Source organism: Gracilinanus agilis, chromosome 4 (assembly GCF_016433145.1).
Source record: "Gracilinanus agilis isolate LMUSP501 chromosome 4, AgileGrace, whole genome shotgun sequence".
Classification (NCBI taxonomy): domain Eukaryota; kingdom Metazoa; phylum Chordata; class Mammalia; order Didelphimorphia; family Didelphidae; genus Gracilinanus; species Gracilinanus agilis.
This window is the reverse complement of record NC_058133.1, coordinates 221,870,674-221,942,762: the sequence shown is the minus strand read 5'-3', so window position 1 is coordinate 221,942,762 and position 72,089 is coordinate 221,870,674. Positions and strand designations below refer to the sequence as shown.

Genomic DNA, 72,089 nt, shown 5'->3' with positions numbered 1-72,089 from the left:
ACAGCTCAGGGTCACCTTTCCTTATCCTAAAACCTTCATTAACCTCTTTAGTTTTCCTTGTTACTTCTTAATATAAGCTATACCTTCAAATCTGTGCCTGGAAATTATTTGGGGGAATACTCACAACTGTTATGAGTAAGATGAGATTAGCTAGTTATTAGGAATTAAGATGTACCTAGCAGGAAGGAGCTGGAGCTTGGAATTCCAGGTTGGAATGAAGGAGGAGGAAGTCTTTCTGTGCTCTGAGTGAGGACTCCATTAGTGGTGGGCAAAACTGTTGCCAGCCTGGGAAACATCAGAGCAAAGGACACCCTGTTTCCTGTTTTCCCCTGGGATCCTGTGTGATGTGGCATCTAGAAAAAGGACAAGATCTACAGAGCCAAGAGAAGAGGTGAAGTTTGGGTACTGGAGGACAGTGCTTCAAGCAATACCCTTACTACTTGGTTCCTGAGACAACTTTAGCTCCTGGCATCCAGAGATCATCAGTGGATTGCAGTGAGAATCCCAAAGCCACAAAAGCCCTAGCTGTACTCAAGTCTGGCAGGTTCCAGGTTTGAGGCAGAAACCCAGAGACTCCATTTACAGCTCCTTGGGCCCTGTTAGTTTAGATCACTTAGATAAGAGTAGAATAAGTCCTCCCATTGCCCTGTGGTTTTATCCCTTAGATTTTTAAGTATAGAAATCCTTTCCCACCTTTTAGTCTAACATAATTAAAGCTGTTAAGTCCCTTTTACCTTGTTAGCCTGTTACTATAGTCTGGTCTAGTGGAAGCTGGGTGACAGTTAAGATCAACTGCCATTCCTGTGGCAATCCAGTGAACTCTGGTTTCTTTACCCTGGTCCAGTCTCTCATAAATCCTAGAGTGTGTTCCCACAAACCACTTAGTTTATTGTAATATCCCTGGTGACCCCATTACCTTACTTACATTTTCCTACACAACTCAGTTTGGACATCTAGTTTGAATCCTGTCAGCTGCCAGTTTTAAGATCATTTATCTTTGTCCTCATCAGTTAGATAGCTGGCTTCTACTTATTCCTCTATCAGACCTGTGAGGAATATAAATTAAAGAAAGGGAACATCATTGGGGTTCAGCCATAACAGAAACTTACCAGGAGAATCTTAGCCAGTCTCCAACTTCCAACTGAAAAACAGCAACTGTTTAGGGGGGAGGGGTTTGAGATCCAGGAGTGTCTAACCCCCTCCTTTCTCACTGAAGCTTATCAATCAGTGTTTGTGACTTGAAAGGTCTATTGGCCCAGACACATTTATCTGCTTCTCCAAATTATCTGTTATTATCATCATAACACTGTGTACAGGAAAATGAAATGTAAATAAATTAATGAGCAGGCTAGTTGAAAATGTCTCATTGAGACTTGCCCATGATTTGTAATTCTTTTATTTGACAATTCTTCAAAGGCTATATAGTCAGGTTATGATTATTTTTTATCACTTCCCTTCCTGTATGGGAATAAAACTACCTGTTGGATAGTTGATTCCTGTTTGTTCTTTAGATAACTTTTTTACTTCCTCTTCACTCCCACAGGGAGAGGACTCCTAAGGTCAGAGCAAAAAATAGGATTGTTGACTCAGGAGTATAAGTTGTGGGGTGGCTCTAAAGCACTGAGAACCTAGTTCCCCGCTGAGAAGACTACTAACCTCAAGAGCAATATATCCAGGACAAACTTTAAGTCAAGTAAAGAACAGAGATTGGCAAAGGTCACTGGTCCTATGGACCTCATCCTAATGGAGCCTGATTAGCCATTGTGTCAACCTGAAAGAGACTCCTCACTGCAATTCTATCTATTGCTGCCCCTTCCTTCCTTCAATGTCCAATTCAGATGTCATCTCATCCCTGAAGCTTTTCTTTCTTTCTCTTTTTTTTCAAACCCTCACCAATACTGCATATTGGTTCCAAGGCAGAAGACTGATAAGGGCTAGGCAATGGGGGTTAAGTGACTTGCCCAGAGTCACACAGCTAGGAAGTGTTTGAGGCCAGATTTGAACCTAGAAGCTCTCATCTCTAAACCTGACTCTAAATCCACTGAGCCACCTCACTGCCCCCCCTGAAGCTTTTCTTGACCTCATCTCTTCAGTGAAAGTGGTCTTTCCCTTTTCACATATCTTAGTATTTTTCTTGTACTTTTTTTGTAATCATACCTTCTTTCTTATATATTAGTTATTTGTGTACTTGTCTTCCATCCCCCAATTTGAATTGATTGAACTACCTTCAGGGAATTATGTATCTCTCTTTGGATGCCCAAATCTAGTGTAGTGTCTTGTACTTAACTTACAAATCCATCATATAAAATCGTACATCATATAAATGTCTACCAATGAATATTGCAAACATCTGAGACTAGGTAGGCAGTCTTGGAGAGCTATGGCTAAAAATTGCATTAACTACAGTTGACTTAGTTAGATAAGTCTTGAATTTAGCTAGGTTGAACCTTGACTTAGAGATTTCCTGATGAAGACACATTATTGCAGTCTTTCCTGCCATCTGGTGTTCATGAAAGGAAACATTCATAGAGACTGGTTTAAATAGGAATGTTCTATTACATCTGAATGAAAGTAACTACTGTATAAAAGTTCCTGTCCATTCAAGGGAAGGTGTTCTAAAAATCCTTTAAAGGTCTAATATCCAAGATATTTAAAAATTTAATACGAACATATAAGGTTAATAGTCATTTCTCAATAAATAAGTGGTCAAAGAATATGCACTGACAGTTCTTAAAGGAAGAAATCCAAGCTATCAACAACCACATGAATAATGTTCCAATAACTAGAGAAATCCACATTAAAACAGCCCTGAGATTCTACCTCATAATCCATCAAATAAGCAAAGAAAGCAAAGAGGGAGAAAAAAGGAAAATAGCAATTGTTAGAAAGGTTGTCGGGGTGGGGGGCAGCTGGGTAGCTCAGTGGATTGAGAGCCAGGCCTAGGTTCAAATTTGGCCTCAGACACTTCCCAGCTGTGTGACCCTGGGCAAGTCACTTGACCCCAATTGCCTAGCCCTTACCACCCTTCTTCATTGGAACCAATACACAGTATTGATTCCAAGATGGAAGTAAGGGTTTGTAGAAAGAAAGAAAGAAAGAAAGAAAGAAAGAAAGAAAGAAAGAAAGAAAGAAAGAAAGAAAGAAAGAAAGAAAGAAAGAAAGAAAGGTTGTGAGAAGACAGGCACTATTAGCAGAGTTGTGAATTGGCATGATCATATTGGAAAACAGTAAGAAACTAAACCAAAAGAAGCCACTAAACAGTATATGCTCCCACTATTAGGCATATATCTCAAGGAGGTCAAGGATAGAAGGAAAGAATCCCTATGCATAAATATAGATATTGTAGCATTTTTTTATTGTAGCAAATAAATGGAAATAAAACAGGTATTTATTAATTGGGGAATGGCTAAACAATTGTGATATATAAATGTTATGAAATTTTATTGCATCATAAGAAATGAGGAACATTCCAGATTCAAAAAAATGTGAAGATATATATATATATATATATTTGGAACTGATGCACAGTGAAGGGAACAGAAGCAAGAGAATGATTTACATGACAATAAGTAAAGAAGAAAAAACTGAAAGATTTTGAAACTGGCCAAAGCAATATCTAATCATGATTTCAAAGATGGATGAGGAAATATACCTTCCACTTTTGCAAAGAAAAATGATGAACTAGAGATAAATGCTAGCTACCATAAGCTTCATAATTTGTTTATTTAATATACATGCCTGTATGTGTGTGTGTTTGTATCTATATCTATCTGTCTAGGTTTCTACTCAGGTTGGGAAAAGTGGGTTAGTGGGTAATGATAGATATTTAAAAAGTGTATTAAATAAGCAAATGATGATGCCAATGATTGCCTTCGAGTTTTAAGTCGTTCCATGGCCAAGATCGTAATTCAATTTGCTTGGTGTCAAATAGAATTTCCCCATTTAAATGAATGGAAATGCAATTAATCTGTTTGGGCCCTTCCAAAAAACATGCAAATTTTTTGTTTTATATGCTTTTAAATACTAAAATGTACTTTATAAATACAAATAAATGTATTTATAGATAATAAGAAAGAAAGTAAAGAAATAAACTTGCTTATGAAATGCTATTTACCTTCAAGGTCAGGCAAAGATGCCAGCGGAGGTTTTCATTTTGTGTGCAATCGCTTAACATAACTTACTCTCTATATGAATAATGCTACATTGAAATGCAAAATTGACCTTACATATTACTTATGATTTGTAGCTTTATTGCTAAACGTAATCACTATTTTTTTACTTTACTTAATTATCATAATTTTCGTCATTGAACTTTGTCTGTTTTGCCACATTTTCTACTATTTCACTTAGAGGCTGTTTCAACAAAAACCTTTCCATGATAGTCGGTTTCTTCCTTTCAGAATGTTTCGATAATGTGTGAAACAAGTGTCATTACACAGATTCAATGCATGCATGACCTGTTACAACTTTTTGTGGGTGTGTCTTTTCAATAAACTTTAATTTTTTTCCAAATCCTCAACATTTCCTTAATCTTGCCATCTTTGGCTCCTTTCCACTAATTTCCTACAAAACCTCCATTTCCATCTGTTGCTGCTGCTGAACCTCCTTCAATTCCTTCCTCATCAGGACCCATGATTAAAAGTTAAGAAATTTGCCCCCAAAACTGATAATAAAGACAAAAATAAAGAAGAAAGCAAAAGTAATTCAATAGGGATGCCCACACAGCCAGATAAACACTGAATTAAAGGAGACAGTCTCGTGTAACTTGTGAAACCAAATGTTCAGTAGGCTATCTAGTGGAGGATGGCCGAAGCTTGTGTTTCAAAAAGGTGCTCATAACTTATAGCTAAAAAGCCCAATTGAGACTGTGCATATCTCAAATTGCTCCTGACTTAAGGCACTTGTGTATCAAGGCACCACTGTATAGCGCTTTAAGGTTGCAAAGTGCTCCACAAATATTATTTCATTTTACTTTCACAACTCTGGGAGGTAGGTGCTATTATTATGTCCATTGAGGAAATTGGGACAGACTGAGTTAAGTGACTTGCCAACTGTAGGACTTAATTAATCAGCTAGTCAATAAATATTTAGTATATTGGGTGTTTGAGTTGTTCAGGGAGGACTAGTACCTCTGACATCAGGACCTGCTAAGACCTTTTCAGGGCTGCTCATTCACCTTTGGTGTCCACCTCTTACGTAACTCTCACCTGTGGCTCCAAGAAAATGAAGCATGCAAAGCAGTCACACTCTGTTAAAACTGTCTTGTCAGATGGTCTAAACAAGGATGAGAGCAATCAACTGGCCTCAAATCAATTAGTGAATTAAGAAGGGAAGTGATGTCTAGCTTAAGTATGGGAAGGCCTCTACCAATGGAATAGATGGAAGAGAGCAATTTTGTTGTAATAGCCATGAAAGTGGTGTTGTGGCACTTAGAGCTTGGTCAAACATTGAAAATGAAAGATCATTCACTGCATCCCAGGTCATCACCAGTCATCCTGACTTTTGTCTTGCCATTTGACTTTGAAGACTTTGGAAGAGAAAGTAAGGCTGACAGCTTTGTATAACTCTGCCTCATTTGAATCCAATTCATGAATAAGTCAAGACACCATCATGTGATGTCGTTGCTCTTCTTTGAAAACCAAGGGCAAACACTAAAACAAAAAAGTAAGTGCCTACTATGTGCTACAATGTACTGGGCATACAAAAAGAGGCAACAGACAGGATGTGTCTTCAAGGAGCTTGCAGTCTAATGAGGGAGGCAGTGATATGCTACAAATATGTGTGTGTGTGTGTGTGTGTGTGTGTGTGTGTGTGTGTGTGTGTGTGTGTGTACGAAAAGCTATATATATTGATAAATAGGAGAGGGAAGGCACCAGAATTAAGAGGGATTGAGAAAGGCTTCTTTTCCTGATTTATAATTAACTAAAAAAAAATTGTGTATTTAGGTACACAGAAAATAGAGAGGGAATAGAGCAGTTTGTTTCTATATTTTAAAAAAATTAAAGTAAAAGTAAAACTCATTATAAGGGAGAAATCTCCTGGGCCTTTGATTTCATCAGTGCAGCAATTCTAGTTATGATAAATCCCTTTGTCAAAGGAGATAATAGATGCAGAACTGGAAGGGACCTAAAAGGTGATCTAGCCTAACTTTTATATAAGGTAACTGAGACCCAGCTAGGTGGCTAGTGGATTGCTATGGAGTGCTGGGCCTGGAGTCGGGAACATTCATCTTCCTGAGCTCAAATCTGACCTCAGACATTTACTAGGTGTGTGATCCTGGGCAAGTCACTTCTCTCTGTTTGCCTCAGTTTCCTCAATTGTAAAATGAGCTGGAAAAGGAAATGGCAAATCATTTCAGGATCTTTTCCAAGAAAAGCCCAATTGGGTTCTGGGAATTTGGACTGAAAAACAACTGAACAAAGTCAAAAGGAGACTCCAAAAGGTTAAATAATTTGCCTAAGGCTATACTGCATAATATAGGGTGTCCAAAAGTCTTAGAAGTTTTAGTTTTTAATAGTTTCAAATAGCACTAAGACTTTTGGGACACCATACAGTGGAAAGACAGAGGAGTTGAACCCAGAGCCTCTAATACTAGAACTAGTGTTCTTTCCTTTATATTCTATTGCTTGATACTTTTATAGTAGTAATGAGGAAACTGAGAGTCTTAGAGAATTGCCTGGGGCAATGAGAGTGCTAGTGACTTGCCTAGGATCTCTGAGTCCTGTGTTGATCAGAGTTCCTAACTTTTTAAAAGTTATTTGCCTTTACAATATTACTGTTACTGTATAAATTTCTTTTTTGGTTCTGCTTACCTCACTTTGCCTCAGTTGATAAAAGTCTTTCCATCTCTTTCATCCTTTCTCACAGCACAGTACTACTTCAATCATGTCATACACTATAATTTCTTCAACTATTCCCTGATCTGATGGCACTTCCTCAGTAGATTCTGTGATTCTGAACAGGTGGTGAGAAATGAGAAACAAGTGATATATATGATGGTACCACTGATTTTATGAAAGAATAAGAAGAAGCTATCCTTTACTTTAGTGGACCCTGTTTGAAAGATTTATGAATAGGCACAGTTAATAATGATGCAGGTTGAAAAAGTGTGGTGGGCTCATGATCTGAATTGCTGTTGGACATACATCCTGATAATATTAGGATTACATTGAAGTTCCCAAATTATGTAATAAAGAGGGCTAGAGAATGGTTATATATATAGGTATATGGTGCTTAATGTTTTCACTCTGACTCCTTGTTTCTTTGCCTCTTCCTCTCAGCAAGGGAAGGGCAAGATTAGAAGGAGAGATAATCAGCCAAACTGGATAAACTAGATCTAGGAGACTGGCTTCTAGAAAGTAGAGGCTTGAAGCTTTTCAAATCAGTCTTGATAGCTTAATTGAGAGTATCAGTTGCAGCCAAGGCCTTGAGCAAAATTTTGAAGCAGATAAAGTTTCTTTCCACTTTTACTGTAAACGTCCACATAGTGTGAGCTGGCTCTATTGGCCCACATAGAGGAAGCACTCCCTTTGGGATTTCTCCTCCTACTGGTCAGCTCAAGGGCCAATATGCTCCCCTGGGGGGTGGGGTGAACAGGGGACATGCACACCTAATCCATACTCTGTGTATGAGTATTCTCTTGCCTCCTTATCTAGATTCCTTTCTCACTTCCTACTATGCTTTCCCATATCCAGCTTTTATTCTGTCCTATAGTTCTATAGTCTCCAACTTTTTTTGACTGAGTATCCCTATTAGTGAAAAAATTTTAGTTCTGTGTTCTCACATATATATCTTTATTTTAGAAAATATACATATAACAAAAAATATTACATGTGTAATGGGTGTTTGATACATGTCCAGACAACCTAAAATGGTATCTGATTTTTTATTTCTATTAAAATTATATTATTTCAATGCACATAGTAAGCACTTAGTAAATTATTCATTTATTCATCACCCATATGGGAGGCTCTGAGGCCCTGCATCTGGGTGACAGGAGCATTGGTGAATGTGGGAACATTCTACATTGTTATACTCAGTGATTGGGAGCAACCTCTTTCCTTTGGTTACATAGCTGAAACTGGCTTCATCTTTTTTTCTCCCTAAAACTGTTACCTTCCATCTTAGAATCAAAGTTGTGTATTGGTTCCAAGGCAGAAAAGTGATAAGGGATAGGCAATGGGGGTCAAGTGACTTGCCCAGGGTCACACAGCTAGGAAGTGTCTGAGGCCAGATTTGAACCTAGTATCTCCCATCTCTAGGTCTGGTTCTCAATCTACTGAACTACCCAGCTGCTCCAACTGGCTTCCTCTTTAAATTACTTCACTGTAACAATTTCTTTCCTGTGGAATTCAGGAGTTGGGAACTCAGCCACTCCCAGACAGTGATATCATGTGGTAAGAGAATAGGACCTAAGGGCCATTCTCCTTCTCACCTCCCATCCCAGGCCACATGGCCCTGAGAAATGGGCTTTAGGTCTTGATCTTGTCCTTGTCAATTGCAGGTACAGAGAGTGGAGTCCTTAACCTGGGAGTTCCGGGCCAAATGTTGGATTCCAGGCCAGATGATGCAGCCAACCCACAGGAAAGCCCTGAGAGGTCAGAGTCCCAGGATACTAGCTCAAAGTGGAGCTTTGGATTTGAATATGATAGGGCCAGTGTTTTATAGGAATTGAATAACACTGTAGATTTAATCCTCTCCTCTGTCCAGAAAATGAGATAGTATTAGTGGGCAAAAAGTGTGACTGTTCCCTAGAGGCAATGGAAGAAATTTTGTTATTCTTATTATACCTTTGTATGTTCTCTTATTATACCTTTGACATAAACATTTCTTTGGAAAACTTAACATAAATATTAAGTGCTTAAATGGACCTAGGATGCTTTGACTCCTAAAATTGAGAAAAAACAATTGGCCAAAGGCATAAGCAAATAACAGAGATGAGAGACTCTCCACCTGATAAACTGGTAAAGGTATTGGAGAATTCTGGGATGAGCAGTGTGATATAATACATGGCCCCAAGAGAGCAAAAAGATAAAATAATCTATATGAAATGCATAACAAGACTAAGGAGGGGGGATGTGAACCATAGAATCTTTTTTTTAAAACATTTATTAATATTCATTTTAACATGGTTACATGATTCATTTTCCTACTTTCCCCTTCACCCCCTGTTCTACCCCCACCCATGGCCGATGCACATTTCCACTGGTTTTAACATGCGTCACTGATCAAGACCTATTCCCAAATAGTGGATAGTTGCATTGGTGTGGTAGTTTCAAGTCTACATCCCCAATCATGTCCACCTAAACCCATGCATTAAAGCAGTTGATTTTCTTATATGTTTCCTCTCCTGCAGTCCTTCCTCTGAATGTGGGTAGCATCTTTACCATAAATCCCTTAGAACTGTCCTGTGTCATTGCTTTCTGCTGGTACAGAAGTCCATTACATTTGATTTTACCATAGTATATCAGTCTCTGTGTAAAATGTTCTTCTGGCTCTGCTCCTTTCCCTCTGCATCAGTTCCTGGAGATCTTTCCAGTTCACATGGAATTCCTCCAGTTTATTATTCCTTTGAGCACAATAGTATTCCATCACCAGCATATACCACAATTTGTTCAGCCATTCCCCAATTGAAGGACATACCCTCGTTTTCCAGTTCTTTGCCACAATGAAAAGCGCAGCCATAAATATTTTCGTACAAGTCTGTTTATCTATGATCTCTTTCGGGTAGAAGCCCAACAATGGTATGGCTGGATCAAAGGGCAGGAATTCTTTTATAGCCCTTTGAGCATAGTTCCAAATTGCCAGTCAGAATGGCTGGATCAGTTCACAACTCCACCAGCAATGCATCAATGTCCCAATTTTGCCACATCCCCTTCAGCATTCATTACTCTCCCCTTCTTTCATTTTAGCCAATCTGCTAGGTGTGAGGTGATACCTCAGAGTTGTTTTGATTTGTATTTCTCTAATTATTAGAGATTTAGAACACTTTCTCATGTGCTTATTGATACTTTTGATTTCTTTACCTGAAAATTGCCTATTCATGTCTCTTGCCCATTTTTCAATTGGGGAATGGCTGGATTTTTTTTTATACAATTGGTTTAACTCCTTGTATATTTGAGTAATTAGACCCCTGTCAGAGTTTTTCATTATAAAGATTTTTTCCCAATTTGTTGTTTCCCTTCTGATTTTGACTACATTATTTTTGTTTGTATAATAGCTTTTTAGATTAATATAATCAAAACCATTTAATTTACATTTTGTAATTTTCTCTAACTCTTGCTTGGTTTTAAAGTCTTTCCTTTCCCAGAGATCGGACAAGTATACTATTCTGTGTTCACTTAACTTATTTATGGTTTCCCTCTTTATATTCAAGTTATTCACCCATTCTGAATTTATCTTGGTGTAGGGTGTGAGATGTTGATCTAAACCTAATCTCTCCCGTATTGTTTTCCAAATTTCCCAGCAGTTTTTGTCAAATAGTGGATTCATGTCCCAAAAGTTGGGCTTTTGGGTTTATCATACACTGTCTTGCTGATGTCATTTATTCCAAGTCTATTCCACTGATCCTCCCCTCTGTATCTTAGGCAGTACCATATTGTTTTGATGACTGCTGCTTTATAGTATAGTTTAATATCTGGTACTGCTAGGCCCCCTTCCTTCACATTTTTTTTTCATTATTTCCCTTGATATTCTTGATCTTTTGTTATTCCAAATGAATTTTGTTATAGTTTTTTTCTAATTCAGTAAAGAAATTTTTTGATAGTTTGATAGGTATGGCACTAGATAGGTAAATTAATTTGGGTAGAATGGTCATTTTTGTTATGTTAGCTCATCCTACCCATGAGAAATCAATGGCTTTCCAATTGTTGAGATCCAGTTTTACTTGTTTGGAAAGTGTTTTGTAGTTGTTTTTCTATAATTGCTATGTTTGTTTTGGTAGATAGATTCCTAAGTATTTTATATTGTCTAGGATGATTTTAAGTGGTGTTTCTCTTTCTACCTCTTGCTGCTCTAATGTGTTGGAAATATATAGAAATGCTGATGATTTATGTGCATTTATTTTGTATCCTGCAACTTTGCTAAAGTTGTTGATTATTTCTACAAGCTTCTTAGTTGATTCTCTAGGATTTTTGAAGTAGACCATCATATCATCTGCAAAGAGTGATAGCTTAGTCTCCTCACTGCCTATTTTGATACTTTCAATTTCTTTTTCTTCTCTAATTGCTACTGTTAGTGTTTCTAGTACTATGTTGAATAATAAAGGTGATAACGGGCATCCTTGTTTCACTCCTGATCTTATTGGGAAGGCTTCTAATTTATCCCCATTGCATATGATGCTCGTTGATGGTTTTAGATATATACTGTTTATTATTTTAAGGAAAGGTCCTTCTATTCCTATACTTTTCAGTGTTTTCAATAGGAATGGATGCTGTATTTTGTCAAAGGCTTTTTCAGCATCTATTGAGGTAATCATGTGGTTTTTGTTTTTTAGACTGTTGATATGGTCACAATAATGTGGATGGTTTTCCTAATGTTGAACCATCCTTGCATTCCTGGTATAAATCCCACCTGATCAAGGTGAATTTAATTACTTGCTGGAGTCTCTTTTCTACTATTCTATTTAAGATTTTTGCATCTATGTTCATTAGGGAGATTGGTCTGTAGTTTTCTTTCTCTGTTTTTGATCTCCCTGGCTTTGGAATCAGTACCATATTTGTGTCATAAAAGGAATTTGGTAGGACTCCTTCTTTGCTTATCATAACAAATAATTTGTATAGTATTGGGATTAGTTGCTCTTTGAATATCTGATAGCATTCACTTGTGAATCCATCAGGTCCTGGTGATTTTTTCTTAGGGAGTTCTTTGATGGCTTGTTCAATTTCTTTTTCTGATATGGGATTATTTAGGTATTCTATTTCTTCTGCTGTTAATCTAGACAATTTATATTTTTGTAAATATTCATCCATATCTCCTAAATTGTTATATTTATTTCCATGTAATTGGGCAAAATAGTTTTTATTGATTGCCTTAATTTCCCCTTCATTAGAGGTGAGTTCTCCCTTTTCATCTTTGATACTGTCAATTTGGTTTTCTTCTTTCCTTTTTTCATTAGATTGACCAGTACTTTGTCTATTTTATCTGTTTTTTCAAAGTACCAGCTTCTAGTCTTATTTATTAATTCAATAGTTCTTTTACTTTTGATTTTATTAATTTCTCCCTTGGTTTTTAGTATTTCTAATTTAGTTTTCATCTGGGGATTTTTAATTTGTTTGCTTTCTAGTTTTTTGAGTTGCATGCCCAATTCATTAATCTCTGCCCTCCTTAATTTGTTAATAACTCAAGGATATAAATTTCCCCCTGAGTACTGCCTTGGCCGCATCCCACAGAGTTTGGTAGAATGTCTCATCATTGTCATTCTCTTCAATGAAATTGTTGATTGTTTCTATGATTTCTTCTTTGACAAATTGGTTTTGGAGAATCATATTGTTCAATTTCCAATTGGTTTTTCATTTGCCTGTCCAGGTGCCCTTACTACTTATTATTTTTATTGCATTATGATCTGAGAAGGTTAAATTTATTATTTCTGCTCTTTTGCATTTGTTTGCAATGATTCTATGCCCTATAACATGGTCAATCTTTGTGAATGTGCCATGTGCAGCTGAGAAGAAGGTGTATTCCTTTTTGTCCCTATTTATTTTTCTCCACATATCAATTAAATCTAATTTTTCTAGGGCTTCATTCACCTCTCTTACCTCTTTCTTATGTATTTTTTGGTTTGATTTATCTAGATCTGAAAGAGGAATATTTAGATCTCCCACTATTATGGTTTTACTATCTATTTCCTTCTTGAGCTCTACCAGTTTCTCCTTTACAAATTTGGATGCTATGCCATTTGGTGCATACATATTGAGCAACATTATTTCCTCATTGTCTATATTGCTTTTTATCAGGATATAATTACCTTCCCTGTCTTTTTTAATTATATCTATTTTTACTTTGGCTTTGTCAGAAATCATGATTGCCACTCCTGCCTTTTTTTTCTCATTTGAAGCCCAAAAGATTTTGCTGAAGCCCTTAACATTAAACTTGCGTATGTGTTTCTTGTAGACAACATATGGTAGGATTTTGGTTTCTAATCTACTCTGCTATTTACTTCCATTTTATGAAGGTGTTCATCCCATTCACATTCAGAGTTATAATTTTGAGTTGTGCATTCACTGACATTTTTGTATCCTCCCCTAGTCCTACTCTTTATTCTTACACTGTTTCCTTTTAAACCAGTGGTTTGCTTTGAGCTGGTATCCCTTATCCCCTCCCTTGATTATCTTCCCTTTCTATCCCCTCCCTTATTATTCCCCTCTTTTTATTTTTAAAGGCCAAATGAATTCCCTACCCTTCTCCCTTCCCTTTTTTGACCTCCCCACTCCCCTGCTCCCCTTGGTTTATACCTTCTGAGTTTCTCAGTAGGGTTAGATAGAGTTTTATATCCCAATGGATAATATAGCTACTCTTCCATGTCTGGGTTGATTACACTGAGAGTAAGGTTTAAATATTCCCTCTTAATGCTCTCTTCCTCTCCTTCTTATAATAGTATTTGTCCCCTCCCCTTCCCATGCCCTCTTTCTGTGTATTAGAATAATATCCTATTTTTCTTATTCTCTCAAGTTTCTCTTGGTGTCCCCTACTATTCACCTCCCTCTTTCCCACCCCCGTGTCATCATAAACCATTTTGTATTCCATCCTCTCCCTATGAATTATTCTTCTGGTTGCTATAATAGTGAATATTATAATAGTGAATAGAGTTCACTACAGAGAATTATACATAGCATTTCTCTACATAGGAATAGAGATAATTAGATCTCATTGAAGCCCTTAAAGAGTCAAATTTAAAAAAATTATGAGTTTTCTTTCTTTCTGCTCTGTTTCTTATTTACCTTTTCATGTTTCTCTTGATTTTTGTGGTTGGATATCAAACTTTCCATTTTGTCCTGGGCTTTTCTGCGCAAATACTTGGACATCTTCAATTTTGTTGAATGCCTATACTTTCCCCTGGAAGTATATAGTTAGTTTTGATGGGTAGTTGATCCGTGGTTGAAGGCCCAGCTCTCTTGCCTTTCTGAATATCATATTCCAAGACTTGAGGTCTTTTATTGTGGAGGCTGCCAGATTCTGTGTGATCCTGATTGGTGCTCCTTGATATTTGAATTGTCTCTTTCTGGCTTCTTGTAATATTTTTTCTTTTACTTGGAAACTCTTGAATTTGGCTATTATATTCCTGGGGGCTGTCTTTTCTGGGTCTAGTGTAGAGGGTGATCCATGGATCCTTTCAATGTCTATATTGCCCTCTTGTTGTAGAATTTCAGGGCAATTTTGCTGAATAACTTCTTTTAGTATGGAGTCCAGGTTTCTATTAATTTCTGGTTTTTCTGTAAGACCAATGATTCTCAAATTGTCTCTTCTAGACCAGTTTTCTTGGTCTGTCACTTTCTCATTGAGATATTTCATGTTTCCTTCTATTTTATCTGTCTTTTGACTTTGTGTTATTTGTTCTTGCTGTCTTGAGAGATCATTAGCTTCAAATTGCTCAATTCTAGCCTTTAGGGACTGGTTTTCGGCTATAATCTTTTGGTTTTCGGCTATGATCTTTTGGTTTTCCTTTTCAATCTGGTCATTTCTGGTGTTCATTTTGCTTATCAGTTCATTTGATTTCTGGCCTCACTTTCTAATTGCAAAATTCTGCCTTTTAAACTGTTATTTTCTTGCCAGATCTCTTCCACCTCTTTCATCATCTCAGATTTGAACTCTTCAATAGCTTGTGACCAGTTTTCATTATTTTGGGAAGGTTTGGATATGATTACTTGTTTGTTCTCCTCTGTTGTCTGGATTTTATCTTTGTAAAAGTTGTCAAGTGTTACAGAGTTCTTCTTGATAATCTTTCTCTTCTGGGGTTTCCGATTTTGGCTTGCCATTCTTAGACCTGCACCTTCTGTGCTTTGTCCTCACACTCAGGGTCTGTCTGCTCTCTCTAGGCTCCCGAGGTCTCAGGTCTCGTTGTTCTCGGGGTCGAGCCTCCTGGTTGTCCCTGGTCTGCCCCTCTGCCCGCGGCTCCTTCAGCAGTCTCAGGGCGCTGCTTCCACAGCCGTGCTCCCGTCTGCACATGGTACCCACTCGAGGTCCAAGCCTGCGCTCAAGATCCTTGTCCGCACCTAGGGCAATGCCTTCATAGGTGCAGGCTTTTTATTCAAAGTCTATGTGCATTCTTTAGCCTCTTGGAGTCCTAAGTCTTGCTGCTCTCAGGAACAAGCCCTGGAGCTGCCAATGACTTAATGGGTTCCCCAAACCTGCTTTAACTCTCGTGAGCTGGCCTTGGAGCTGTATGTGGTGTGGGGGTGTGGGGGAGGGGCTTCTTCCTCTTGTGTTTTAGTGAGAGCTGTTTCACCCCTTTATAGTGTGGAAATGCCCAGATTCCACGTACCTTCAATGCTGCGCCCTGTTGTGGGGTCCCTTCATTCGTCTGGATTTGTTTTTATGTCCCCTTGAGGAGTCCTGTATGCTTCGGTTTGGAGAGATCAAGCAGCTGCTCCTTACTCTGCTGCCATCTTAACCGGAAGTCTCTGAACCATAGAATCTTAAAATTCAAAAGGAAACTTAGAGATTATCATATGAACCCTCTATTGACTGAAAAAAATACTAAAATTTGTAGATGTCCTTCCAAAAATGTGGCATTTAGAATTAAAAATAATACTCCAGGACAAAATATGAGAGAATTTTTATTTTTCTTTCTCTGTACAAATATAATAGCTTTTTTTTGGTTGCCATGATATTGAACTTATAGACCATTAAACCCTCAGATCTTTTTCATAAGTTTTTCACAAGCTTTTCATTCAATAGTTATAGAATTTTTTGCATTTCTAGTACTCAGATATAGAGCTTCATATTCATTTCATTCTAAATTGATAAATTCATCATGTAACATAGTTGATAGAAGTGGCCTTGGAGCCAGGAGGACTTGAGTCCAAGTCCTACCTTTGACACATACTTCTTACAATTCTCTAAGAAGTTTTAGATTAGTTATTAATTTGTATTTGTATACAAAGATTCCTTACCGGGAATTCCCTACAGCCCTGAAATCATAGATCAAGTTTTTAAAAAACCCATTGTTGTATCCTGGCAGTATCTTTTTGTGTCTTGACTTTGTTGTTCAATGTGTCAGCAAACTATCCCTCCTAGTTTTATATCAACTGAAATAAAAAGCTTTATTTAAACCATAGAGAAATTTGTTGGTCATGGACGCTATAAACATTCCTCCTAGTTGAGTTTCAGCTATTATTTGAGATCAGGTAATTCAACCCATTTTGTGTCCATCTCACTCTGGCACATATAATTTCACTTTGTTCACAAAAATAGGTAATAGACCTTTCTAACACTAGTAACACAATATGTCTAGTAAGCATTCTTAGCCTGTGGCTATGAACTTGTTTTTTTATTTCATATTTCAAAATTATTGTTAATTGCAACTTTACATATTTTATCTAGTGCAATTAAAAAATATTCTTTTGAGAAAGGGCCCATAAACTTCACTGATCTGCCAAAGAATGCTGACACACAAAAAGGTTGACTCCCTGATGTACCAATCTAGTTCCCTTTTCAAAAATGAGTTTAATCTGATTCTATCTGTTCCTTTTTTACAAATTGTCATACATATTTTCATTAGTTAACTTTTCAGTATAACATGAAAATAAAAGGGCAAGATCATTCTTTTCAATGTTGTTTTACTTTGTACTTTTACTTTGCAAAATTATATAAAAATAAAATCTGATTACAGTTTTTATTTAAAGTTGAAAACGAAGAGGTGCTCTTTATAATATTTCAAAAATCAGAAACAAGCACATCTATACCGCATTTATGATTGTTTCCCAGAACTACTTTTTAAAATCTTTTTGTCAAGGTGGTCTAAAACACAATCTCATGAAAACATTATATCTTTTCATCCCACCATTGATCCTCACCCAAGTATATTTTCTAAATATAAAGTGCTATTTCACTATTTTTTCATCAATTCTTGTTGTTGTTTGATCATTAAGTTTAGTCATTTAGTCATGTCTAATTCCATTTGGGGTTTTCTTGGCAGAGATACTGGAGCATTTTTCCATTCATTCTCCAGCTCATTTTATAGATGAAGAAACTGAAGCAAACAGGGTTAAGTGACTAGTCACAAAGCTAGTGTTTGAGACTGTTTTTGAACTCAGGTCTTCCTGACTCTAGGGCCAATGTTTTATCCACTGTGTCACCTAGCTGATATATCTATTCAGTTCCTTTTATCTATTATTTTTAACCCTTACCTTCTGTGTTAGAATCAATACTGAGTATTGGTTCCAAGGCAGAAGAGTGGTAAGAGCTAGTCAATTGGGGTCAAGGTACTTGTCCAGGGTCACACAAATAGGACAGATTTGAACCTATGTCCTCCACATTCCCTGACTCTCTATCCACTGAGCAACCTGGCTGCCCCTTTTCAGTTCTTTTTAAACAGACTGAGGAAGAAAATGGAGCCCAGAGAGAAGTTACTTAGCCAAGATTGCCACACTAAGAAAAAGAAAATAGCATTTAAACTCAGATATTCTGACTTCAAATCCTTGACTTGGTGTGGTGCTCAGCATCTGTGACATAGATGATCCCCTTTTCAAGTTTGCTCATTTGAATGTAGTCATATGAAACTGTAGAGATCAAGAGGAGCTAAACTGTTTAAATTACTAGGCATCACAAGTGATGATGAAATTTGTTCTTAGCTTAGTACATAGTTTCATGTTTAACAGTACATTCTGAGGGTAGTAGAGAGGACAATTGAAAAAGATATGGCATTATTGATCTAGCTAAAATCCCACCTTCTACAGGAAGTCTTTCATGATCCTTCTTAATTTTGGTGCCTTCCCTTTGGTGATTATTTCCAGTTTATTCTATATATAATTTGTTTATACATCGTTGACTTGTTGTCTCCCCTATTAGACTGTTGTTGTCATACACACCCCCGATGGACTGTGAACTCAATAGTAGAGACTGTCTTTTATCTTTCTTTGTATCCTCAAATTTATTTTAGCATAGTGGCTGATACATAGTAGCCGCTTTATAAATGTTTATTGATTGATGGATTGATTGGCAGTAGATTAAGGGCAATAACCATCAACATCAAGATTAATTTTATTTCTGTCTATAATGAACTATGTTTCCCACAAAATGCCCTCCAGGAACCATGTACCTCATACCAGGTCAGATATGGGCAACATCTATTGCCACTCTTCAAGAAAAGATAGATAGGAACCATATGCCCTAGTCCTCTGACTTTTCATAGAGCAACAAATACCAAGTTGATTGTCTTCTTCCAGATACAGTCTAGTTTGTCAGTAACAATCTTTCAAAAAACAAAAGAAAACAAAACCCCTACCTTTTGTCTTAGAATAAATCCTAAGTATCAGTTCCAAGGCAGTAAAGCAGTAGGGCTAGGTAATTAGGGTCAACTGACTTGTCCAGAGTCACACAGCTAGGAAGTTGTCTGGGGCAAGATTCAAAGCCAGGATCTCCCATCTCCAGACCTGGCTCTCTATCCAATGAGCCACATGGCTTCCCCTCTTAATGTCTATCTTAAAATATAAGGTGCCCAAGCCTGAACATGGTTCTCCGGAGATCATCCCTTCACCAATACAGATGAAAGCTCATTTATATTAACATTTGGTTTCTGAGAAATGCTTTTGCTAAAAAAGTCATTACCCTGAAAATAATCTGGTGATAAATCTCTCTAAACTTAAATATACTTGTTTTTAGAAGACATATGCTCCATCTATGTGTCCATATTTGAATTTTTACAGGCTTAGTAGAACCAGTCCTTAAACTTTTCTGGCATATAACTCACTATCACCTCTACACCATGATGAGTTTTAGAGTAGCACTTTGGTTTGAGAATTTAGTGCCTAGGAAATTATACTTCCATTAATGTAGCTCAAAATTATATTAACATTTTAAGAACCCTTATCATATTGTTAGCTCATAGCTTGAGCTCAGCTAAAAACTTCAAGTTGTTTTTCAAACAAATTGCCTTCAAGCCAAGTCTTCCTACCCTGTACCTTGCAATCGATTTTTATTACAAACTTACTTTTAAGCATAACAAATACAATGAATATAATTCCCAATTATTTGGGCATAATTTCAACAACTCATTAATTTTTCTTGTATTAATGTAAGCATTAAGGGAAATAAATGTGTTACTTTACCTATAGTTCATGAATTTTTATAATATGTTATAATTACTGTTATCTTTCATATTGTTTTTTTGGTTGTTTCTATAGCTTCCCATTGCCTAAGGTCAGCTTTCCCTTAAGGACAGACTAAAATTAATATGGGGAGGGTTTGACCCTGAAGGATTAGTTTTATTCTTTTATTCACTGTTCCTATTCCAACTCAAGTCAACACACATTTATTTAATATTTGTGCTAAGTGCCAGGGATAAAAAGAATGGGAAAACTGGTCCCTATTCACAAGAAGCTCACATTTTAATGGAAAGATAACACTGAGAAATAGAAATACAGTTTAGAGATGGCTTATATCTCCCAAAGTTGACATTAGTAATATCTACCAGCTTTTCCTTGCAACATAGGTTATGCCCATCCTTCCTCTTTCCATTTTGTGACAGGAATCAGTTTTCCCTAAAAGGAAAATCAGTAACCCCAGAATCTAAACAGCCCCTATTTCTTTGTATGAAGATTTATTTCTAATATTTTGTTATTTCTATTTCTAAATTTTAAATTGAAGTCTGGACCTGTCCTTCAAACTTCTTTCTTCATTCCTTTGTTCTTAATAAATCTGAGGATTGCTTTTCACATTCCCTACCCCAGAGTATCTACTAAGTTGGGTTGATTTACATTGAAGTTTGAGAGTTCCATCTTGTCCAGTAAACTAAAGATCTAGTTTAGGCCAGATGTGTTTGTAATGTATAGAAATAGCCATTTTCTGTAGGTACAGAAAGTAGTTTTCCCCTTTAGAACTCAGAACATGGCAAAGAAGTCCTGGGCATGTGCCAATCTGACAGTTAGGAAAGGAGTATAAATTGGGGTGCACATACCCCTCAACCCTACTTCTTCTTGGGTTGGGAGGCAGGAGGGTATCTACTGTCCAGGCCCCGGGAAGAGGGAGATTGGTGAAGGCAGGCAAGCAGGTAGGGTTTAAACCTATATTGCTAGCTACATCAATCGCCTTTATTTGATAAAGCCACTGAGCTTTATTATCATACAAGATCATATTATCAAACATCAAGATTCAACAATAGCCATTGACCTAAGGAGACTTCATAGTCCTTGGGCTCGGCATCAACAGATTTCATACTAATCTCAGAGTCAAGGGAAACTCTAAAAGTCCCTTGAATCTCTGCACCTAGGATTACCTTATTTTTAAATATTAGCATAACATATTATATTATCTATTTGGTAAGATTAATTAGGGTTCACCTACTTCCTCTCTCCCATCTCCCAGTTTCGCCTTCCATCAATCCACCCAAATAAACCCAGTTAATCCTCAAGCCTTTAAGAGTCTTATTCAAACAATTGATAGACTTACTTTATTGAAGTCAACATCCTTTAGACAATCATAGTCAGATCGTGATAACTAATCTACCAGATCAAATTACATCTAGATCAAGCTGGTTCTATATCAATAAATATTGTTAAGGTTTCAGGAAGTCAAGACCTACTTCCTAGTTACCTCTAAGCCAACAGATAGCTAGGAGCTGTTACTAGGGTTTGAGGTCAGACTTGAAAATTCTAATTACAGGGAAGGTTTGCCAAGCTGATGTGGGAAGCAAATCTCTGCTCCCATATCTTAGCTAAAAAACAGTGCTTCTCTGAATTTCTAAGTAATAAGACCTCAGCTCCTCTTGTGCCCTTTGTGTCCCATAACAGTTTGTAGGCAGCAGTACAGCATCCTGGAGTTCCTCATTGTGATGAATGGACAATGTCACTTTTAACTGGCCATAACCTGATTTCTTTATCTAGACATTGGAATCCTAGGACTAGGAATGGAATTTTTCATCATATATTTGAATGCAGACCAAGACTCTGGGGACAGTTTCCTATCTCTCTACAGTCTTCTCTCTATAGTCTAAGTGTAGATTTATCTCTATTGAAGATGTCCTTCAAAATGAGGTCTAGTTCCTCTAATCTCATCAAGATGATTGGAGGATTCATTGAATTAATCAATCAATCCTGATTTAACCACATTTTCTTACCTTATAACTTGGTTTTTAATCCAGTAATTCTTTTAAACAATTTTATTAATATTATTTATTTTTATATCACCTGCATTTCTATCTCTTCAACTCCATTTAGCAAGTTATACCTTATAAAAGATAATTTTTAAATGAAAATATGAAAAAGCAGTTCAATAAAACTAGCACATAAACCAAGTATAATACTATTTAGGATCATATTATAAGAGAACTGAAGATCTCCTCTCAATTGTAGTCACAGAGAGCCCATACAGTTTAAAGGAATCAATGGACATGATTATATTTGAATACATAAATAAGATGTACCTACCTATGGCATATATATGTAAACATCAGATAACAAATGTAAAATGCTTTTCAAAATTTAAAGCCCTATATAAAGGCTGGCTATTATTGTTATTATTATTAGACTCACATAATCAATGAACAGGAATAGGTGTTAAGGAATTTGCTTCAGGTATGTGAAGTCCTTAATCAATTTGTGGGAATTCTAGGACTTGACCGCTAGATGAAAGTAGATGACATCACATAGGAAAGATCTTGTATTTGGCTGAAAGAATCAAATATATTCCAAGGCATATATATATATATATATATGTACATATATATATATATATATATATAATTTTTGTAAAGGACCACTAAAAGACAATTCATATAATTAAGAGACAGACAAACAACTGAGGACAGATGGATAGAGAGAGACAGTCACCTGAGAAAGGTAATATTTTTATTATGTATGACTCCTCATAGCAATGAGACTATAAATTCAAAAAAGGAAATGGTCCTGAGATTCACTGTTTTGAATACTGTAAGATTTCCTTCTCATTTCAAAAGAAGCTTTGTTCTCCTTTACACCAATCCTACTGTCCTGATACATGATATATTCAGGAAACCAGGAGGCAACTGGCAAGATAACTAGAATGATATCATCTAGCAAGTTTAGAAAAAGGAGCCTCCCTTTTGGGGTATACCGTATTTTGAATGAGGAGTTAACCTCATTCCTTGCTGAAGGGAAAACTAAGGAAAGAGCATATTGGGATCAAAAAATTAGATGCCTAGAAGTGAGAGAGGGTAGAACTTCTCTTAATCAAACATTCAGTCAACAAGCATGGCTGCGTGAGTGGAGGGATGAGAACATGTAATAGAGATGTGTCTGTCTTTTGAATGAAAAGGCAGATGTATAAAAAGAATTTGTGGGAACCTCTACTAGAAAAAAACTGCCTCATAATATATAAACTTAGAGGAAGCTATGGTTCTAAGCAATGAATCTCAACAAGATTTCATTAGTGCTGAGAGTCAATTCTGGATTTCTAAAAAATTGGCATATTTAAATAGGTCCATCAAACCGAATAGCAATTTTTTTTGACCTGAATACAAGTATACAAGTAGTTTTCAATAGACAGAATTTATAGGCAGAATTTTTTACCAAATGTCTGGTAGATATTGATCTGGGGCCCAACAAGCAAGAACATACTTCTAAAACAACCTAAAATGTTACTATATATACCTAAAACTATCTATCCTGTTAACTATGAGTGCTAGGGATCAGTACCTGGAACACAAAAATACAATATCTTTGCTATACATATGTCTTCAATTTTAATGAAGCCATGGCATACATAGTGGCCAAACCCTGATACAATGTCTTATAAGACAGACTAAACCAGGTTGAAGGTAACCAATAGGCCTCAAACCCATCGACGAGTTAGGGAGATGTCTTTCCTATGCACATGAAGACTTCCCCCAGTAGAATAGGTAAGTGAGAACAATTTGTTCCAATGGCCATGAATGTAGTTGAGCAGATCCTGGGGGGGCACTTTGAGTTTTGTCAGACATCAAAGATAATAAGGTCATTCACTGCATCCTAGGCTGTCACTTGTCATCCTGGCTTTTGTCTTATCAATGGACTTCAATGACTCTGGAAGAGAGAGTAAAGCTGATGACTTCATCCACCTCTTTCCCACTTAAATCCAATTCATGCATAAGTCAGAACATTACCCTTTGATATCATTGATCATTTTGGAAACAAAGGATGAACACCTTCACTTTAATATTTATACATTCCCTGTATAATGTATAATAAAACTGGTCAGGAAAATTATACTGTTGCCATTACAGCAGATGGCTTTCTTTGGGTTTTAGTTTACATGGACTATTTAATAACGGTTAGCTCCTCAGGTTAATGTTGGCATTAGTTCACTGTTGAACATTAAAAGTAAAATATGTATTGATTTAACATTCAAGTTACATTTAATAATGCATCTCGAATTGAATGTAAAAAATTATTAGAGTCCCTTATAATGTTTGATGTTAATCTTTAAAAAAAGTCTAACAAGAAAAACATAACTGAGAATCTGATTATTTGAGTTTTCAGATTGATTACTCAAACAACTATGACTTAGGGAAATTCTGAGGTTATCCAACAATGGGTTTGGGCATAGTTCATGAGCACAATTCCCCTATCAACCAACCCATTTTCTCTTCCAAGGGTTTGTCTATGACCAACACTCCCATGTTTTCATCTGCATCCAATGATAATTACTGATGAGTGCCAAAAGCTGGAGAGCTTTATCTTTTCCCTTTCCACAAAGGCACGCTCTAATCTGGAGTCAGGTATGGGGTTTGTACCAAGTTCAATACTGAGTAGGACCTGTAATAAAACAAGTTAAACTGCCTTTTACAAACCCTTTGGTTCTGTTCCACTTCGGCACTCTGGGGGAAAATTGCTTAAACTGAGATTAGGTCCACTTCTAGAATCCTTCCAAAACAGAAAGTAGAACAGAATTCAATGTACATTAAGAACTGGGTGTGGGACAAGTATTTATTTCTTATTCACATAAGAAACGTTAAACACAAAACACCCACAAGCATACTTTGTCAGAAAAGACATAAAAGAGGATTCATTCACAATTATGTGATACTTTCCAAGGAGGTTGAGGCTTCTCATTAGAGCATGAAGCAGTCTGGGGGCCTACTGAATTGACATTGTTGCTTTTTACCTCAGCACTGCATTGTTCCAATGTCTAAGTCTTGTCAGACCAAAGGTTAGGCTCTTCTTTTTTCTTCTTCTGTCATTTTAGCCAATCTGCTAAGTGCGAGGTGATACCTCAGAGTTGTTTTTAGTTGCTTTTCTCTATTATTAGAGATTTAGAACACTTTCTTATGTATTTGTTGATAGTTTTGGTTTCTTTATCTGAAAATTGCCTATTCATGCCCCTTGTCCATTTATCAATTGGGGAATGGCTTGATTTTTTTCTACAATTGATTTAGCTCCTTATATAGAGTAATTAGACCTTTGTCAGAATTTTTTGTTATACAGATTTTTTCCCAGTTTGTTGTTTCCCTTCTGATTTTGGTTGCATTGCTTTTGTTTGTACAAAACCTTTTTAATTTAATGCAATCGAAATTATTTATTTTACATTTTGTAATTTTTTCTAACTCTTGCTTGGTTTTAAATTCTTTCTTTTCCCAGAGATCTGACAAGTATACTATTCTGTGTCCACCTAATTGACGTATAGTTTCTCAAAGGGAAACTTTAGGGGAGTTTCTGAGCTACATAATGCCAACTTCTGGCCAAAGGAAGAGGACAACAGGAGTAGAGCACTGGACTTGAAATCAGGTAGATTATTCATGAGTTCAAATCAGGCCTCAGTTACTAGCTGTGTGACCCTGAACAAGTCACTTAACCCTGTTTGCCTCAGTTCCTGATCTATAAAATGAGCTGGAGAAGCAAATGGTAAACAACTCCAGTATCTTTACAAAGAAAACCCCAAACAGTGTCATGAAAAGTCAAACTGAATCAACTAAACCACAATGAGCCAATCTTGCTCAATTACCAACAAAGGGAAGGTGCTGACCTCCCCAAAGTGCCCAAGCACTGAGCAAGTAAGTACATGTGGTAGATAGGAATCAGGCAGGGATGACTGCAAATACCCTACTCAAAACCCACTTAAATATATGTTGTTGTGTGCAGATGCAAAGCATGGAATCCCTGCAAAGGTACAGGGAAAGCCTCACCCAGAATTCCAGGGGACCCCCCTGGAGAACTTTGGGTGAGGGGCAGTTGGGAAGGGTTGAAGACAGTTAATTTGTGGGATTGGATGTGAGCAGACACTCTGCTTGTTTCTCCTGACTTGGGGTTTCTCCTGAGAAACCATTGTAGTATAAGCTAGTGATTTCTACTCATAGGGTTAGCCTATTTGTCATTACTATTCTTCATGAATATAATTATATAATTACTTAGCGATTAGAGAGTAAAATATTTATCAATAGCAAGAGAGCCAGTTTTAGTTAAATGCTTCCTCTCCTCCAGTGAGGAGGGGGAAGGGGGCATCAATTTAACAGTTCAGGGTCACCTTTCCTTTATCCTAAACCCTTCATTGATTTCTATAATTTTCCTTGTTAATTCCTAATATAATTTTTTACCTTCAAAGCTGTGCCTGATAATTATTTGGAAGATACTTACAATTCAGTCTGTATATTTATTTTGAATCCTGTTGCCTGCCAGTTTAAGATATCCTCTGTCCTCAACAGTTAGATAACTAGCTGTTATATCTCCTCTAACTGACCTGAGAGGAATATAATTAATGAAAAGGAACATTATTGGGGTTTCAGCCATAAGAGAAACTTACCAGAAGAATCCTATTCCTGTCTTCATTACCAACTGAAGCAGAAACAGTTAGAGGGGGAGGGGTTTGAGAGCCAGGAGTGTTTTACCCCCTCCTTTCCTCACTGTAGCCTGTCAATCTCTGGCTCTTAACTTAAAGCGCTATTTGGCCCTGAAAACATTTATCTGCTTCTCCAAACTATCTGTTATTATCTTCATAACAGTTTATATACATACATATATATATATATATATATTCTCTCTCTCTCTCTGCATAATAGTGGGGAAAAGATAAAAGTTCTAAGAAATGTTGAAAAGAAAGAAGTAGGACATTGTCAAGATTTAACATGGGAAATGTGGAGAAAGAGGAGTCAAGGAAGACTCCAGTTTTAAGCCTAAAGCAGTGGTTCCCAAACTTTTTTGGCCTACCACCCCCTTTCCAGAAAAAAAATATTACTTAACCCCCTGGAAATTATTTTTTTTAAATTTTAATAGCAATTAATAAGAAAGATAAATGCACCTGTGGCCATCACTGCCTCCCTGTATCGCTGCAACACCCACCAGGGGGCGGTAACACCCACTTTGGGAATCACTAGCCTAAAGGATCAGGAAGACTATGAATGTATTGACAACAATGGAAAGATAGGAGGAAGAAGGTAAGCTTAAGGATGAGATGGTATCTATAAAAACCGTTTGGAAATCTTAAAGCAGTATATAAATGTTAGCAATTATTAAATCAGTTTCAAGTGGCAATTGAATGTTTAAGTGGAGATACCCTGTAAAATCTTAAAGTTAAAATAGACTTAAGTTTTTTCCATTCAATTCTCACTTAATTAGGATAGTGTAAAACTTGATGAAGTCAAGATCATCTGGCTAGTTAGAGTAGAACCTAGGCTAGAAATTGGATCTTGGCTACCAGTTCAGTATTTTTTTTTCCTTTCAAGCATGATGTCTTTCTGTGAAACTGGGTGTAATAGGTATAGGCTTTAAAAGTAGGAAAGCAGATTTAGCAGACAGACTAATTCTTAGCAGACTTTTCCCCTTAGTCTGTCTGCTAAGTCTGCTTTCCTACTTTTAAAGCCTATATCTATTACATGGGAAGTATGAAAATGAAAATAGAATGGAATATCTGGGCTAAATAAACATGTTAGAAATTATCAGCATATAGAAGTAATGGATAAAAAGCAGTTTATGTCTAGATTGCAGATGTCACTGAAACCAAGAAAACGTCATCAAAGATTTCACAATGAAACAATACAAATTATTGTAAATGATTAGGGAATACTAGATATGAGTTGGTTCCAAATCTTGATACTTTATCTTTTATTTACAAAGGTCAAAGTAAGTGAAAATAGTTAATATTTAAGCACTTTCCTGTTTGCATCTTTCTTTTTAACAGAGAGAAGTCATTTTGGTTGCTTGTGTGAGAATCCTTCATCATGTTTTCTCCTGTGTTAGTTCTGTTGGTGAGTTTTCTTTGCCATTGTGTGATTGAAGGAAGGAGTAAGTATTTTTTTTAAACCCTTGTACTTCAATGTATTGTCTCATAGGTGGAAGATTGGTAAGGGTGGGCAATGGGGGTCAAGTGACTTGCCCAGGGTTACACAGTTGGGAAGTGGCTGAGGCCGGGTTTGAACCTAGGACCTCCTGTCTCTAGGCCTGACTCTTACTCCACTGAGCTACCCAGCTGCCCCCATAAGTATTTTTTATTTACAAAATAATTAATAAATCAACTATTTAACACTTATAAGGGTTGAAGAAAATTAGATAATTTTTTTACAATATTGTTTTACAATATTGGTGTTAAGGGATAAATCTAATATTCATGTCATGGAATTACCATGCATTATTAAACTTTTATAACATACAGCTGGGAATAGAATTTGAAAATTAGTATATGCAAATTTATATAATTAAAAACATTTATTCTAGTGAAATTTGTCGTGTTAATGACCTAATATACTGTTCGAATATGGTAATACATGTCTCATAAAGCCTTTAGAACACTTGTCTTTTCTAAGAAAATAGCTACATAGACCATGGTATGCTAGAATCTAAGAATGATGATCATTTAAATTTACCATTTATTTGCTTTCCTACCTTGATTATGTTTGCACAATGGATAGAGGACTAGATCTAAAATCAGGAAGACCTGAATTCTAATCCAACATCAGACATTTAATAACTGTGTGGTGCTAGGCAAATCATTTAACCTCTGTCTTCCTTAGTTTCCTCATCTATAAAATGAGGTGAAAATAGCACCTATATTTGTTATGTAGATATGGCTGCATGGAATCCCTGCAACATACAGGGACAGTCTCACCCAGAATTCCAGGGGATCCCCCTGGAGAACTTTGGGTGAGGGGGCAGTTGAGAAGGGTTGAGGCAGTTGCTTTGTGGGGGTTGAGGTGAGCAGATCACTGCTTACTGCTCCTGACTTGGGGGGTTCACTTGAGTGGCCATTGTGGCAAAGCCATCATGGTTTTTACTCAGAAGTTAGCCTGTTTATTAGGATTAGTCCTTATCAATATCAATATAACAATTATTTAGTGAGTTAGTGATTAGATATACTGTCTATTAACAAGAGAGCCAGTGTAGTTAAGTGCCCTTCACCCCCTCCTGTGGGGAGGAAGGGCAACTTCAATCTAATAGATCAGGGTCACCTTTTCCTTTCCTTTTACTTCTTAATATAAGCTTTACCTACAATATCTGTGCCTGGGAATTATTTGGGGAATACTCATTGCTCAAGACTGGTCATCTAGCTTGAATCCTGTCAGCTGCCAGATTTAAGAAGATCATCTATCTCAGTCCTTCAACATTTAGATAACTAGCTTCTACTTATTCCTCTATCAGACCTGTGGGGAATATAAGTTAAAGAAAAGGGAACATCATTGAAGTTCAGCCTCAACAGAAACTTACCAGAAGTACCTCAGTCAGTCTCCATTTTTCCAACTGAAACCTCAACTGCTTGGGGGGAGAGGTTTGAGAGTCAGGAGTGTCTTACCCCCTCCCTTCTCACTGAAGCCTGTCAATCTGTGTCTGTGTCTTGAAGGTTACTGGTCCTGGCATAATTATCTGCTTCTCCAAAATATCTGTTATCTATCAACATAACAATATTCCAAGATTATTGTGAAGACAAAGTGAGATCATATTTATAAAATGCTTTGCAAATTTTAAAAGAACCATAAACATGTTATTATTATTTTTTTAGTGATTATATTCCAAAGCTATCTTCTACAATAAAGACTTCCTTTTGGTAATAGGATCTTATTTACTTTTTCAACATTAATTCTACCTCACCTTTTTGGAAGATGACTCTGTTATTAAAGATGTTCTTACCTACTCTCTATAAAATTCATAGGATCATAATTTTAAACCATCTCATTTTATAGATAAGGAAAAGTTAGAGGCTGATATTTGTTCAAGTTCACAAAGGTAAGTGTCAAAGACAAGATTTGAAGCCAGATCCTCTGATATCTAGCTAGGTGGTACATGGGATAGAACACTGGGCCTCTCAAATCTGGAAGATCTGAGATCAAATCCAGCCTCACACACTTACTAGTTATGTGACTCTAGACAAGTCACTTAGCTGCTATTTGCCTCAGTTTCTCATCTGTAAAATGAGGACACACTGGAGAAGGAAATGACAAATCACTTCAATATCTCTGCCAAGAAAACCCCATGGACAATGTTCTATATGGTCATGTAGAGTTAAACATGACTGAATGACTAAACAATGACAATAACTCTGATGCCCAAATCAACTTTCTTTCAACTGTTTTAGATTATCTTCTATTGGTTTTATTGTAAAAGTATTAGAGAGACTGAGGAGAGAAAGTAGTAGGACTAGCCCTTGACAAAGCTGTAATTAGAGGAAAATTTTTCAGTTTTTCCTCTATTCTTTTACTTTCCCCTTTAATGTATCGAGTGCCCTTATTCTTTTCCTGAGGTCCTGATGGCCACCCATTTCTGTGGTCTGCTCTCTCTTTTCAACAATTATATACCACAAACCTTTTTTTTTCTTCTTCCTTCCCTGTCAAAGTTTGTTTCAGATTTTTAGAGTTTTTCTCTCCTTTCCAAATACCTAAGTCAAGCAGAGGTACTTATAGTTGATAAAGGAGTATGTGATCCTTTCAAAGTATAAATGTGTTTTTATGAGGCAATCTTCTAGAAACATTGCCTTAAACTAAAGCAATGAGTTCTTGGGATATTTCAGGTTCTTGTGATAGTAGGATGAAGATACTTTTGGAAGAGTATGATGCAAAGGGCTTTCTGTTCAGTGGTGCCACTTGCACATTTCTGGCTCCTACCACCCCTTTTTGCTTTCCAAGATTTCCTAAACACCAGATACCTAATAGGAAGACCACAAGGATGTCCTTGGTCCCCTCATCTTTTCCTCTGTTCCCTTATAATAGAATCCTTACTGTAGATAATTTAAGGAAGATTCAAAATAAGCTCATGATGTATATAGTAGGAAAGTTTATAATACAGTTGGAAAGGGTAGTGCCATAGGGGATCTTGATTTTGAGTAGTTTTGAGTTGGATAACCAATTCTGCCCCTGTGTTACTTTAGGGAAACCATTTAAGCTCTAAGATTCCCAGTTTCCTCATTTATAAAACGAGGGTGTTGGTTTTATCTTTAAGGCCCCTTCTAGATCTAAGTCTATAACCCTATGACAATCAGCTACAAAGATTTTTATAATTTAATCTTTTCTTCTCTTTTAAAAATAACTATTACTTTTGTCCTAGAGTTAATACTAAGTTAATATTGAGTAAATTCCAAGATAGGAAAATGATAAGGGCTAGACAATTGGGGTTAAATGACTTGCCTAGGATAACACAGCTAGGAAGTATCTAAAGACAAATTTGAACCCAGGTCCTTCTGACTTCAAGCCTTCAACCATTCTATCCACTGAACTACCTATCTGCTCCCCTCATAATACTTTTACTTCCTACCTCACAGAATTGATATGGAGAAAGCTCTTTATAAATCTTGTACCACTCTGTAAATGTTAATAACTATATTTTGCTTACTCTTATCTAACTTCCTTCTGCCTGATTTTGACTGGGGAATATGAATTCTAGTTGCTCTGGATTTGGCTTGCCATGATTGCTGAGTTTTGATCTTCTGGAATCTATTTGTCAAGGTGTTCTTCCCACTCTACCATCTGTGTAATTGGAATCTGTTACCCTAAAAACTACAATTCCCAGCACCCCACTCTCCTCACCTTCTATGCTGATTGTAAGGAGGATATAAATTTGGTGTAGCCCTGCCTCTTGCTCTCTTCTCTTCCTGTCCCAGTATTGGTGGACTTGCTTTTTAAACAGGCAAGGAGAACTTAGTCATGTGGTCTTAAATTTGTTAAATAATTAGTTTTTTTTACTTCTATTTCCTTTTTATTCCTTCTACTTCAAGTGATTATTAATAAACTCTATAAAATATAATTCTTGAAGAGTTGGATTATTAATTTAAATCCTACATATCCATACTTAGTTCTGAATTGTAGGATATGTTTGGGCAAGACCTTTCCAAGTACAACCCTTTCTTCTAAACATACCTTCATTTTAATACCTGGAGGCACCTAGATATCTCAGTGGACTGGACCTAGAGTCAGGAAGACCCAATTCAAGTTTGTCTCAGATACTTACTAGCTGTCTAAACCTAGGTTTAGTTCCTTAACCTTTGTATTCCTCACTTTCTTCAGATGTAAAATGTTGATAACAATATCGCCTACTTCTCAAGGTTGTTGTGAGGATCAAATGAAATAATATTTGTAATGTACTTAGCACAGTGTACAGTAGGATGTTAAAAATGCTTCTTCATTTTCTTTCTCCTTCATCATCTTCCTTCCTTCTCTCTCCTCCTCCTGGTCATAGCCTGGGAGAATGTCTTCTAAAAAGTTTCAGCAAGAAAGGAATCTCCATCAGCTATCTCACCCTGGGTTTTAGGCAAGAATATGAAGATAAATATTTAAGTATTGACTCTGGGAGAAAATGCATGCCTCATTATTGGCATTATTAACATTTCTCCACATTTTCTTAAGCCTAGACAATAAAACAATAAATCAAGCCATAATTTGTAGCAATGATAATTTATGAGATATAAATGCTCACACTGAAAATTTTAATGTTCTCCTCTCTCTAAATGGTTTGAGCTGGTTCCAGGATATTTATGGTTCAAGCTTTCATGTGTCCCTCACTTCCTTATATAGCTGCCTCTATGTTCCAATTTTCAACAGACCACTTCTCTCTCATTTTTTTTTCTATCTCTTCTTTGGCAGTGGTATCCTAAAGTAAATTCAATGATTTCCTTGAAACAAATTTTACTAAATTTTCTGCCTTTCTCCCCAGTTTTCTGGAGAATTGACCATCAGGGGCTAAATGACTGTTGTTTTGCTACTTCTAGCTGAGAAGTTATATATGACATTGGCTCCCACCAAGTCTCCCTGAACAGAGGCCACCAACATCCTCTCTATATCACTCTTGCTCCTAGATGAATAATTTCCTTTCTTGCTCTGAACTAGTACTTCAATGTGGGCCTGTCCCTAGCTCTCTGTTATTAGCTAAGGTTAGCTGGTAGCATCATTGTACATCATTATAGGTCCCAATTTTAAAATACAGCATAGATTTAAATGTCAAATATCTGGTTTTTGGTGCAGGGAGGTGGTGGTGTGGGTGGTCTGGATCTGTGATTTCATTGGTCTAGGGAACTCCTGGTGAGGAAACTATATACCGATGCAGAATAACAACCATTTTTCAATTTATATTCTCAGAGATTACCTTGGTCAACTGAGATGAAGGTATCTGAAGTTAACTTTAGCTAACAAACCCCAACAAAGAGAAGTTTCCTTACTTATAGCCACCTTATATTACTTTTACATAGTCCCCTGTAACTTTAAGGATCCATTTACATTAATATGCATTAATATTGATCAGTTGATTTTAATATAAAAGGTTATCTAACCATTTATCTCCTCTAGAAGAATACAAGTTTTTTGAGGGAAGAAACTATTTTTTCTTCGTATTCCAAGGTTGGTACATAAATCAGTTGGTACATATAGTGTTGGTGTATAAATCAGTATAGTGCTTCCTAAGACATTTTTCCTGGATTAAATTTTTTTCCTTTCCAATCCATATTATACTGTGAAATTTGTTTTACAATATATTGATTTAAGCCTTACTACAACATAAATATACTATTAAGGGCCCTTGGGTAAAAAATTGTTTGAAGGATATGTTTTTTTTTAGTTTTATTTTTTAGAATGGGCATGAAAGTCTGGGAACTTTTAACATTCCTCCCTAAAAACACTGTTTGTAAGGAATTCATTCCATACTTCATTTATTTGGTTGCAAGCAAACAAAAACCTAGACCCCTTCTCTTTTTTCCTCTCTAATTCTGAGCACTGAATAAAATAAAGCTAACAGAAATACAGTGGGACTTGATATTTGTATACTTTGTTTCATTTTTTAAAGCATTATGAATGTGTTTTTTAAACATTTATTAATATTCATTTTTAAAATGGTTACATGTTTCATGCCCCTACTTTCCCCTTCACCCCCCGCTCTTCCCCCAACCATGGCCGATGCACATTTCCACTGGTTATAACATGTGTCCTTGTTCAAGACCTATTTCCAAATTGTGGATAGTTGCATTGGTGTGGTAGTTTCAAGTCTACATCCCCAATCATGTCCTCCTCAGCCCATGCGTTCAAGCATTTGTTTTTCTTATATGTTTCCTCTCCTGCAGTCCTTCCTCTGAATGTGGGTAGCGTTCTTTACCATAAATCCCTCAGAGCTGTTACAGAAGTCCATTACATTCGATTTTAACACAGTACATGAGTCTCTGTGTAGGGTGTTCTTCTGGCTCTGCTCCATTCGCTCTGCATCAGTTCCTGCAGGTCTTTCCAGTTCACATGGAATTCCTCTAGTTTATTATTCCTTTGAACAAAATAGTATTCCATCACCAGCATATACCACAATTTGTTCAGCCATTCCCCAATTGAAGGACATACCTTCCTTTTCCAGTTCTTTGCCACCACAAAAGGCACAGCTATAAATATTTTCGTACAAGTCTGTTTATCTATGATCTCTTTTGGGTACAAACCCAACAATGGTATGGCTAGATCAAAGGGCAGGCATTCTTTTATAGCCCTTTGAGCATAGTTCCAAATTGCCAGCCAGAATGGTTGTATCATTTCATAACTCCACCAGAAATGCATTAATGTCCCAATTTTGCCACATCCCCTCCAGCATTCATTACTCTCTCCTTCTTTAATTTTAGCCAATCTGCTAGGTATGAGGTGATACCTCAGAGTTGTTTTGATTTGCATTTCTCTAATTATTAGAGATTTAGAACACTTTCTCATGTGCTTATTGATACTTTTGATTTCTTTACCTGAAAATTGCCTATTCATGTCTCTTGCCCATTTATCAATTGGGGAATGGCTGGATTTTTTTTTTATACAATTGGTTTAACTCCTTGTATATTTGAGTAATTAGACCCCTGTCAGAGTTTTTCATTATAAAGATTTTTTCCCAATTTGTTGTTTCCCTTCTGATTTTGACTACATTGTTTTTGTTTGTACAATAGCTTTTTAGCTTAATATAATCAAAACCATTTAATTTACATTTTGTAATTTTCTCTAACTCTTGCTTGGTTTTAAAATCTTTCCTTTCCCAGAGATCTGACAGGTATACTATTTTGTGTTCACTTAACTTATTTATAGTTTCCCTCTTTATATTCAGGTCATTCACCCATTCTGAATTTATCTTGGTGTAGGGTGTGAGATGTTGATCTAGACCTAATCTCTCCCATATTGTTTTCCAAATTTCCCAGCAGTTTTTGTCAAATAGTGGATTCATGTCCCAAAACTTGGGATCTTTGGGTTTATTGTACACTGTCTTGCTGATGTCATTAACCCCAAGTCTATTCCATTGATCCTCCCTTCTATCTCTTAGCCAGTGTTGTTTTGATGACTGCTGCTTTATAGTATAGATTAATATCTGGTACTGCTAGGCCCCCTTCCTTCATATTTGTTTTCATTATTTCCCTTGATATTCTTGATCTTTTGTTATTCCAAATGAACTTTGTTATACTTTTTCCTAATTCAGTAAAGAAGTTTTTTGGTATTTTGATAGGTATGGCACGAAATAGGTAATTAATTTGGGTAGAATGTTCATTTTTATTATGTTAGCTCGTTCTACCCATGAGCAATCATTGGCTTTCCAATTGTTTAGATCCAGTTTTACTTGTTTGGAAAGTGTTTTGTAGTTGTTTTTCTATAATTGCTGTGTTTGTTTTGGTAGATAGATTCCTAAGTATTTTTTATTGTCTAGGGTGATTTTAAATGGTGTTTCTCTTTCTACCTCTTGCTGCTCTGATGTGTTGGAAATGTATAGAAATGCTGATGATTTATGTGCATTTATTTTGTATCCTGCAACTTTGCTAAAGTTGTTGATTATTTCTACCAGCTTCTTAGTTGATTCTCTAGGATTTTTGAAGTAGACCAGCATATCATCTGCAAAGAGTGATAGCTTAGTCTCCTCCTTGCCTATTTTGATACTTTCAATTTCTTTTTCTTCTCTAATTGCAACTGCTAGTGTTTCTAGTACTATGTTGAATAATAGAGGTGATAATGGGCATCCTTGTTTCACTCCTGATCTTATTGGGAAGGCTTCTAATTTATCCCCATTGCATATAATTCTTGTTGATGGTTTTAGATATTCACTGTTTATTATTTTTAGGAAAGGTCCTTCTATTCCTATGCTTTTCAGTGTTTTCAATAGGAATGGGTGCTGTATTTTGTCAAAGGCTTTTTCAGCATCTATTGAGATAATCATGTGATTTTTGTTTGTTAGACTGTTGATATGGTCACAATAATGTGGATGGTTTTCCTAATGTTGAACCATCCTTGCATTCTTGGTATAAATCCCACCTGATCATGGTGGATGATCTTCTTAATTACTTGCTGGAGTCTCTTTTCTACTATTCTATTTAAGATTTTTGCATCTATGTTCATTAGGGAGATTGGTCTGTAGTTTTCTTTCTCTGTTTTTGATCTCCCTGGCTTTGGAATCAGTACCATATTTGTGTCATAAAAGGAATTTGGTAGGACTCCTTCTTTTCTTATCATATCAAATAATTTGTATAGTATTGGGATCAGTTGCTCTTTGAATGTCTGATAGAATTCACTTGTGAATCCATCAGGTCCTGGTGATTTTTTCTTAGGGAGTTCTTTGATGGCTTGTTCAATTTCTTTTTCTGATATGGGATTATTTAGGTATTCTATTTCTTCTGCTGTTAATCTAGGCAGTTTATATTTTTGTAAATATTCATCCATATCTCCTAAATTGTTATATTAATTGCCATATAATTGGGCGAAATAGTTTTTAATGATTGCCTTAATTTCCCCTTCATTAGAGGTGAGGTCTCCCTTTTCATCTTTGATACTATCAATTTGGTTTTCTTCTTTCCTTTTTTTTATTAGATTGACCAGTACTTTGTCTATTTTATCTGTTTTTTCAAAGTACCAGCTTCTAGTCTTATTTATTAATTCAATAGTTCTTTTACTTTTGATTTTATTAATTTCTCCCTTGGTTTTTATTATTTCTAATTTAGTTTTCATCTGGGGATTTTTAATTTGCTCGCTTTCTAATTTTTTGAGTTGCATGCCCAATTCATTGATCTCTGTCCTCCTTAATTTGTTAATATATGCACTCAAGGATATAAATTTCCCCCTGAGTACTACCTTGGCTGCATCCCATAGAGTTTGGTAGGATGTCTCATCATTGTCATTCTCTTCAATGAAATTGTTGATTGTTTCTATGATTTCTTCTTTGACAAATTGGTTTTGGAGAATCATATTGTTTAATTTCCAATTGGTTTTTGACTTTCCTGTCCAGGGGCCCTTACTAATTATTATTTTTATTGCATTATCATCTGAGAAGTTTACATTTATTATTTCTGCTCTTTTGCATTTGTTTGCAATGATTCTATGCCCTATTACATGGTCAATCTTTGTGAATGTACCATGTGCAGCTGAAAAGAAGGTGTATTCATTTTGTCCCTATTTATTTTTCTCCACATATCAATTACATCTAATTTTTCTAGGACTTCATTCACCTCTCTTACCTCTTTCATATTTATTTTTTGGTTTGATTTATCTAGATCTGAAAGAGGAATATTTAGATCTCCCACTATTATGGTTTTCCTATCTATTTCCTTCTTGAGCTCTGCCAGTTTCTCCTTTATGAATTTGGATGCTATACCACTTGGTGGATATATATTGAGCAGTGTTATTTCCTCATTGCTTATACTGCCTTTAATCAGGATGTAATGGCCTTCTGTGTCTTTTTTAATCATATCTTTTTTTACTTTGGCTTTGTCAGAAATCATAATAGCCACTCCTGCCTTCTTTTCTCATTTGATGCCCAAAAGATTTTGCTTAAGCCCTTAACATTAAACTTGTGTATGTCTACCCGCCTCATATGTGTTTCTTGTAGATAACATAAGGTAGGATTTTGGTTTCTGATCCACTCTGCTATTTGCTTCCGTTTTATGAGGGAATTCATCCCATTCACATTCAGAGTTATAATTATCAGTTGTGCATTCACTGACATGTTTTTATCCTCCCCTAGACCCACCCCTTCTTCTTACACTATTTTCTTTTTTTTAAACCAGTGGTTTACTTTGAGAGACTATCCCTTATCCCCTCCCTTGATTGACTTCCCTTTCTGCCCCCTCCCTTGTTATTCCCCTCTTTTTGTTTTTAAAGGCCTAATGAATTCCCTGCTCCTTCTTCTCCCCTCCCTTTTTTGACCTCCCCACTCCCCTGCTCCCTTTGGTTTATCCCTTCTGACTTTCTCAGTAGGGTTAGATAGAGTTTTTTATCCCAATGGATAATAAAGCTACTCTTCCCTCTCAGGGTTAATTACACTGAGAGTAACGTTTGATTATTACCTCTTAATGCTCTCTTCCTCTCCTTCTTATAATAGTATTTATCCCCTCCCCTTACCATGCCCTCTTTGTGTGTAATAGAATATCCTATTATCCTTATTTACTCAGATTTCTCTTGGTGTCCCCTACTATTCCCCATCCTCTTTCCCACCCCCCCCCCCTGTCATCTTAGACCATTTAGTATCCTGTCCTCTCCCTATGAATTATTCTTCTGGTTGCTATAATAGTGAATATTATAATAGTGAATAGAGTTCACTACAGAGAATTATACATAACATTTCTCTACATAGTAATATAGATAATTAGATCTTATTTAAGCCCTTAAAGCGGCAAATTTAAAAAATTATGAGTTTCCTTTCTTTCCCCTCTGTTTCCTATTTACCTTTTCATGTTTCTCTTGATTTTTGTGGTTGGATATCAAACTTTCCATTTAGTCCTGGTCTCTTTTGTGCAAAAACTTGGAAATCTTCAATTTTGTTGAAGGCCCATACTTTCCCCTGGAAGCATATAGTTAGTTTTGATGGGAAGTTGAACCGTGGCTGAAGGCCCAGCTCTCTTGCCTTTCTGAATATCATATTCCAAGCCTTGTGGTCTTTAGCGTGGAGGCTGCCAGATCCTGTGTGATCCTGATTGGTGCTCCTTGATATTTGAATTGTCTCTTTCTGGCTTCTTGTAAGATTTTTTTCTTTTACTTGAAAGCTCTTGAATTTGGCTATTATATTCCTGGGTGTTGACTTTTCTGGGTCCAGTGTAGAGGGTGATCCATGGATCCTTTCAATGTCTATATTGCCCTCTTGTTGTAGGACTTCAGCGCAATTTTGCTGTATAATTTCTTTAAGTGTGGAGTCCAAGTTTCTATTAATTTCTGCTTTTCCTGGAAGACCAATGATTCTCAAATTGTCTCTTCTAGACCAGTTTTCTTGGTCTGTCACTTTCTCATTGAGATATTTCATGTTTCGTTCTATTTTATCAGTCTTTTGACTTTGTTTTATTTTTTCTTGTTGTCTTGAGAGATCATTGGCTTCTAATTGCTCAATTTTAGCCTTTAGGGACTGGTTTTCCTTTTCAATCTGGTCATTTCTGGTCTTCAGTTGACTTGCCTCACTTTACAATTGTGAAATTCTGCCTTTTAAACTGTTATTTTCTTGCCAGATCTCTTCCATCTTCCTCAACATCTCATTTTTGAACTCTTCAATAGCTTGTGACCAGTTTTCATTTTTTGGGGAAGGTTGGGATACTTGTTTGTCCTCCTCTGTTGTCTGGATTTTCTCTGTATAAAAGTTGTTGAGTGTTCCAGAGTTTTTCTTGATAATCTTTTTCTTCTGGGGTTCTCGGCTTGCCATTGTTAGCACCGCCCCTTTTCAGCTTTGTCTTCACACTACGGGTCTGCCTGCGCTTTCTAAGCTCCCAAGGGCTCCAGTCTCCTTGTCCTTGGGGTCAAGCCTCCTGGTAGACCCTGGTCTGCCCCTCTGCCCGAGGCTCCTTCAGCAGTCTCAGGGGCTGCTTCCACAGCCGTGCTCCTGTCTGCATCGGGTCCCCACTTGAGGTCCAAGCCTGCGCTCGGGATCTTTGTCCTCGCCTAGGGCACTGCCTTCACCCGCGCAGAAGCTCGGGAAAGTCTGTGAGCTCGAGATCTTTGTCCGCACCTAGGGCACTGCCTTCACCCACGCAGAAGCTCGGGAAAGTCTGTGCGGGTTCTTTAGTCACTTGGGGTCCTACGTCTTGCAGCTCTTAGGTACAAGCCCTGGAGCTGCAAGTGATTTACTGGTTGTCCCAATTCTGCTTTCACTCTTGTGCGTTGGCCTTGGCACTGTGCGTGGTGTGTGTGTGTGGGGGGGGGGAGGGGCTTCTTTCTCGCGCGTTTTAGTGAGAGCTGTTTCATCCCTTTATAGTGTGGAAATGCCCTGATTCTGCATACCTTCAATGCTGCGCCCTGTTGTCGGGTTCCTTCGTTCATCTGGATTAATTTTTATGTCCCCTTGAGGAGTCCTGTATGCTTCGGTTAGGAGAGATCAAGCAGCTGCTCCTTTCTCTGCCACCATCTTAACCAGAAGTCTGACAAATGTGTTTTTATATTACATTCATTTCTGGATAAATCATGTTTCTTTATTAACCATACCCTTGTAACAAAGAAAGATAGTTAAAAACAACAACAAGAAACAATAATTTAATAAAGTGATCAAACTTGGCAATGAGTGCAATATTCTATTTCCTTTTTTGTTTTATTATTTTGCTGTCTTTAATTTTTTACATTACAAATACTAACATATTACTCTCACTTTATAAAGTCTCTTGTAACGCAAAAAATACAATGACCTCATCTGAAAGTGCATTCAAAACTTATAGTAACAAAATCTATAGTATCTTCCCTCTCTTAAAAAAAGAACAGAAATCTGTTTTTCTCTTCCTCCTACTTCCTACCCAATTGGGGAAAAGAGAAAAATAAATTTCTTGTAACAGATATGCTTAGTCAAGCAAAACAAATTCATTTAATGGTTGCACACAAAAATATGCATATCTCATTCTGTAGGCTAAGTTCCTCACTTCTTTATAATGGGTATGGTATGTTTCTTCAACAGTCCTCTGGAATCACGTATGATCATTGTACTGATCATACTTCTTACAGTTTTCAAAGTTGTTTGTCTTTATACCATCGTATAAATTATTCTAGTTCTGTTCATTTTATTCTTTAGTTTATAAGCATCCTTACATGGGTTCATTTTGTAATATTGATGTTAATATAAAAATTGTTCTCTTGGTTCTACTTGCTTCATTCTGCATCAATACTTCTAAGTCTTTTCATATTACTTTAATAATCATTAATTTCTTCATTGCTTCCAGCACACATTTCTTCCAGAGTCCTTTTTACCAAAAGAATGGAGCTGTGTTTCTCATCTCTTCTGCAAGGTCAAGATTGTTCATTGCAATTACTTGGGTTTTAATTTCATTTTGAGTTTCTCATTTCTTAGTTTCATATATTATTTTCTTGGATCTTACTTCCTCCTTCCACTTCTACTTCCACTTACTTCCACCATGCATCAATTTGTAGCCCTTTCCATACTTTTCTAATTCCTCCTATTCCCATATTTTGCTTTTAAAGAGTAAATGTAGAGGTTCTACTGAAAGTTCTTGCTTTGTTTCAGCTTGTCCGAAGCCACAGGAGTTACCATTTTCTACAGTTGTTCCATTAAAATTGAGCTATGAGCCAGGGGAACAAATTTTGTATTCTTGCAAGCCTGGTTATGTGTCGCGAGGTGGGATAAGAAGATTTATATGCCCTCTCACAGGAATGTGGCCCATCAACACCCTGAAATGTCAACGTAAGTCAACTCTTTAGGTTATATCATCTTTCCTCACCAGGAATGTGGGGGGGATCTTTGGGACCCATTATGGCTTCTGTGGGAATATTCAGACCCAGCCAATACTGTAAAAGTTAAAGGATTGACAGTGAAGAAGAACTAAAAACATTTTGGGAGAAAAAAAAATAAGGCTTATTTGGAAACAGGAGAGATCATTAACCTGGAGATATTGTGACAATACAAGATAAGATTTCATTACAAAGCTTCAAGGAAGGGGAAAACATGGATAAAAAATGAAAAAATGGTACCTTAAATTCAACTAAATGCCAAATGGGTGCAAAGCAGGAAGTTATTGAGGCAATACTATGCCATTGTACTTTTGCATTGAAATGAGAGTAGATGTATTTGAAACAAGTTTGCAACTTTTAAACTGTTGTTCATCCCTACTATTATCCAGTAGCTTAAAATAAATTCCTTAAGTTGTCTATGCACTACAGATAATACAATCAAGTAAGTCCAGTATTTTTGATGATGTGTGTTGTCAGATATATTTATCCAGACCATCTCTGGCAATCTAGGTCTATAACTAAGTACTCAAAAGTCACAATAGAAATTGTTCTGTGATCTGGTAATTTTGGATATGTGCCCTTTTGACAATCTACTGAATTTATTTTATAAAAATACATATGTTTTAGATTTTTAAATGGAAAATTCTATGAAAGTATATTAATTTTTGCTATTTTTCAAATTACAGCAAGAATATGCCCTTTTGCTGGAGTTTTAGAAAATGGAGTTGTGCGCTATACAACCTTTGACTACCCTAATACTGTGAATTTTACTTGTAATAAAGGGTAAGACTTTTCAACTAGAGATTTAGAATTGGAAGAGACCTCAGGGGTTATCTGGACCGATTCCCATTTTTTAGAGATGAGGAAACTGAGTGCAAGACAGTACTTTGCTCAAGGGCACAGAGATGGTAAGTGGCAACATCAGGATTTGAATTCTGTGGAATAAATTAGTTAAGTAGAAGGTTTGTTTCTGTATTCTTCAACTAGAGCAAGGAGGGAAAGCATGAGTGTCACAAAATAAATTTCTACTGATTCATCTCATTTTTGTATTAATCATTCTCCACCTATGGGCTTCTTGTTCTGTCTTTTTGGTGTGTTACTTGTAGAGGTAAGAATAGTGATTAAATAGTCTTTGCTGAACTAGTAGTTTCTCTACTAAATAACAGAATAAGTGTAAGAAGATTATGATTTCTAGAAGATGTGATTACTAGATTTAATTTTCTTATTTCTAATATACTGCATTCTAGAAAAGGCAGAGTTAAAATACTGAAACAACACAAGGATTTCATTTAAATTCTTAGTGAAATCTTAATAATAAGGTTCAAGAATAATTTTAGGGATGACTTGTAGATGTGAGGCAAATAAGATTGCCTTGCTTATAGAATAGGGAAACTAAATGGCAAGTCTGAAGGGAGAGCAATGAGGAGTGTGTTCATAAATTTTTATAAACTAGATCTCAAAAAAAGTATGTGTGATCCCTTTTTAATAATAATTTGCATTATTAACATTTTCTGAATTATTAACACATTATTATTTAAATATATGTGTTTATGTTTATCATTATTAAAATCTGAGGCTGAATTCAAATCTGATCATAGATACTAGTTGCATAGCCCTAAGCAAATCACTTAAATGCTGTCAAATGGGGGTAATGACAACACCTCACTGTTGTTGTGAAGATAAAATTAGATAATAATATATGTAAAAGTCACTTAGCACAATGCCTTGAAAAGAGTAGGTGCTAAATGTTTGCTCTCTTCCTTTCCTTTTCTCCACACATTTTTTTTGGCTAGCCAATTTAAGAAAAACAATAAATCAAGACCTAGTTAATTTGTAGCATTTGCTGATTTCTGGGGCATAAATGCTGACATTGAGAATTTAACAATTGGATTCCCTGAGTCTTTTCAAGATGACTCCAGCAAGCTCTTATCAGTGAGGAAGAACAGAACCTATTTATTTTTCACATAGTCAAACATAAGCAGTAAGAAGGCATTTATTTGATGCCTATATTTAATTATAGTTAATTATGTCAAGGATTTGAGATTTTGTTGGTATTGTACTCCCTCCTGAGAAACATCCTGATCCCTCTATAATTTAGTATTTGAGAATTCCTATAGCTGAAAAATTAATCTCAGCTAAAGCCCAATCATCTAAGGGAAGCCTTTTCCAGTCCCTCTTAATCCTTCCCTTAAAGCCTTCCCTCTGAGGTTGTAACAGTTTTCTAAGAATTTACCTTGTTTGTGCATAGTTGTATGCATGTCTTATCCCACAATAGAATGTAAGCTCCTTGAGGGCAGAGACTGTTTCTTCTTGTCTCCAGCACTTAGTATAGTTCCTGGAACATAGTAGGCACTTAATAAATGATAAATGACTGATTAATCCCTCTAATACTACTTACAAGCTTCCCCAAAATTGGTTAGGCTGGTCTTTGGATAACAAATATAAAACCCTAGATTACTGTGTATTTATGGCCTTCCCATTTGGTAGGACCTTCCAGAGATTTATACACTCCTGGCAATAATCTTTGAGAACCCAAGTAAAGTGCCATGTCATAGATGGGTATCTTTCTGACCCTGGAGCAAGTTATTTAGGCTGTTTCAATTTTCTTAGCTATCAAAGGAGAGGCATGCACTAGATCAGTATGAGCTGCACAACATTATTCCTAATCTCACGAATACAATGAGTAGGATACAATACAATGAAACTTCAAAAAATTTGCCTTAGAAAAAGACTGACAGATGAGCATTTTCTTTCCTTTGGCCCCTTCTTTAAAAAGTTTGCCCATCACTGCACTAGATGATCTCCAAGATCCTTCATCTCTAAGTCTATCACCCTATAATCTTGTATGTTTTACTTTTCAAGCAGTGATACTATGATAACACTGACAACAGTCCTTAAGAATAAATATTTACAGTAGATCTTTGATTCGAAATAGAGGTGAAGGAACACTGCTAGTCAGAAGCAAACGGTTCTTTAACTGATCAAAGACTTTTTAGTGACACCATTCAATAAATTCAGGCCTGTTGACAACTGACCAACCCAAAGAAAGTTCTAATGCCAGGAAAAAATATTAATAGCAAACTTTCAGTCAAAAATACCTTTTCTTTTATATACTGTTAGTTTCTCTCCCAGAAAATGAGTAGCAAAGATGCTAGGTTTGATTCTTGCCCTTGCTTCTGGGAAGAAGGGAGCTATCATAATATTTTTTTCCTTTCTGGGGTGTCCAGATTTGTAATTTCATCAATAAAGGACTAGGTGATACATTGGACAGAACATTGGGTGTAGAGCCAATAGATCAAATCCAACCTTGGACACTTACCTTCTATATGACCCTGGGCAAGTCACTTAACCTATTTGCCTCAGTTTCATCTTATGTAACATGAAAATGACAATAGCACTTACTTCCCAGAGTTGTTATGAGGATTCAATGAGAAAATATTTATAAAGCACTTAAGAGAGTAACTGGCACAAAGAAGGCTAAAGCTTAATAAGTGCTTCTTTTTTCCCCTTTGCTTTGTATGGGAACTCCCTCCACTAATTTAGATCAGCACCTTTGTCACTTAAAGTTTTAGAGATGGAGCATTGAGAGATTAAGTGACTTGCTCATTTAGGCATAACCAATATGTTTCAGAGGTAGGTCATTCTGACTATTGAGTTGACAATACTGCCCATCATTTGCATTTTCTGATGCATAAAAGAAGCAGTGACCAATGCTAGTGATTATAAAGGGGAAATTATGGATGGTTATTCCATCAGAGATCATCATCATCTTCTTTAGTGACTTGTCTATAGCATGAGCTTTGTGCTTCCTCCATTTCCCATTTCTTATGACAATTCATTCTCTTGCTGAGATGCTGAGACTCTTACTGTAGGACAAGCAAATTGCTCATTTGGAAATGGTACATTTTCCCTTTCAGTGGCTCTGAAAGACATTTATGATATGTTATGAATACATTATCTAATTCCTTAATGCCCCCTTTTCAGATTTCATCTCAATGGGTCTGCTTCTGTTAAGTGCACAGAAGAAGGAAGATGGAGTCATTCCCTACCCATCTGCTCTCGTAAGCAACTATCATTGGGAAAATTCCCTTGAATTCTCCTTTCCTGACTCACAAGAGCATAACAAAGGGATGCCTTTGGAACTACAAATGGAAAAATAATTTCTGTACAGCTGGAATTTTTACCTAATTTGGAATAGAGAATCCCTTTATTAGAACTGGTGGTTGTTAGGACTGATACTTCCAGTATTTCTACAGTGCTTTTTACAATTGCCATTGTGCCCTTGGGGGTTGACATTATATAATTAGGAGCACTCTGGGGAGCATCCAGGATTATACCCATTCCCATTCCATACTGGGTCTTGCCTGCATCAGGGATTAGGGATTTAGTATTCATACTTCTCTCCAGGAAATGTTGTAACAGAGCAATCGCAGATAGAATACTGTTTCAGGGCACAGAATAGGAGGAAACATTTTTAAGACCCTAAATTGTGGGTTTATATAAATCTAATATGCTCATCTGTAAAGCATACAAATTGTCTGGCAAAATGACAATTATTCTTCAGATATGGAGTATTTATTTAGTGTAGTGAATACAATGCTAGACGTGATCAGGAAGACTTCAGTTCTACTTATTGGGTGACCTGGGCAAGACATTTAAGTTCTTTGAGTTTAAAAGTCCTCATGTGTAAAAGGAAGATAATAATAGCACCTAATTCACAAGGCTACTATGTGAAAGTGAATAACGCATGTAAAGTGAACCTTACCAGCTAGTAATTATTATTATTACATGTTAGATGAGATTTATCTCAACTAAGGGAAGTGGAGAGCTACATCAAATGCCAGGAGCATACTATTTAAAAACAACAACAATAAATGATATCCTAAATCCCACACAAACACAACAGATCAATTAGAGTTTGATTAATCACTTTTAAAAAATGATTGATAAGGGGAATCTAGGTGGCTCAATGGACTGAGTCAGGTCTAGAGATAGGAGGTCCTAGGTTCAAATATGGCCTCAGTATTGCTTCTAAGATACCATGTAAAGTTTTTTTTAAAAAAAGAACATTGCCCACTGAATTTGCCTGCTATGTACCAAGAACTATGCTAAATACTGAAGATACAGAAAAAGGCAAAATGGGGGGATTAGGACAGTTTGGAAGAAAGATAATAAATTCAGTTCAGGACTTATTGAGTTTAAGTTATCTATAGGGCATTCAATTGGAGGTGTCTAACAGACAGTTGGAAATGTGAGAACAGAGATCAGCAGGGAGATTATTTGGGGATCATCAGCATAGGGATGATAACTGAATCCATGGGGGTTGATGAAATCACAAAATGAAATAGTATATGGGATAAAGAAAAGATGGCTCAGGACAGAGCCTTGGGGGACATCCACAGTTAATGGACATAATCTGGTTGAGGATCCAGCACTCTATCCATTGTGCCACCTAGCTGCCACATGGTAATTATTATTATTATTATTATTATTACTATTATTATTATTTTGAAAACTGGGCTGCCCTATCTTACCATGCCTGGGAATTCAGTAGCCACTTATGGGTCCAAGCTCACTGTTACATGAAAACTTTAACATGTTCTGTTTCCAACTTGGATTGACTTGCCCCTCTTTAGGCTGCATGGTAGCTTTCCCTTTTATGTTTCTGGGGACTATCTATATTGGTGCTGGAATTAGAATGGGCATCCAATTGGCTTTTGCAAACTGAAGTTCAGAAATCCCAAGCTCAAGCAATTCACCAGCCTCAGTCTCTCTACTAGCAGGGATTACATGCATGTGCCACCATTCCTGGCTCCTAACTACACCATGGGATCCAGGTGTTATAATTCACTGGACATTGATGTTGGAAGACCCACTATTTAACCTAGTTTGGATATTTAAATATACTTTAAATTGAGTCCTACAATTTTATATTACTTTTAAAGAATAATTTTAGCTTACAATTGGAAACTTTTTTCTCAACATTAATGTGATTTACTTTTCTTTTCACTTTATTTCTCTTTGCTTTTTTGAGGGGATCAAGGTTTTAAGATTCAATTAGTCATTTAGAAATTGTCATATTTTCTTTTCTTTAGCTATAACTTGTCCTCCACCATCCATACCTAATTTTGCCAAACTAAAACTGCAAGGGTCTTCAGCTGAAAACATCTCCTTCTATCAAGACACAGCAAGCTTTGACTGTTTGCCCCATTATGCAATGTTTGGTAATGACACAATTAGATGTACAGAAAATGGAAATTGGACTGAACTACCAGAATGCAAAAGTAAGTGCAGCAATAAGTCAAAATAATTATTTTAGTGGTCAGGAATCTGTGTCTTACATTTTGAGAGAACTAGTTGCTAAATATTTACCATCACATACCTGGGTCAATTGCAAGAAGTATTTATGAAGGCAGCCATAAGCACGATTTGGCAATCAATTAGATATGTGTACTGAGGAAGCCTGGGGAAGCCAGGATAATTGAAAGTTATGAACTTGAATTCCTAGAAAGACGGCAAAGCCTTCAACAGAAATAGGGAAGGTTAGTGGGGTAGGGACTTTAAGAGGGGAAATAATAAATTCTGCTTAGGACACATGGAGTATAAGATGTCTTCATTCATTCATTTTGCAATGTTCAATGGGCAATTGATAGTAAAGGACTGAGGCTGAGGAGAGAGACTGAGGTTAGATATATAGATCTGGAAATCATTTGCATAGAGATGATAGTAAAATTTGTTAGAATTGATCAGTTGGGTAGAAAGCAAACTAGAAGAAAGCAGCTAGAAAAACCCAGAAAGGAGAGAGTGTTTAGGAAGAAGGGTATTTAAAGAGAGGGTGTCCAATGTAGTAGATAGGCAGTGAAGGATGAAGATTAAGAAGAGACCATCCCTATTGACAATTAAGGGGAATAAGCAGGTTCAGTTGAGCAATGAGTATGGAAACCAGTTTGCAAAGGGGTGAGAAGTGAGTAAAAGGAAAGAAAATGTAGGCAGTGAGTATAACAACAGATTTACTGAGGAAGGGATGAGTGATGTAGTATAGATGAGTGGTTATAGGGTTATATATAGGTTATAGTCTTTTGAAGGGTTTTTATTTTGTTTTATTTATATGAATAAGGGATATTTGTGCATGACTGAAGGCAGTAGTGAAAGAATCAGTTAATAGGGAAAGGGTGAAGACTCAAGGAGTGGAAGGATAGTGACTGAGAATGAAATATGTAGAGAAGGAGGGAAAAAATGGGATCAAGTACATATGGAAAGACATTTGTCTTGGAAAAGAGAATGGCTACCTCTTTGTCAGAGACTGAAGAAAAGGAGAAAAAGTGCAAAATCATGCCAAGGAGCTTTGATATAAGAATGGAATATGGAGCTCATAAAAAAATCTCAATTTTCTCAGATCAACTGAGAGGGTTGGGGAAGAAGACAAGAGGTTTGGGGAAGGAAAATAAGGTTGGTAATAGCTATAGTGGGGTGTGAACTAGGGAATCAATCAATTAGGGAATAATAAAAGGATTAAAAATAATCCTTTTAGGTTGCAGCCCAGTTGATATTAGGTAATATGAATTTCCCAGTCAATACAGGAAACTGGTCCTGAATAAGAGTAGAGGAAACATAAGATGAGAATAATTCATGACTGAAATTTGGCAAGAAAAAAACAGAAACAAGGCAAGGAACCAAAGAATTCTAGAGGAGAAAGCAATGTAGAGTTGAAATGGCTAATTATTATTTTATAGTTGGAGCAAAAGGAAAGTGAAATCAGAGTGGGCATAATGACCCCAGAAAATACCGAGGAATGGAGGGATCAGAGGTCTCAATTAAGATTAAGAAGAAGTAGAAGAGAGGTGAAGTGTAGAAAAAGGTAGAACAAAAAGTAATTCCAGTTAGGTAAGTGAATATCAGCGTTTCTAAAATAATTATGGAAGTGGATTGTTTATGCATAATAAAGAGATCTATCTAGTATATTTCCATTCCTTTGTTTGCCTGAAGTGGAGTGAAGCCTTGGTGGTACTTTGAAATATATGCTTTTATTTCTAAGAAAAGTTAAATTCTTCTGAAATATTTATTGTGAAAAATCCATCCGATGACTCCGGAGCAGAAATAGCTGTAGGTGTAAGGGTCTTGTGTTTATAAGGACCAAGACCAATAAAGTCAGTGAGTGAAACTCATTAAGTAAATATTTGTGAGTTATTGTTAAAGGCTGATGGAACTAGGGTACTAAATTGATGGAATTAGGGTATCAAAGGGTTACTTTATTACATACTTAACTGTAGGACTCATAAAGAATGAGAACACCAACAAGAATTTGTTCTATTATTTCTAAACTAAATAATGATGTTGTGGGAAGGGTTGGAATATATGAATAGATCTTTTTTATTTTTATTTTCCTATTCAAGAGAGGCAGGATGTGATTTTTTTCTTTTGGAAAAAAGTGCCATAAAGACTGCTAGCAGCTATATATAATTTGTAACAAATGCCTTGTAATTATCTCAAAGTTCAACTGGTTTGGCAGATGGTCAATAATTATCACAGATTTTAAAATGTTTTTAAAATAAAATCACTAGAGACAGTTAAAGAGGACAGAAAATAAATTATTTTTGCTCTTCAATGGGCAAAGGTACACAGAGGAATGCACAGGGTCATAGTATAGACAGGAATGTGCTGGAGTTAACTCATATTGGCTCATGAGAGTCAATTGTTAAATTTCTAGCATTCCCACCTCAGAAGTCAGTAAATGCTGTGTTAGGACTTAATTAGTCATTCTATCACTTGACTAGCCACAAAAAAGTGATGGAAAATGTTAATAATGCAGATTAACCTTAAAAGTATGCCATGTTTAATTTTTTCCCTCAGAGAGCTATTTGTTAAACATTTGCTGGCATATGGCTATCTATGGTAAAAAATTAAAATTTGAAACTCTTAATACTGATCATCCATTATAAACAATAATTGCATTAGTGTCTCTTTTTCTTTAACAAACATTTCTACATATATATTTTCAGAAGTAAAATGTCCATTTCCAACAAGACCAGATAATGGATTTGTAAATTATCCTGCAAGTCATGCACTTTATTATAAAGACAAAACCACTTATGGCTGCCATGAGACATATACCCTAGATGGACCAGAAGAAGTAGAATGTGGAAAATTTGGAACCTGGTCTGCATCACCAACATGTAAAGGTATGGAAATAGAGTCTGCATCATGGAAATTCTTTTAGAAAAAGAAACAACCCTTATCTTTCATCTTAGAATCAATACTGTGTATTTGTTCTAATGTAGAAGAGTGGTAAGAGGTAGGCAATGATATAGTCATGCAATGGCTACTAATGGATTACTGTTCTATGCAATAGTATCTGTATTTCACATGGTGACTTCATATGGAGGAAATTTGCTTGGAATTAGACTTGGCATATATATAGAGTCATAAAAACTCAGTTGGGAGGAACTTCAGAGTTCAACTACTTCAACCCATAAATGAAAAAAAACACATACCTTTTGGGGCAACCAGGTAACTCAGTGGATGAAGAGCTGGGACTAGACAGGGAAGGTCCTGGTGTGACCCCAGGCAAATCACTTAACCCTCATTGCCTAGCTCTTACCACAATTCTATGTTGGAATCAAAACATAACATTGATTCTAAGTCAGAAATTAAGGGTTTAAAAAGAAAAAGAAATCTTTTTACAAGCTGCCTGGCCGTTGGTTATCTAACTTTTGCTTAGAGGAAGTTTTTCCTTATATGAAACCCAAATTTACCTCCTTTTTAATTCCTATATCTTGTTCCTAGATCTTTGTTCTTAGGCAAAGCAGAGCAAGACTATTATTTTTGTTTTGTTTTATTGATACCTTTTGTTTTTATATTACAGTCATTTCCAGATATTTAAATATTTATATCTTCCATTCACTTTCTCTTCCTTTAGTGACCCTTCCCTTGTAACAAAGAATAATAGCTATACAAAACCAGCAGCCATGGGAACTGTGTCCAACGTGTTTTGTACCCTAGTCCCTGTATCTTTAATAAAAAGAAGAAAGTGGATTTTCTGATTTCTTTCTTGGGATCGATATTTCCAAATCTTTTCCTATGTGACTTAAAATACTTGAATACAGTTATCCTATCCCCCATAAATCTTTCTTCCATGTTGACCATCCTCATTTCCTTTCATTGATCTACATATAGCATGAACTCGAGATCCTTGACCATTCTGGAAGTACTGGTAGTAAACTGATAGTTGGGAAAAGCCTCTCCCAATGGTTGCATAACTTTTTCAATAGGTTCATCTTTAGTTTTATATATATATATGATGAGTGTTAGAATGTATGGTTCCAGCTAAGGTTGGGAGATCCTTCCATGCTAAAAAAAGGCTTTAGGTATGACTCTGGCAAAAAACTAAGCCTACTACCTATGGAAAGGTATATCAGCAAGAGGATAGCTACTTGCTGTTGGATTAATTTTTTCCAGCAATCATAACCTATGAAACAAAAATACAAAATGGCCCTTTGTTTTCTCTGCCCCTCTTTCTCATCTGCATGTAACAGTGGCAGAATGACAGGGCAATTAGAGGGTACTAAAAATCACATGCTTTTTAGATCATAAAATTTAATTATTTGATGCTCTGAATGTGAAATTTTTGCCACATGACCAGTTAATAAATATACTGCCAGGTGTAAAAGGAGCAGAACAATGAGAATATTGTACACAGAGACTGATACACTGTGGCACAATCAAACATAATGGACTTCTCTACTAGCAGAAATGCAATGATCCAGGACAATTCTGAGGGACTTAGGAGAAAGAACATTATCCACACCTAGAGAAAGAACTGTGGGAGTAGAAACACAGAATAAAAACAACTGCTTGATTACATGGGTTGATGGGGATATGATTGAGGATGTAGACTCTAAACGATCACTCTATTGCAAATATTAATAATAAGGAAATAGGTCTCAATCAATGAATCATGTAAAACTCAATAGAATTGTTTGATGGCTACAGGAGTGGGTAGGGAGGAGAGGAGGAAAAGAACATGACTCATGTAACCATGGAAAAATATTCTAAATTAATCAATTAAGTAAATTTTTAAAAAATTAGAAAATAATAAAAAATAAAAATAAATATACTGCTGGGGGGAGATGAATTGTATCAGTCTTGTATTTTAACTAAACAAAACAATAGGAAATACAGGATAGGAAGAGAAGATGAGCTGGTCATATGGTGACAACAAAAGATCACAAAATCATTCAGCGTGCTCTACTGTTACCTTCAACATGTGTCAAGAGAAATGAAAAAGGATCTCTATTACTTTAGGTTAACATTTTATGGTGAACTTATAGGAGGAAATGGACAAGATTAGCCAAGAATAAGCAGGCATTTGTGAGTAATGATCTAAATGAAAGGAAGGATCTTTCAAAATGAGAGACTACAGATTCATTTGAGCACTTTATTATATACTAAACATAGTCTAACTTGTGTTATTGTTATTTAATACTAGAATGTAAACTATTTGATGGCAGGCACTATGTTTTTAATTTTTGTATCTCTAGCACTTAGCACAGTGCCTTCCTAGAGCCTGAATTGATTAGCAGAAAATAACAAGAATTTCACAATGTGAATTATTGGTTACATTTCATTTAATACTTTCTCCATGGACAACCCATAATCTGCACCCTCCCCAAGGGAAATTTTCACCAAGCATTCTTTAATTTGATTAAATATTCACAAATCTTTCTTCCAGCATCTTGTAAAATTCCTGTTAAAAAAGCTACTGTGTTATACAAAGGAGAGAAAGTGAATATCCAAGACAAACTTAAGAATGGAATTCTGCATGGTGAAATTATTAGTTTCTTCTGTAAAAATAAAGAAAAGAAATGCAGTTATACTGAGGATGCACAGTGCTTAGATGGGAATCTGGAAATTCCCAGTTGCTTCAAAGGTGAGTTTAAAAGCTTAAACTTTAAGGAAGAAATCACAGATTACTCAGTGTTAATTTCCTTTTGTCTTTGGCTCTAGTGAGCTAGTGATAACATTATCATTTCTCTGTTACATGGCCTTTATGGGATAGCTAAGTGACACAGTGGATAAAGTGCTGGAGTCTACAGTCAGGAAGACTTATCTTCCCAAGTTCAAATCTAGCCTCAAATCTAGCCTCAAATACTTATTAGCAATTTTTTAAATCCTATTTTTGGCCTTAATTTTCTCATCTGTCAAATGAGCTAGAGAAGGAAAACACTTCAGTATACTTGCCAAGAAAACCCCAAATGGAATTGTGAAGAGTCAGAAATAACTGAAAAGTGGCTAAACAACAATTGCTTGTCACATTTCATAGTGAATAATACCATCCCTCATTCCTTAGTTACACTAATCCAGTGGACATATATGTGTACATGTGTATGTATGCTTGAGCTCTCAAAGTTATCTAGATTCTCTTATTTCTTATCCTGAATCTATAGATCCCTTTGCTGCATTTTTTCTCTCAACTTAAATTTCAAACAAAGTAGCTTCATTCAAGGATCAAAAATCATCTCATGTGATGTAAATATACACACACCCACATATATATATGTATATATATATATATATATATATAAATTCTGTTTATGGATACATGTATTTAGTTTGATCTTGTTAGGAAGCTCTCTTAAGAACTGCACATCTCACTTAGAGTAACCATCTTTTCTTTTTTTTCAACAGAACACAGTTCTTGGGCTTTCTGGAAAACAGATGCATCAGACAAAGAGCCATGCTAATGTTGTTCACAAACTCAGAATTCAGTATGAAATATTTGTATCTCTTAAAATAAAAGTTGGAGAGGAAAAAATACCTAAGTTATCTGTTGCATTCTTTCAGCTCTTCTAAAACTTTTTTCAGTGACTCAGACATCTGGAACACAATCATTTTCATAATGGTTAAGTAGATATTGGAGCCACTGGTCAGTATAGTTCAATTTCCAAGCACTGTTCTGTTACTTCATAAAGACTTGGCCTCAAAACTCCGGATAAATGAAGGATAAGTGGCTTGGAGCTTGAATTGTCTATGCATTTTCCTTAATTCTCTATTTTGGTTTGTAAGATATCCCTAAGAATCTATTAAACAGTAAATTGGATAGATAGGCTATAATTAAATAGAAATATTTAATATTTAACAATTAATAATGTAATGATTATAATTGCATTTAAATATATTTTGTAGAGTTTATATTTCACCTACTGTGAGGTGTTCTAAGTAATTCTCATAAAGTTATTTTCACCTATAACTCCAGTCCAAGAAAGAAATTATATAATTTAGTTTTAATAGAATGAAGTTGGATTCTTTGTTCTGTTTCTCTACTCTGTGACAAATTTGAGGGCCATTTTTTTATGTAGCCAGGTTGAAGATGGCTGGGTATTATGTGCAAGATGGTTACCTGGACAAAGCATACCATGTAGCTCTCACTACTGATGACTTGTTAATAGCTAAGGTTTCTCTTGCAGTTCAAGAGCAGTCAGGCACATGGATAGGCTTGGAGATGAGTAAAATTGAAGAAATTCTCTCTCTGACTCACCATCACTTCAGCCTGATCTGAGGAAAATTTCTTTTTCTCTTTGGATTAGCTTCCTCTCTCTCAGTCTCAAATAACATACATATTGCCTTGGACTGAAATCATTGTTATTCCCTCTATTCTTTAACGATGAAATTTAGATAAACAAGCTTTCTGGTTGTGATGGTTTCTGGGGGTTGTATTCTTTCTCTTCCTGTTCTTTCAATGGGAAGAAAGTAGTTTGATCAGGAAATGAGCTTTCTAAGGGTTGGGAGTGATTTAGGTTTGTAAGAAGCTGTAGACTGGGCTCTAGACATCTTACTAACCATCATAGTTTGGTTGGTCTGCTCTCTACTTCAGTTCAACTCTGGCCAGCTATCTACTTGTCTTCCCAGAGAGCTGGCTGGATCACTGCTTTCCTGAACCTTCATACCTTAGTTACTTCTTTTCTTGTTCCATTGTACAAAAAGTCTGTTTTACATGCTTCCTCCAATTTCTGTCACAGAGGCAGGACTTAATCTCCTATTCCATGCAGACTAAGAGAAGCATGAAAGAGAGTTTGCAAGTCTTTCTTATCCATTTCTCCTGGAAGCTTCTGTCCCAAAAAATAAAATTCTTTCCAAGGTCAGAAAAAACTCTTAAAACTTTGGGATAACTTTGGGTAATTCTTCCACCATCATTCACTCCATAAGAACTCCATGACATGGGTCGATAGGGATATGATTGGGGACATAGATTCTAAATGATCATCCTAGTGCAAATATCAATAATATGGAAATAGGTCTTGATCAACAACACATGTAAAACCCAATGGAATTGCATGTTGGCTATGTGAGGGGATTGGGAGGAGGGGAAGGAAAGAACATGAATCATATAACCATGGAAAATTTTTCTTAATTAATCAATTAAAAAAACTTCAAGGGGGCAGCTGGGTAGCTCAGTGGATTGAGAGCCAGGCCTAGAGACGGGAGGTCCTAGGTTCAAATCTGGCCTCAGACACTTCCCAGCTGTGTGACCCTGGGCAAGTCACTTGACCCCCATTGCCTACCCTTACCACTCTTCCACCTATAAGTCAATACACAGAAGTTAAGGGTTTAAAATAAAAAAAATTAAAAAAAACAAACTTCATGGCAACATCCCTAAGGGAAAGGTTACATTTATAGAAATGATTAAAACTTTCAAGGAAAAAATGGTGATTTAATGTTGGTACCTATTATAATCCAGGTCTAAAACTAGTTCAATGATAGTTAAAATGCAACAAAACATGTATTGACCATAAAACAAAATAAATGCCACTTTACTAATTAAGAGTTTTCTTTGAACCCTACCTTCTGCCTTAGAATTAATACTGAGTATCAATTCCAAGGCAGAAGAACAGTAAGGATTAGGCAATTGGAATTAAGTGACTTGTCCAGGGTCACACAACCAAGAAATATCTGAGGCCACATTTGAATTCAGGACCTCCTGTCACCATGCCTGGTTCTCTAGCTGGTCCTAATTAAGAGATTTTTTTTAAAAATCAACATCAAAATTAAAATTAAAATCAAAATTAAAAGGATACAAAATGTAACTCCTCATTTATCTCCATGCAAGTAGGGAACTAAGAAGAAAATATTCTCTGCAGACTGTAGGAATTCAGCTATATTCATTGGCTGTATCTTTTTAAAACTTCAAGTAGCAAGGAAGCCAGAAGTTCTCCTGGCTCTTCAAAGGATGGACTCAGTACCATACATATTGCCTAAGCTGTTCCTTATGGTGCAGAATGTCAGCTGTCCAGAGGCAGATGCAGTGGAGAAAGCCCTAGACCTGGAGTCAGACAACCTAAATTTAAATCTGGCTTCAGATACTTACTAGTCACGTGTACCTGGGGAAATTATTTAATATTTATCTTCCCTCAGTTTTTTTCAGCTATAAAATGGGGGAAATAATAGCACCTGCCTCAAAGGGTTGTTGTGAGGCTCCAATGAGACAATATTTGTAAAGTACTTAGGTTTAGTAGGTGTTTAATAAATGTTCATTTCTTTCCTTCCTTCCTTCCTTCCAGGGAAGAAGGGAAACAGAGACGAAGGGGGAAGAGATGAAAGGGAAAGGAAGGAGGAGGCAGCGTGGCAATGGCTTCAGCAGCAGAAGGAGTGGGGACATGCACTTAGGGACAAGCAGACTGCTTCTTTCCAGCACTTACCCCTTCATCCCAATTAATGCCCACACAAAACCAGCACAGTTTCTATCACATCCCACCCGTTGGTGTCAAGGTCCCCAAAATTTTCTATGGAACTTCTCACCACTAAAATAATGGTAAAAAGCAATAGTAGAAAATGGAGGAGGCACTAAATGTAAATATCAAAAAGAATCTTCTGGAAAATAGTGGGGGAGTGATATCAGAGGGAGTTTGTAAGAGTCTTCTGAAGTATAAACAATCATGTTGGCCAGGAGTAGCATAAGGAACACCAGCTTTAGCCCCTAACACCACCCATTCAGTGTCAGTCCATCAACCAAAACATTCCTCTCTCTAGAAACCCTATCATGAAAATGCTCTGAAAGTTTGACCCCTTTAAAGATTTTTACCAAACAGCTACCCGTCTTTTTCTCTGGGAGTTAGATGAATACTTTCTCTTACCTTCATCCAAGAGCTCAAAATAAACTAATGGATTCCCACCGTTCCCAGGTAATTCACCTGCCATGAATGAATTTGCCATAAAAGAGTTTCTTTCACCTCATATCATATCATTAAAAAACATAACCCTTCCTGATAGTTCCACTCCTTGGTCCCCCCCAAGTTTTTTTTTAAAAAGGACTGTCCAAACCACTATTGGAGAAAGAAAACATGACAGGGGGAACTGTTTCCCCAGGCAAGTAGAGAGTCAGAAACTTTGGGGTGTGGGCAACTCCACAGTTGATGGAATCATAAAAAGGCCTGGAAAATATCAACTGTGGCTGCATTAAGTAGACCCTCCTGACTAAATGAGTCCTCCAGAAAGTATGGTTCCAAGAACCTGCTGGATGGGCAAGCACCAACCCCTTTCTTGGGTTAGTGCTAATTTATGAACAGGTTCTGAGAGATAGGCTACCCAATATCCTAATAATCAGGGCTCTGATGATAAAACCCTTATTTTTCCTTCTGTTCCATAATACCAGCTGTCTGTGGTTGGTATAGAAGCTGGAAAAACCAGTAAATGTGGTTGATTTGGCCCCAGTTTTAGGCTTTTCCTCAATAAAATGCATACCCTGCTTAAAGCTCCATAAAAAGTATCTATTTTTAAGCAAAGTGTCACATTAGTAGATTTAGCTGGCATTATAATCTCTTACTCTAGATATCAACTCCATTGGGGGAAATTTTCTTGCCCTTGATGGAGAAGAGGGCCAAAATAATTAATTTGCCCTTCAGAAGTAGGTGCAAAACCATGAGGTATTATAGCACATTTAAAGTTCTAAGGAATACATTTTAATTGACATAAGAAAAGGAGCACAAATGGCCAGAAATAAGTATATTGGTCTTAGTTAAAAGGATTATGGGGTTCCACATCCACTACAACATATCCTTAGGAATTAATAAAAATAAAAATCTTTTTTGTCTTTATCTCTCAAGACTCTCAAATACCAGTCAGCCACTGGGCGAATGTAATTCAGCCCACTGAGATTTGTGAGACCCCAAGACTCTGTGTGACCCCAGTTATAGATTAATGACTGCCATATTCCAAGTATATGGTATATATTTCTCATGAGGGGCAAAACAATCAGAAAATGCAGCAAAAAGAGGTCCCCTCGGTCTCTGTAGGCAGAGGTCCATTGAATTAATTGTTAGAGGCACTTAGCGGCTAGAACACTGGACCTAGAGTTGGGAAGACCTGAATTCAAATATACTCCCAGACACTTATAAATTGTGTGACATTAGACAAGTTATTTAACTGCTATTTGACTCATTTTCTCCAACTGTAAAATACGGCTAATAATAGCACCTATTTCCCAGTGTTGTTGTGAGGATAAAATGAGATAATGATTATAAAGAATTTAGTATAATTCCTAGCACATAGTAAGTACTACATAAAATTTAATTATTATTATTATTATTATTATTAGAGACAAAGCATTAGGGCTGAACCTGAAGACCTCAGCTTCCTGAAACACCACAACTTGTTTTTTTGTTGTTTTTATTATATTTTAAACCCTTACTTTCTGTCTTAGTATCAATTCAAGAAAGAAGAAAGACAAGAGGTAGGCAAGCATGGTCAAGTGACTTGTTCAGGATCACATAATTAGGAAGTGTCTGAGGTTAGATTTAAACTCAAGTCCTTTCAACACCAGTCCTGGTACTCTATTTAGATGCCCCCAACATCACAATTTGTTAATGAAGATCAGTGAAAACTGAGGGGACCAGTTGGGCATGATCTTGGATTTACCATGTCCATTTAACAGTGGAATCATACTGTGCTTACCCAGTTTGTTAGAGGAATTTTCTCTTGTCGCCCACTCAAAATAGGCACCTCTAGACTAAGGGGAATAGTATAATCCTGTATCATTTATTCAGTAGCAACAAGAGTCAAACAACAAGGAGGCAACTACTTTTCAAATGTAATACAGCAAAAACTTATGACTTGAAAAGCTTAAAAGTTAACTAACAACATTCACTAAACATCTGCTATGTTCTAGGCACTATTGTAAGTGCTGATGATAAGAAGGAAGGTAAAAACTAGTCCACCCTTTCACCAAATTCATGGTTTAATAGAAGGGAAAACATGCAAACACCTATGTACCAACATGACATATACAGGATAAATGAGAGGGAAGGCACTAAGATTAAGGAGAAATCCTTGCAGAAGGTGAGACATTATAAGAAATTTCAAGGACACTAGGTTGAAAACATGAGAAGGGAGAAAGTTCCAGTCAAAAAATACTTCGAGTCAGGAGATAATGTCATGGTCAAAAACCAACAAAGAAGCTTGGAGAGTTTGTGGGGGAGATATAAAGCAGTGGTACCAAATGTAAATGGAAACAGATCCCTTTGGACCTCATATTGACTTAGAAAATCATAAATTGACATTATGTAAGTTATATTCAATTTTATTTTTTGTTAAATATTTTCCATTTACATTTTAATCTGGTTCAGGCCTCACTTGTGGGGGTTTTGCTGGTGCTTATGGTAGGCCTGAATTTGGGAACAATAGTATAAGGTGTAAAAAGATGGCAGGGTAAGAAGAGGCCACATTATAGGGAGTTTTAAAAACCAAACAGATGATTTTCTATTCAATCCTGGAGGTGATAGGGAGCCACTGGAGTTAGTGAAATGAAGGCATGACAATCAAAAATGTGCTTTAGGAAGAGAAATTTGACAATTGAGGGGTGGATGAATTGGAGGGAGGAGAGACTCAGAACAGAGAGATCAACCAAATGACTATGCACTAGTCCAGGTATGAGGTGATAAGGGTCTAAACAGTGTTAAGAAGATGGAGAAGTGAATGGGAGAGATGGAAGAAACTTAGAAATGACAGACTGAATATGGAGGGTGAGAGAGTGAATAGTGGAAAATGACATCTGGTTTGTGAACTGGGATGACTGTGAATATAGTGGTTCCCTTGACAATAATAGGGAGTTTAGGAAGAAGGCAGGATTTTTTTTGAGGGGAGGAAAGAGACAGTGTGAGTTCAGTTTTGGACAAGTTGAGTTTTAAGATAATCTTGAACATTCTGTTTTTGATATCTAATAGGCTACTAGAGAAGAGGGACTAGGGGTCAGCAGAAAGGTTAGGACTAAACAAATAAATATGAGAATCATCAGTATAGAAATGTTAGCTGAATCTATGGGAGCAGATGAGATCAAATGAAATAGTATAGAGAGAAAAGACATGGAAGACTGAGAGACATCCACAGTTAATGGAAATGATCTGAATGAAAAATCCAAGAAATCATTATTAATTTAACCACTTTTTTGGTACCTACCAAAGATTCTACTGTTTGATTCCTATAATAAGAGACTTACAAGAATATGAACCCCACAAGATCAAAAGAAACTGCTATCCAGCTCCTTTTAGATCTTCCAAGACTATATACTTGAAAGAGTCAGACTTGTGAATAACTTGTGTTATAAAAAAGTAGGTAATCTAGCAGGTCTCAGGCAATTTGGGTAGTGAGAAGGAATAAAGGTGACAAGGTGATTTTGGAAAGGGAATGAAGGGGATAGCTGAGTGTAAGGAAGGGATGAATGAGGTGGTATATAGGAAGGTAAGGGAATGACAGGGAGTATACAGGAGGGCAGCTTAAACAGACTTATTCACTGAGGCTAGAGACAGAAGATACCGAGGAAGTAGGCTGAGGTTCAATCAGGGAAGGTATCTCTAAGATACAGGAGAATTGGGCCAGTCAGAAATGTTTTATATCTGGCTGGAGGGCTTCTCTCATTAATTTCTAAAATCCCTTGAGGGAGGAGTCAAAGGGCTCCTCCCTGCCAGTGAAACCAGTGGCTGCAGGAAGTCTCAGGTAGATACTTCCTGCCAAGATGGATGCCTGTGGTTCCCTCAAAATAATAAAAGAAAATAATTCCTTCCCTCTTTAGCTCTTGCCTTAATCTTCAATACACCAGAGGCTTTGAGTAAGTAACAAAGGGGATTTATTAATGTCAGGGATAATCATAAGGAGAAAGGGGTTTAAGGTTTTGTAACAGCTTCTAGGGAGAAAGCTGAAGGTGGGGGAAGGGTCACAGGAGGGGGTTAGACTGAGAGAGCCTGCTCTCCCAGTCAGGAAGATTTGACAGCCTTAAAGTAAAGTATTTACTAGATCAATAAAATAAAGGATAGTTTGATTTAAGAATGTCCTACTTGCCTACAGAAAACTAAACCCACAATGTCCTATCACCAAGCCACCCTTCCTCCCAGGGCCCAAAGGGAAATTCAAGGAAATAGCAGGGATGTGATGGAGAGATCAGGGAGAGGTCCAGAGAAATCAGATAGGTCCAAATTTCCCAAAAGACAAAAACACAGGCCAAGACAGAGCCAAAAGCAGAGCCAACAGGCAAAGCCAAAGCCAGAAGGCAAAAGTTGGAACTTCAGCCCTATTTATAGCCTCAGACTCCAACTGACTCTGAAAATTCTAAACTCCTAACTGCCAGGGCTGCTTACAGTTGAACTTAGCAAAAGCAAAAGCTTCTGTAGCATCCTTGCATTACACTTGGTAAATGGGGGTCATCTAAATATCCAGAGGTTAATAATATGATTTCTCTAAAACTTGAAGATTCCAAATAAGCCTCTTGGCTTCCTTTTTAGTTTTGTGTGTGTGTGTGTGTGTGTGTGTGTGTGTGTGTGTGTGTGTGTGCGCGCGCGCAATCATCTGGGCTTGCCCCATCCCATGCATTCCCTAAAATTTAACTAAGTGGGTTGGGCCCTGTGCTTTCTTGGAGCTTATTTTCTACCCTTTGTTTCTCATTAGTTTCTACCCAAACTAGAGTCTCTGCCATCATGGCTTCATCCAGTCTAGTCAATATTAAATTGTTAATATAATAATGGCCCAGAATATGGGATCCCCATTGAATCTCTGTTACCAAACCATGGTAGTATGAAGGTAAATTCAAATAATTCTGAGAAAGGACAGTAAAGGTATATGAAACTCTTTCCCATATGAAAGTAAATTCTCCCAACCAATCTCAGTCATGGAAATAAAGCAAAAGGCATTGACAAGACCATTAACCCTATACTACTCACACAGGATCTGGGTTACTTGCTCTACATCTCTGATAGACAGAAATGGTCAGAGCAATCAGTATAATAAACTGACTGCCCAAAAGGAAGGCTTTAATTGTACCTGAAACAGGTACAGTGATTGATTATAAAGAGTTAAGGGGTCCATTACATTCTATTTTACCACACTGTATTGGTCTCTGTGTACAATGTTATTCTGGCTCTGCTCCTTTCACTCTGCATCAATTCCTGGAGGTCTTTCCAGTTCACATGGAATTCCTCCAGTTTATTATTCCTTTGAGCACAATAGTAGTCCATCACCAGCATATACCACAATTTGTTCAGCCATTCCCCAATTGAAGGGCATCCCTTCATTTTCCAGTTTTTTGCCACCACAAAAAGTGCAGCTATAAATATTTTCGTACAAGTCTGTTTATCTATGATCTCTTTGGGGTACAAACCCAACAATGGTATGGCTGGATCAAAGGGCAGGCATTCTTTTATAGCCCTTTGAGCATAGTCCCAAATTGCCAGCCAGAATGGTTGGATCAGTTCACAACTCCACCAGCAATGCATCAATGTCCCAGTTTTGCCACATCCCCTCCAGCATTCATTACTCTCCCCTTCTTTCATTTTAGCCAATCTACTAGGTGTGAGGTAACACCTCAGCTTTGTTTTGATTTGCATTTCTCTAATTATTAGAGATTTAGAACACTTTCTTATGTGCTTATTGATACTTTTGATTTCTTTATCTGAAAATTGGCTATTCATATCTCTTGCCCATTTATCAACTGGGGAATGGCTTGATTTTTTATACAGTTGATTTAAGTCCTTGTATATTTGAGTAATTAGACCCTGTCAGAGTTTTTTGTTATGAAGAATTTTCTCCAATTTGTTGTTTCCCTTCTGATTTTGGCTACGTTGTTTTTTTTTGTACAAAAGTTTTTAGTTTGATATAATCAAAATCATTTTTTTACATTGTGTAATTTTCTCTAACTCTTGCTTGGTTTTAAAATCTTTCCTTTCCCAGAGATCTGACAGGTAAACTACTCTATGTTCACTTAATTTATTTATAGTTTCCCTCTTTATATTCAAGTCATTCACCCATTCTGAATTTATCTTGGTGTAGGGTGTGAGATGTTGATCTAAACCTATTTTCTCCCATATTGTTTTCCAAATTTCCCAGTAGTTTTTGTCAAATAGTGGATTTTTGTCCCAAAAGCTGGGCTCTTTGGGTTTATCATACACTGTCTTGCTGACATCACTTACCCCAAGTCTATTCCACTAATCCTCCCTTCTGTCTCTTAGCCAGTACCATACCGTTTTGATGACCGCTGCTTTATAGTACAGTTTAATATCTGGTACTGCTAGGCCCCCTTCCTTCACATTTTTTTTCATTATTTCCCTTGATATTTTTGATCTTTTGTTATTCCAAATGAACTTTGTTATAGTTTTTCCTAATTCAGTAAAAAAGTTTTTTGGTAGTTTGATAGGTATGGCACTAAATAGGTAAATTAATTTGGGTAGAATGGTCATTTTTATTATGTTAGCTCATCCTACCCATGAGCAATCAATATTTTTCCAATTGTTTAGATCTAGTTTTAATTGTTTGGAAAGTGTTTTGTAGTTGTTTTCGTATAATTGTTGTGTTTGTTTTGGTAGATAGATTCCTAAGTATTTTATATTGCCTAGGGTGATTTTAAATGGTGTTTCTCTTTCTACCTCTTGCTGCTGTGATGTGTTGGAAATATATAGAAATGCTGATGATTTAAGTGCATTTATTTTGTAGTCTGCAACTTTGCTAAAGTTGATGATTCTGTACTAGCAGCAATGCAATGACCCAGGACAATTCTGAGGGATTTATGGAAAAGAACACTATCCACATTCAGAGGAAGAACTACAGGAGTGGAAACAGAAGAAAAACAACTGCTTGAACACATGGATTGAGGCGGACATTATTGGGGATGTAGACTCGAAACTACCACACCAATGAAACTATCAACAATTTGGAAATAGGTCTTGATCAATGACACATGTTAAAACCAATGGAAATACACATATACCATGTGGGGGAGGGGGAAGTTGGGGGGGGTGAAGGGTAAGAGCATGAATTATGTAACCATGTTAACTTTTCAAAAAATAAATATTAATAAATGCTTAAAAAAAGAGTTAAGGGGGAGGGATGTGGGCATAAATCTAAGACACCAAACCCAACTCTTTAAAAAATTTAACCATTTACTTTGTGGCCCTCAATGAGGGAATCAATTGTAGAGGGAATTTATCTCTATGGGGCTAAGTGTGTAGAACTCCCCATTTTATCTACTTGAAAAAGGGAGCTTACAATTAATTCAGTTGGCTTTATAAGAACAAATTCTCTGTAAGATATCCCAATCAAGTGAACTCTGCAACTCTCTGAAAGGTCTCTGAATGGACTTGACTAGACCACATCTTTATTAGCCATTGCTATAATGATTCATTGACTTATTAAATTTCTTTCCCCTGTAACTGCTCAAATTCTTTGTTGGTAAAAACCTATCTACTCTCTGACTTCATTTTAGAGGAAGTGATTTCTAGGAGATAGTGTTCCAGGTGGTAGTAACAGAATCAACCAAAGATTTTTTTACCATCTATTCTTATTCTGATCCATCTTCACTTCTGCTTCTATTCAATTCTCCTGTAATCCTAATTTCTGTAGGTTTTAAACACACTCTTTAGAAAAGAGTTCTGGTGGTCAGAGATCATATTTTCTACTTAAAAGTGGCTTCTATTAGTATTGTCCTCTTACATAATTGAGATCCATGAAAAACACTCTGCCTTCAAGGCAGAATTTCTAGTTCCTTTACTCTGCCTTTGAATACCTAATACATAAGGACAATTTATTTTCACTGTCCTTGCATTGACCATACAGATTATCCAAAGTAGTCTATAAAAACCATGGAACACTAAAATTTTCACTTTCCTTATCAAGCATTCATCTTGCCAATTCCATTGAGATAATATCACTTTCTTTTTATTCCTATAAACTCCAAATAAGATTTTAGCAATTAGAAATCAAGTATTGTATTTGGCTTTGTGTAAGTATATCTATTCCACTTCCTTGCCCAACATTCTATATTTCATATGTATTAAGTAAATTTCAATCTGAAACCCTTTCCAAACCTATATGAATGAAGAAAATCTTATCAGTTCTTAATCATATTTCTAAGAAAATATTGTCTATTTTAATTTATTTTCCTTCCTTTATTGATAACTTAACCTGTTTGTAAATGAAGAAGTATAGTCAACCCAGGAAGAATTCTTCACTGAAGTAGAGTTATGATCATACTAAGTGAAGGAAAAGGGATTTGATTAATTCAATAAAAATAGAAATATTTGTTAGTTTACCTTTGATCAAGCTAAAAATAATCCATAAAGAAGGGATTCTTAACCTTTTTTGTGTCATGGACCCCTCTTGGCATCTCTCTGACTGCCTTCTAAATACTGTTTTTAAATAAATTAAAACATAAAATATCATAAAGGAGATAAATAATATTGAAATACATTTATTAAAACATTAGATACAAAAACAATTTCAGGAATTCTGTGAATCTTTGAGAGACTGAACTGAGAATCTTTTCCTTAGAATGAAGAATGAAAGCCTGAACAGTTTAGGAAAATCATTTTCCAGGGTGTGCTGATATATTAAAGAGACTATTGCTCTGTTTGATGAATCAAGCTGCTACATGAAACTTGTTGCCATCTTTTATTTTATTTTTCTGAGATTTTTTTCTCAATTTCTTGAGAATACTATAAATAACACCATGGAAATTATTTGGTCAAAGAAAGATTTTCTGCTAAGCTTAAAAATCTAGATCAGCTCACAGGTCTTATTGTGTTCCTGCTGTTGGTTTTTATTGTCTAAATTGGTTCCTTTCATGAGAATTCGCACAAATTCAATTAATTAAGCATTTTTTGAGCACTTACTAGGTGCCAAGCCCTGTGCTGGCCTGGTGATACAAAGGCAAAAATAAAACAGTTCTACCTTCAAGAAATTTACATTCTGTTGTGATGGGGCACTGCCTAACAAAGACTTATCACAATTGCATGACTGTGCATTTATATTCTCTGGATCTTATTGTATGTAGAAACTACTTTTTTCAACACGCATTTCTGGTTTCTTTATCTGCCAGTCATGTAATATGTTTTAACTACCTTTCTTTCTTCAGTGTTCTTATCAGGATCTTTATCTGTAAAACAGTGACAGGGAGACTATGGAAACCTCCAGAATTTTTTCCAGATATTATGTTTACATTTTAAATTTGTTTAAATTTAAATTAAATTTCTGGAAACAAAACCTGCAAGAACAATGCTTTGTTGTCTAAATCAAAAGGGTCTGATTCTAATGTTGTAGCCACCTGGCTGCCCCTAACTAGGCACTCTTTCTCTGCAATTTGTGGACTTGAATGTTTTTGTTTTTTAAACATAAAAAAATTGGTAAGTATTGATTCCAAGGCAGAAGAATTTTAAGGGCTAGGCAATGAGGGTTAAGTGACTTACCAAGTGTCACATAGCCAGTATCTGAGGCCAGGTGTGAAATCAGGGCCTCCCATCTCTAGACCTAACTATCTATCATCCATTTAGACACCTCACTGTGCCAAGATACCTTTTAAAAAACAATTAATTTGGGGCAACAAGGTGACTCAATGGATAGAAAGCCAGGCCTGGAAATGGGATGTCCTGAGTTCTCTAACCTCAGATAGTTCCTAACTGTGTGACCCTGGGCAACTCATTTAACCTTTGTTGCCTAACCTTTACCATTCCTCTGCCTTGGAACCATTCTTGGCATCAATATAATTTAAAAATAATCTTACATATTATAGTTTATGCATTTAAAAACTTTATTCCGCAAAGAAGTCCATGGTACAGAAGAAAAAAAAAGGTTAAACAGCTTTGCTCTACAGAAAAATAAAAGAAAGGCCATATAGCATCTCTTCTTGGCTATAATCTTCGGTATATGCACTGTTCAGAGGAAGAGATGAGATAAAAATGATGAAGGTAAAGTCAACAGCCAGGTAAAATAATTTCTTTAAATTGAACAAGAAGATAGTTTGACTTCTGAAATCAGGAAAGAATCCAGAATGGGGCTGAGGTTTTCTCCTCTCTATGTAATCAAGATAATTTGTTTTAAGAGCCATGAAAATAAAAATGTCCCCAAATACTCTATTTCTATTTTCTTTTCATGCCATCTACCTGTGGTTAACATTTTTTATTTCCTGAATACATGATAATTCATAATTTAAATTCTCGTGGCTTATAAACTGAAAATTCAAAATAGCTTCCTTTTGCACTCAAAGAATTTTACTGGCTAGAGGATTATTCTGCTTTTTATCTCTAATGTGATTACATAATAATAATTCTTGTTATTTATAAATCATCTTCCATCCAAAGAGCTCAGAATCATTCATCTATCTTATTTTAATGTTACCAAGTATATTAATAATGCAAATTGGTGGACCAATAAGTGAAATTTTATTATCTAGTATGCCAGATTATGCATAAGTACTGAATCTAAAGCCATCACTGGCTTAGAAACAATAAATCAAAAGAAAATATTATGATATATTACATTTTATGAACATTTTATGGGAGAAAATGTTCTGTTAAAATTATTTACCAAATCTGGAAGGAAAACAAGGACATTTTCCATTATAGTCAGCTCTTGATCATCTTTTCCAAACAGTAGCACTCAATCTAATATGTTCCTTTTTCATTTGTCTTTGGAGTATTTCTTGAGCTTCAGTTTCAGTAAGGGGATGTATGGCGTTTGTATTGCTTAAAAACAAACAGTAGACTTCATTATGGCAGCCCCTAAAATGTTCAAGTGAAAAAAAATTTTTTAAGGAAAACCGGTTGATTATTAAGATACCACAAAACTTAGAGGCAAATATGCAATTTGTCATTGCTAACTCCAGCTTCCATTCCCCGTCTTCCCCAACTAATGGTGAGATGATGCATTTTATTATAGCCACTATGGCTTTAAGATAAAGAGAACAAAATCAGGTTGTCATGCCCCTCTTCTCTCTATCATGTTGATTCTGGGATTGCTCGTAGCATTTCCAGTCCGAGTCTTTTATAGAGCTGATTCTTGTTTAGGTATGGAAGGTAATAGCTGACCTCAGAGATCCATTCCAGTATTCAGATTCAGTGAAATAATTATAAAGTTCCATCGCTGTCCTCCTGCTAGCTTCATGTATTTGGGATAATGCTATGAAGTAGAATTTTCAACCAAGCTTTCTTTAATTTGATTTTTGTCTTTGTGTGTTTCATTATTTTGTGAGGTGTTATTGTGTGTGATCTTCCATTTGCCATCTGTACTTGGTAGTGCTTTACAAATGAGTTTGTATTTTAACCTAGTGTTGTATCTCATTTTACTAGACAAGGAAATAAATTATTTGCTAGTGGATGTGGTTTCTGGGCTCTCATGGCTTCTACATTTTGCTAACTTTTAGTGAATTTTTTTCAGAAAACAATACTAATCAAGTCCAATTCCTTTGCTTCTTTTCCATTTCTTAATATCCATGGCTTAGTTTAATAAGTTAAAGTTGAAGCTATTACAATTTAAGCAGTATTTTTAAAAGTATTTTCCTCCCTTCTAATTTGCTATTTTTTAAAATCTTTTTAAACAAGTTGATGGTCTGATTACATATTGGGAGCAAACTCTGTTAAATTTCAAAAATCAGACACTAGACATTTCTTATTTGTTAAGATAGTTACATATTTATAATATTGTTACCTAAGACCTTCCAGCTCTCTTCTTGAAGAAAATATTCATCCTGTATAGGCATGAAAAGTTATTTAAAAATGTAGAATACTGTGTACCCCATAGAGAGAATAAGAATAGTAATAAAATATTACATTTAATTTCTATGATGATATCTCTATCATCAGTCCATTATGATGAACTATTCAAAATGAATAGATTGCATCAAGTTTCATTATGAATTTGAAAATTGTCTAACACCATATGGAACTAATTGGATCAATATTCACAGCCAGCCAGCAACAGCAATTAAAAACCACTCTTGTGTGAAGATAATTAAAATTGAACTTGATCAGCCTAAAATTATGATTTTGTCTTGGAAAAGAAACAGGGCTATTAAATGATCATTTTAGAGAAAATTATAAATTTGCTAAGATAGATATCGATTAAATGCAGATTATACTGTTCTTTTCTTTTCAGAAATTTTAATGAGTCATTTAAAATGGTATGAACTAACCATTTGGGTTGACTGATAGAGGTCAAGATAGGTCCAATTAAAAAATAAATTTTTATATAATAGAGCTGAATGCCCAAGTAAGGGAAGAAGGAAGGGAACTGCATTAATAAGTGTCTATTATATGTTAGGCCCTGTTTTGAGCCTCACAACAACTCTATGAAGTAGGTACTATTATTATATACATTTTACACTTGAGGAAATGGAGATTAAGTGATTTGCTCATGGTCACACAGCTAGTAAACACCTACAGCTATATCTGAACTCAGGTCTTCCTGACTCCATGCCCAGCACTTTGTAGACTAGATGACCTACTTGCCTCATCTATTTCCTCAAGTTAGGAAAATAGAAGTACATATGAGTAACATAAACTTAGCAAGATATTTACAAATCAGTGCAATAGTGCCTGGTGTGAGATAGGAATAGTATATTATTAGAAGGCCAGAAACAAATTAATCAATCAAAATACATTTATTTGATATTATTACATGCTAAACATTGTTATTATGTAAGATGCTATAGGAGATAGAGTGTAAAATGTGTGTCTTTGTTCTCAAAACATCAGACATCTGGTCAGGAGATAATAGGATCATAGATTTATATAGGGATGGGACTTCAGAAACCATATAATTAAGTACTTTTATCATACAAATGAGGAAACTAATGTCTAGAGAGATTCAGTGACTTTCCCAAGGTCACAAGGGTAGAAAGCAACAGAGACAGTATCGGAACCCTGCTTCCTAACTCCGGAGCCAATGCTAACACATTCTCCCTGTGAGAATAATGAGAATCACCTATAGACCCTTCTGCCCAGCATAAGGATACAGAGAAAGACTGTTGGAATTCTGCAGGTATACTGAATTAGATAAGCTGAGATAAGTTGGAAGTATGGCAGCAAAGTCATTAAAGGCAACTGGAGAAACCTAATCCAAACCTAAATCCAAGGAGTATACCCTAAAGAATAGTGCAACTCAAATTAAGTCCATTTAAAGTCTCAGAGAAAAGATTTTCTAATTATAATTTTCTATGAGCGTATCTATAAGAAATGAAATGATCTTTTTTTTAAAAAATGAAATAGCTAAGGAGGAAAGAATGGCAAGGAAAACTGACACCCTAGAACAGATGGTGAAAAATCTCACATTAGAACTGAATCCCCTGAAAATCAGAGTTAGCCAAGCAGAAAACAACTCCATAAGACAATAGTATATAATATTAAAATAAAATCACAAAAATTTTAAAGAGAAAAAAGTAAGAAATATAATATACAAAACAATTGTCCTGGAAAACAGACCAAGAATAAGATAAGGATTTCAAGACTTTCTGAAAATCATGAACAACAAAAAAAGGCTGGAAACCATATTTTAAGAGATTATAAGTGAACAATTAGAATTCATAGAATCTGAAGAAAAAAATGAAAATAGAAAAAAATCCACGAGTTACCTCTTGAAAGAAACCCCAGAATGAACATTTCCAGTAACATCAAAGCCAAAATTTAAAGATTTTCAGTAAAATGAAAATATCATAAGCAGCCAAAAAGAGGGTTCAAATAACCCCCAGACACTATCAGGACCAAATAAAACTTTGCTGCTGCCCCTATAAAGGAGATGAGAGGAGAGCTTGGAATATACCATTCTAAAAGGGCAACTATACAGGCTTACAAAGAAGAATAACCTATCCACAAAAACTAAGAATAAAATTATAGAGGAAAATATGGATCTTTAATGAAATAGATTTCTAACTATTCTTGATGAAGAGGTCAGAACTATATAGAAATTTTGAAATAGAAACATAGGACATAAGTGAAAAATAGAAAAATAGGACATAAGTGAAACAATGAAACACATTTATTTATTTGAAAGAAAATATGTGGAGATGATTTAAAAACATGCTAATAAGGGGATAAGAAAGAAATGGCTTCTAATAGCCCTCTATCTTTCAAGGCCATGTAAAAATATATAAATAGATGAAAACCTGTGGGCTTTTTATTCTGGTTTTATAGTCTCACAGGAGAAAACAAAAAAATGGGAGCCTTGGACTAGGGAACAAAGGAATAGAAAGGAGTCAAAATCACACATAATACTAGTTCATATTTAATCAAGGAAGAGGGGATGGAGAAACATACATGCCATGAAACTTAACTCCAGGGCTTGTTCCTGAGAGCAGCAAGACTTAGGACCCCAAAAAGCTAAAGAACGCACACGGACTTTGAGAGCAGACACTGAGTGCAGGCACAGGTGGAGACAGACACAGGTGTGCACGTGAGCAAAGGCTCTGAAACCCTGAGTGGGGAACCATTGCAGATGGGTATACAACTGTGTTGGCAGCGCCCTGAGACTTGTAAAGGAACCTCCGGCAGAGAATCAAGCAAGGGGGTCCACCAGGGGGCTTGACCTTGAGAAAAACCAAACCTGAGACTTCAGGAGCCTAAAGAGCGCAGACAGACCCTGAGTGAGAAGATAA

General features: G+C 36.1%; 1 protein-coding gene across 1 annotated transcript; it reads left to right on the top strand.

Annotated features, from left to right (window-relative positions):
* Nucleotides 1–27,317: 27,317 nt before the first annotated feature.
* On the top strand, nucleotides 27,318–54,016 carry APOH (apolipoprotein H). The gene is made up of 8 exons (XM_044673950.1): nucleotides 27,318–27,383; nucleotides 40,980–41,156; nucleotides 41,890–41,986; nucleotides 45,188–45,264; nucleotides 47,299–47,487; nucleotides 50,203–50,382; nucleotides 52,932–53,129; nucleotides 53,888–54,016. Exons 1-8 carry the CDS (start codon nucleotides 27,320–27,322, stop codon nucleotides 53,941–53,943), a joined length of 1,038 nt encoding a protein of 345 aa, XP_044529885.1. The 5' UTR covers nucleotides 27,318–27,319; the 3' UTR covers nucleotides 53,944–54,016.
* The last annotated feature ends 18,073 nt before the right edge of the window (nucleotides 54,017–72,089 follow it).

Coding starts and splice junctions, on each gene's coding strand:
- APOH (XM_044673950.1), top strand. CDS start 27,320: ATGTTTTCTCCTGTGTTAGTTCTGTTGGTGAGTTTTCTTTGCCATTGT. Junction 45,265..47,298: donor TTCCCTACCCATCTGCTCTC/GTAAGCAACTAT, acceptor TCTTTTCTTTAG/CTATAACTTGTCCTCCACCA. Junction 50,383..52,931: donor TGCATCACCAACATGTAAAG/GTATGGAAATAG, acceptor TCTTTCTTCCAG/CATCTTGTAAAATTCCTGTT.